At 44.5% G+C, this 72,089-nt stretch overlaps 1 protein-coding gene across 1 annotated transcript; it reads left to right on the top strand.

Moving 5' to 3' along the window:
- The first annotated feature begins 62,295 nt into the window (after nt 1–62,295).
- Nucleotides 62,296–67,496, top strand: LOC123166618 (serine/arginine repetitive matrix protein 1). Its single transcript, XM_044584423.1, has 3 exons — nt 62,296–62,832; nt 66,187–66,538; nt 66,675–67,496. The coding sequence occupies exons 1-3, from the start codon at nt 62,394–62,396 to the stop codon at nt 67,327–67,329; spliced, it is 1,446 nt and encodes a 481-aa protein (XP_044440358.1). The 5' UTR covers nt 62,296–62,393; the 3' UTR covers nt 67,330–67,496.
- Nucleotides 67,497–72,089: the final 4,593 nt, after the last annotated feature.

Raw genomic sequence — 72,089 nt, 5'->3', positions numbered from 1 at the left:
CGAACAGGGAGATATATCATTTGTGTGTGAAAGAAAACGAGGTTAATCGAGACTCGGATAAAGAGAGCGAGATTGAGCGAGTGTGGCCCGCCGTGCGGAAGAAAGAGTGAGACAGTCTCGAGGTAGTGACCTAGATAGACAACGTGCGTGCGTGTGCACGAGAGGTTGGGGGGCTAGATAGGCAATGCATGTACCTAGCGAGAGAGAGTGGAAGGGAAAGAGAGAGAGGGGGAGAACTCGGCATGGGGTGCAATGGCGGGTGTGTGAGGTAAATACATTTGGTAATAGAGTGGAAAAAGGGGGTTGTGTGTTGGGGAACGTAGCAGAAATTCAAAATTTTCTACGCAACACCAAGATTAATCTATGGAGTAATCTAGCAACGAGGGGAAGGGGAGTGCATCTACATACCATTGTAGATCGCTAAGCGGAAGCATTGCAAGAACGCGGATGAAGGAGTCATACTCGTAGCGATTCAGATCGCGGTTGATTCCGATCTAAGCACCGAAGAACGGTGCCTCCGCGTTCAACACACGTGCAGCCCGGTGACGTCTCCCACGCCTTGATCCAGCAAGGAGAGAGGGAGAGGTTGGGGAAGACTCCGTCCAGCAGCAGCACAATGGCATGGTGGTGATGGAGGAGCGTGGCACTCCAGCAGGGCTTCGCCAAGCACCGCAAGAGACGAGGAGGGAGAGGGGTAGGGCTGCGCTATGAGGGAGATGTTCTCATGTGTATGGCAGCCCCAAAACCCCCACTATATATAGGGGAGGGGAAGGGGCTGCGCCCCCATCTAGGGTTCCCCCCCAAGGGGTGCGGCCAGCCCTAGATGGGACTTGGAGGGGCGGCCAAAGGGGGAGAGAGGGGGGCGCACCACTAGGTGGGCCTTAGGCCCATCTAAGCCTAGGGTTTCATCCTTCCCCCCTTCCTGCGCCCTGGGCCCCTTGTGGGAGGTGCACCAGCCCACCTAGGGGCTGGTTCCTTCCCACACTTAGCCCACGCAGCCCTCTGGGGCCGGTGGCCCCACCTGGTGGACCCCCGGGACCCTCCCGGTGGTCCCGGTACGTTACCGATAGCACCCCAAACTTTTCCGGTGACCAAAACAGGACTTCCCATATATAAAACTTTACCTCCGGACCATTCCGGAACTCCTCGTGACGTCCGGGATCTCATCCGGGACTCCGAACAACATTCGGTAACCACGTATATCTATTCCCTATAACCCTAGCGTCATCGAACCTTAAGTGTGTAGACCCTACGGGTTCGGGAACCATGCAGACATGACCGAGACATTCTCCGGCCAATAACCAACAGCGGGATCTGGATACCCATGTTGGCTCCCACATGTTCCACGATTATCTCATCAGATGAGTCACGATGTCGGGGATTCAATCAATCCCATATACAATTCCCTTTGTCTAGCGGTATAGTACTTGCTCGAGATTCGATCGTCGGTATCCCGATACCTTGTTCAATCTCGTTACGGGCAAGTCTCTTTACTCGTTCCGTAACACATCATCCCGTGATCAACTCCTTGGTCACATTGTGCACATTATGATGATGTCCTACCGAGTGGGCCCAGAGATACCTCTCCGTATACACGGAGTGACAAATCCCAGTCTCGATTTGTGCCAACCCAACAGACACTTTCGGAGATGCCTGTAGTGCACCTTTATAGCCACCCAGTTACGTTGTGACGTTTGGTACACCCAAAGCATTCCTACGGTATCCGGGAGTTGCACAATCTCATGGTCTAAGGAAATGATACTTGACATTAGAAAAGCTCTTAGCAAACGAACTACACGATCTTGTGCTAGGCTTAGGATTGGGTCTTGTCCATCACATCATTCTCCTAATGATGTGATCCCGTTATCAACGACATCCAATGTCCATGGTCAGGAAACCGTAACCATCTATTGATCAACGAGCTAGTCAACTAGAGGCTTACTAGGGACATAGTGTTGTCTATGTATCCACACATGTATCTGAGTTTCCTATCAATACAATTTTAGCATGGATAATAAACGATTATCATGAACAAGGAAATATAATAATAACCAATTTATTATTGCCTCTAGGGCATATTTCCAACAGTCTCCCACTTGCACTAGAGTCAATAATCTAGTTCACATTGCCATGTGATTGATACCCAAGAGTTCACATCACCATGTGAATGTAATGAATCCAACACCCATGGGGTTTGTTCATATCTTGCTTGTGAGAGAGGTTATTAGTCAAGGGTCTGAACCTTTCAGATCCGTGTGTGCTTTACGAATATCTATGTCATCTTGTGGATGCTACCACGCGCTACTTGGAGCCATTTCAAATAACTGCTCTACTATATGAATCCGGTTTACTACTCAGAGTCATCCGGATTAGTGTCAAAGTTCGCATCGACGTAACCCTTTACGACGAACTCCTTTTCACCTCCATAATCGAGAAAATTCCTTAGTCCACTAGATACTAAGGATAAGTTCGACCGCTATCATGTGATCCATTCCCGTATCACTATTGTACCCCTTGACCAACTCATGGCAAGGCACACTTCATGTGCAGTACACAGCATAGCATACTGTAGAGCCTACGTCTAAAGCATAGGGGACGACCTTCGTCCTTTCTCTCTCTTCTGCTGTGGTCAGGTCTTGAGTCTTACTCAATACTCACACCTTGTAACACAGCCAAGAACTCCTTCTTTGCTGATCTATTTTGAACTCTTTCAAAATCATGCCAAGGTGTGCGTTCTTTGAAAGTATCATCAGGCGTCTTGATCTATCTCTATAGATCTTGATGCCCAATATGTAAGCAGCTTTATCTAGGTCTTCCTTTGAAAAACTCCTTTCAAACAACCCTTTATGCTTTCCAGAAATTCTACATCATTTCGGATCAACAATATGTCATTCACATATACTTATCAGAAATGTTGTAGCGCTCCCACTCACTTTATTGTAAATACAAGTTTCTAACAAACTTTGTATAAACCCAAAAACTTTGATCACTCCATCAAAGCGTATATTCTGACTCCGAGATGCTTGCTCTAATCCATGGAAGGATCTCTGGAGCTAGCATACCTTTCAGCATCCTTAGGATCGACAAAACCTTTCTGATTGTATCACATACAACCTTTCCTTACGAAAACTGGTAAGGAAACTTGTTTTGACATCCATCTGCCAGATTTCATAAATGCAGCTAATGCTAACATGATTCCGACGGACTTAAGCATCGCTATGGATGAGAAAATCTCATCGTACTCAACTCCTTGAACTTGTGAAAATACTCTTTGCCACAAGTCGAGCTTGATAGACGGTAACATTACCGTCCACGTCCGTCTTCTTCTTAAAGATCCATTTATCTCAATGGCTTGCCGATCATCGGGCAAGCTCACCAAAGTCCATGCTTTGTTCTGATACATGGATCCTATCTCGGATTTCATGGCTTCTAACCATTTGTCAGAATATGGGCCCACCATCGCTTCTCCATAGCTCGTAGGTTCAGTATTGTCTAACAACATGATATCTAAGACAGGATTACCGTACCACTCAGGAGTAGTACATGTCCTTGTCGACCTACAAGGTTTGGTAGTGACTTGATCCGAGGTTTCATGATCACTATCATAAGCTTCCACTTCAATTAGTGTAGGTGCCACAGGAACAACTTCCTGTGCCCTGCTACACACTAGTTGAAGTGACGGTTCAATAACCTTATCAAGTCTCCACCATCCTCCCACTCAATTCTTTCGAGAGAAACTTTTCCTCGAGAAAGGACTCGTTTCTAGAAGCAATTACTTTTGCTTCCAGATCTGAAATAGGAGGTATACCCAACTGTTTTGGGTATTCTATGAAGATGCATTTATCCGCTTTGGGTTCGAGCTTATCAGCCTGAAACTTTTTCACATAAGCGTCGCAGCCCCAAACTTTTAAGAGACGACAGCTTAGGTTTCTCTAAACCATAGTTCATACGGTGTCGTCTCAACGGAATTGCGTGGTGCCCTATTTAAAGTGAATGCGGTTGTCTCTAATGCCTAACCCATAAACGATAGTTGTAATTCGATAAGAGACATCATGGTATGCACCATATCCAATAGGGTGCAGTTATGATGTTCGGACACACCATCACAATATGGTGTTCCAGGCGGTATTAGTCGTGAAACAATTTCCACAATTTCTTAATTGTGTGCCAAACTCGTAACTCAGATATTCATCTCTATGATCATATCACAGACATTTTATCCTCTTGTCAAGACGATCTTCAACTTCACTCTGAAATTACTTGAACCTTTCAATAATTCAGACTTGTGTTTCATCAAGTAAATATTCTCAGCATCTACTCAAATCATCTGTGAAGTAAGAACATAACGATATCCACTGCGTGCCTCAGCACTCATTGGACTGCACACATCAAATGTATTACTTCCAACAAGTTGCTCTCTTGTTCCATCTTACTGAAAACGAGGCCTTTCAGTCATCTTGCCCATGTGGTATGATTTGCATGTCTCAAGTGATTCAAAATCAAGTGAGTCCAAATGATCCATCTGTATGGACTTTCTTCATGCATATATACTAATAGACATGGTTCGCATGTCTCAATCTTTTGAAAAACGAGTGAGTCCAAAGATCCATCAACATGGAGCTTCTTCATGCGTTTTATACCAATATGACTCAAGTGGCAGTGCCACTATCATTACTATCTTATATCTTTTGGCATGAACATGTGTATCACTACGATCGAGATTCAATAAACCATTCATTTTAGGTGCAAGACCATTGAAGGTATTATTCAAATAGACAGAGTAACCATTATTCTCCTTTAATGAATAACCGTATTGCGATAAACATAATCCAATCATGTCTATGCTCAACGCAAACACCAAATAACAATTATTCAGGTTTAACCCCAATCTAGATGGTAGAGGGAGCATGCGATGCTTGATCACATCAACCTTGGAAACACTTCCAACACATATCGTCATCTCACCTTTAGCTAGTCTCCGTTTATTCCGCAGCTTTTATTTTGAGTTACTAACACTTAGCAACCGAACCGGTATCTAATACCCTGGTGCTACTAGGAGTACTAGTAAAGTACACATTAATATAATGTATATCCAATATACTTCTGTCGACCTTGCCAGCCTTCTCATCTACGAAGTATCTAGGGTAGTTCTGCTTCAGTGACCGTTCCCCTCATTTCAGAAGCACTTAGTCTCGGGTTTGGGTTCAACCTTGGGTTTCTTCACTAGAGCAGCAACTGATTTGCCGTTTCATGAAGTATCCCTTTTGCCCTTGCCCTTCTTGAAGCTAGTGGTTTTACTAACCATCAACAATTGATGCTCCTATTTGATTTCTACTTTCGTGGTGTCAAACATCGCGAATAGCTCAAGGATCATCATATCTATCCCTGATATGTTATAGTTCATCACGAAGCTCTAATAGCTTGGTGGCAGTGACTATGGAGAACCATCACTATCTCATCTGGAAGATTAACTCCCACTCGATTCAAGTGATTGTAGTACTCAGACAATCTGAGCACATGCTCAACGATTGAGCTTTTCATCCTTAGTTTGCAGGCTTAAGAAACTTGTCAGAGGTCTCATACCTCTTGACGTGGGCACTAGTCTGAAATCCCAATTTCAGTCTTTGGAACATCTCATATGTTCTGCGACGTCTCAAAACGTCTTTGGTGCCACAATTCTAAACCGTTAGCATTACGCACTGAACTATCCGTAGTCATCAAAACGTGTATGCCAGATGTTTCGCAACATCTACAGATGACGCTCGAGGTTCAACACACCGAGCGGTGCATTAAGGACATAAGCCTTCTGTGCAGCAATGAGGACAGTCCTCAGTTTACGGACCCAGTCCGCATAATTGCTACTATCAACTTTCAACTAAATTTTCTCTGGGAACATATCTTAAATAGTAGAACTAAAGCGTAAGCTATGACATAATTTGCAAAGAGCTTTTGAGTATGTTCATGATAATTAAGTTCATCTGATTATTTAATGAACTCCCACTCAGATAGACATCCCTCTAGTCATCTAAGTGATACATGATCCGAGTCAAACTAGGCCGTGTCCGATCATCACGTGAGACGGACTAGTCATCATCGGTGAACATCTCCATGTTGATCGTATCTACTATACGACTCATGTTCGACCTTTCGGTCTCTTGTGTTCCGAGGCCATGTCTGTACATGCTAGGCTCGTCAAGTCAACCTAAGTGTTTCGCATGTGTTCCGAGGCCATGTCTGTACATGCTAGGCTCGTCAACACCCATTGTATTCGAACGTTAGAATCTATCACACCCGATCATCACGTGGTGCTTCGAAACAACGAACCTTCGCAACGGTGCACAGTTAGGGGGAACACTTCTCTTGAAATTTTAGTGAGGGATCATCTTATTTATGCTACCGTCGTTCTAAGCAAATAAGATGTAAACATGACAAACATCACATGCAAATCATAAAGTGACGTGATATGGCCAATATCATCTTGCGCCTTTGATCTCCATCTTCGAGGCGCGGCATGATCACCTTCGTCACCGGCATGACACCATGATCTCCATCATCATGATCTCCATCATCGTGTCTTCATGAAGTTATCTCGCCAACTATTACTTCTACTACTATGGCTAACGTTTAGCAATAAAGTAAAGTAATTACATGGCGTTTTCATTGGCACGCAGGTCATACAATAAATTAAGACAACTCCTATGGCTCCTGCCGGTTGTCATACTCATCGACATGCAAGTCGTGATTCCTATTACAAGAACATGATCAATCTCATACATCACATATATCATTCATCACATCCTTTTGGCCATATCACATCACATAGCATACCCTGCAAAAACAAGTTAGACGTCCTCTAATTGTTGTTGCATGTTTTACGTGGCTGCTATGGGTTTCTAGCAAGAACGTTTCTTACCTACGCAAAAACCACAACGTGATATGCCAATTTCTATTTACCCTTCATAAGGACCCTTTTCATCGAATCTGATCCGACTAAAGTGGGAGAGAAAGACACCCACTAGCCACCTTATGCAACTAGTGCATGTCAGTCGGTGGAACCTGTCTCACGTAAGTGTACGTGTAAGGTCGGTCCGGGCCGCTTCATCCCACGATGCCGCCGAATCAAGATAAGACTAGTAACGGCAAGTAAATTGACAAAATCGACGCCCACAACTACTTTGTGTTCTACTCGTGCATAGAAACTACGCATAGACCTAGCTCATGATGCCACTGTTGGGGAACGTAGCAGAAATTCAAAATTTTCTACGCAACACCAAGATCAATCTATGGAGTAATCTAGCAACGAGGGGAAGGGGAGTGCATCTACATACCATTGTAGATCGCTAAGCGGAAGCATTGCAAGAACGCGTATGAAGGAGTCGTACTCGTAGCGATTTAGATCGCGGTTGATTCCGATCTAAGCACCGAAGAACGGTGCCTCCGCGTTCAACACACGTGCAGCCTGGTGACGTCTCCCACGCCTTGATCCAGCAAGGAGAGAGGGAGAGGTTGGGGAAGACTCCGTCCAGCAGCAGCACAATGGCATGGTGGTGATGGAGGAGCGTGGCACTCCAACAGGGCTTCGCCAAGCACCGCAAGAGACGAGGAGGGAGAGGGGTAGGGCTGCGCTATGAGGGAGATGTTCTCATGTGTATGGCAGCCCCAAAACCCCCACTATATATAGGGGAGGGGGAGGGGCTGCGCCCCCATCTAGGGTTCCCCCCAAGGGGTGCGGCCAGCCCTAGATGGGACTTGGAGGGGCGGCCAAAGGGGGAGAGAGGGGGGCGCACCACTAGGTGGGCCTTAGGCCCATCTGAGCCTAGGGTTTCCCCCTTCCCCCCCTTCCTGCGCCCTGGGCCCCTTGTGGGAGGCGCACCAGCCCACCTAGGGGCTGGTTCCTTCCCACACTTGGCCCACGCAGCCCTCTGGGGCCGGTGGCCCCACCTGGTGGACCCCCGGGACCCTCCCGGTGGTCCCGGTACGTTACCGATAGCACCCCAAACTTTTCCGGTGACCAAAACAGGACTTCCCATATATAAATCTTTACCTCCGGACCATTCTGGAACTCCTCGTGATGTCCGGGATCTCATCCGGGACTCCGAACAACATTCGGTAACCACGTATATCTATTCCCTATAACCCTAGCGTCATCGAACCTTAAGTGTGTAGACCCTACGGGTTCGGAAACCATGCAGACATGACCGAGACGTTCTCCGGCCAATAACCAACAGCGGGATCTCGATACCCATGTTGGCTCCCACATGTTCCATGATGATCTCATCGGATGAGTCACGATGTCGGGGATTCAATCAATCCCATATACAATTCCCTTTGTCTAGCGGTATAGTACTTGCCCGAGATTCGATCGTCGGTATCCCGATACCTTGTTCAATCTCGTTACCGGCAAGTCTCTTTACTCGTTCCGTAACACATCATCCCGTGATCAACTCCTTGGTCACATTGTGCACATTATGATGATGTCCTACCGAGTGGGCCCAGAGATACCTCTCCGTATACACGGAGTGACAAATCCCAGTCTCGATTCGTGCCAACCCAACAGACACTTTCGGAGATGCCTGTAGTGCACCTTTATAGCCACCCAGTTACGTTGTGACGTTTGGTACACCCAAAGCATTCCTACGGTATCCGGGAGTTGCACAATCTCATGGTCTAAGGAAATGATACTTGACATTAGAAAAGCTCTTAGCAAACGAACTACACGATCTTGTGCTAGGCTTAGGATTGGGTCTTGTCCATCACATCATTCTCCTAATGATGTGATCCCGTTATCAACGACATCCAATGTCCATGGTCAGGAAACCGTAACCATATATTGATCAACGAGCTAGTCAACTAGAGGCTTACTAGGGACATGGTGTTGTCTATGTATCCACACATGTATCTGAGTTTCCTATCAATACAATTTTAGCATGGATAATAAACGATTATCATGAACAAGGAAATATAATAATAACCAATTTATTATTGCCTCTAGGGCATATTTCCAACATTGTGTAGTTGAGAGAGTTAGAGATCGAAACATGGATAGAAAGAATGAACATGTGTTGGAAACCGATAGCTTCCTAAGGTGGTTAGGAGAGGAAGATTGACCGATACAGGAAATATGTAGCGTGTGTGCCGGGGGGGCTAAAAAGTAAGATTTGAACTGAGGACCATGCATATGGGTAATTATTTCGAATTCGTGCCATATTAGGTTTGGAAAAGTTGACATTGACTCAATTGTTGTGCTATTTTGTAGGTCATATGTTTGAATCCATCCAAAGTTTTCTCACTACCATGGTGTTCATCATATACATATGAATTTGTATTAAAAAAGTAGTGTGGATACCGTGAAATGCGAAATCCACGTTAGAATTGGAGTCTGCTATGTGACACACACTCTAATTCAAATAACTAATTATGTGACACACACTCTAATCCACGTTAGCATGGATACCGTGGATACCGTTTCGATTTTTTTATAAATAACTCCTCATTAATTAACTTATAGTATCCCGTTTCGAATGACTAATTATTTGCAAGGAAAACACGGGCATGGTAATACATACAGATTCGTTTGCAAATGAAAGAAGATTCGTTTGCATTCTCAAATGTAGGCGCACCAGGCAGACTAGGGTCGTGTCGTGGTGGTCGCGTGTGTCGTACGGAGGCTTAGCACCCAGCCATCCACCTGAAGGAAATATGCCCTAGAGGCAATAATAAAGTATTATATATTTCCTTATATCATGATAAATGTTTATTATTCATGCTAGAATTGTATTAACCGGAAACATAATACATGTGTGAATACATAGACAAACAGAGTGTCACTAGTATGCCTCTACTAGACTAGCTCGTTAATCAAAGATGGTTATGTTTCCTAGCCATAGACATGAGTTGTCATTTGATTAAACGGGATCACCTCATTAGGAGAATGACGTGATTGACATGACCCATTACGTTAGCTTAGCACCCGATCGTTTAGTATGTTGCTATTGCTTTCTTCATGACTTATACATGTTCCTATGACTATGAGATTATGCAACTCCCGTTTACCGGAGGAACACTTTGTGTGCTACCAAACGTCACAACGTAATTGGGTGATTATAAAGGTGCTCTACAGGTGTCTCCAAAGGTACTTGTTGGGTTGGCGTATTTCAAGATTAGGATTTGTCACTCCGATTGTCGGAGAGGTATCTCTGGGCCCACTCGGTAATGCATATCACTATAAGCCTTGCAAGCATTGTGACTAATGAGTTAGTTGCGAGATGATGTATTACGGAACGAGTAAAGAGACTTGCCGGTAACGAGATTGAACTAGGTATCGAGATACCGACGATCGAATCTCGGGCAAGTAACATACCGATGACAAAGGGAACAACGTATGTTGTTATGCGGTCTGACCGACAAAGATCTTCGTAGAATATGTGGGAGCCAATATGGGCATCCAGGTCCCGCTATTGGTTATTGACCGGAGAGGTGTCTCGGTCATGTCTACATAGTTCTCGAACCCAAAGGGTCCGCACGCTTAAAGTTACGATGACAGTTATATTATGAGTTTATGTGATTTGATGTACCGAAGGTTGTTCGGAGTCCCGGATGTGATCACGGACATGACGAGGAGTCTAGAAATGGTCGAGACGTAAAGATTGATATATTGGACGACTATATTCGGACACCGGAAGTGTTCCGGAGAAGTTTCGAATTAAACCGGAGTGCCGGAGGGTTACCGGAACCCCCCGGGGAAGTATTGGGCCTTGGTGGGCCTTGAGGGGAGAGAGAGGGCAGCAGCCATGAGGTGGCGTGCCCCCTCCCAAGGGGAATCCTAGTTGGACTAGGAGAGGGGGGCGCAGCCCCCTTTCCCTGTCCCTCTCCCTCTCTTTCCTTCCCCCCCTTCTTTCCTAGTAGGACTAGGAAAGGGGAGTCCTACTCCTACTAGGAGGAGGACTCCCCCTCTCTCCTTGGCGCGCCTAGGGCAGCCGGCCTCCCCCTTGCTCCTTTATATACGAGGGCAGGGGGGCACCTAAGAGCACACTTGATATACGATATTTTAGCCGTGTGCGGTGCCCCCCTCCACCAGATTACACCTCGATAATACCGTCGCGGAGTTTAGGCGGAGCCCTGCATCGGTGGAACATCATCATCGTCACCATGCCGTCGTGCTGACGAAACTCTCCCTCAACACTCAGCTGGATCGGAGTTCGAGGGACGTCATCGAGCTGAACGTGTGTAGAACTTCGGAGGTGTCGTGCGTTCGGTACTTGATCGGTCGGATCGTGAAGACGTACGACTACATCAACCGCGTTGTGATAACGCTTCCGCTATCGGTCTACGAGGGTACGTGGACAACACTCTCCCCTCTCGTTGCTATGCATCACCATGATCTTGCGTGTGCGTAGGAAATTTTTTGAAATTACTACGTTCCCCAACAGTGGCATCCGAGCCTGGTTTTATGCGTTGATGCTATGCACGAGTAGAACACTAGTGAGTTGTGGGCGATATAAGTCATACTGCTTACCAGCATGTCATAATTTGGTTCAGCGGTATTGTGAGATGAAGCGGCCCGGACCGACATTACGCGTACGCTTACGCGAGACTGGTTTCACCGTTCGGAGCACTCGTTGCTTAAAGGTGACTGGCGGGTGTCTGTCTCTCTCACTTTAGTTGAACCGAGTGTGGCTACGCCCGGTCCTTGCGAAGGTTAAAACAGCACCAACTTGACAAACTATCGTTGTGGTTTTGATGCGTAGGTAAGAACGGTTCTTGCTAAGCCCGTAGCAGCCACGTAAAACTTGCAACAACAAAGTAGAGGACGTCTAACTTGTTTTTGCAGGGCATGTTGTGATGTGATGTGATATGGTCAAGACATGATGTGATATAATTTGTTGTATGAGATGATCATGTTTTGTAACCGAGTTATCGGCAACTGGCAGGAGCCATATGGTTGTCGCTTTATTGTATGAGATGCTATCACCATGTAATAGTTTTACTTTATCACTAAGCGGTAGCGATAGTCGTAAAAGCAATTATTTGGCGAGACGACAACGATACTACAATGGAGATCAAGGTGTCGCACCGGTGACGATGGTGATCATGACGGTGCTTCGGAGATGGAGATCACGAGCACGGTGCTTCGGGGATGGAGATCACAAGCACAAGATGATGATGGCCATATCATATCACTTATATTGATTGCATGTGATGTTAATCCTTTATGCATCTTATCTTGCTTTGATTGACGGTAGCATTATAAGATGATCTCTCACTAAAATTTCAAGTTAAAAGTGTTCTCCCTGAGTATGCACCATTGCAAAAGTTCTTCGTGCTGAGACACCACGTGATGATCGGGTGTGATAAGCTCTACGTTCAAATACAACGGGTGCAAAACAGTTGCACACGCGGAATACTCAGGTTAAACTTGACGAGCCTAGCATATGTACAGATATGGCCTCGGAACACAGAGACCGAAAGGTCGAGCGTGAATCATATAGTAGATATGATCAACATAGTGATGTTCACCATTGAAACTACTCCATCTCACGTGATGATCGGACATGGTTTAGTTGCTTTGGATCACGTAATCACTTAGATGATTAGAGAGATGTCTATCTAAGTGGGAGTTCTTAAGTAATATGATTAATTGAACTTAAATTTATCATGAACTTAGTACCTGATAGTATCTTGCTTGTCTATGTTAATTGTAGATAAATGGCCCGTGCTGTTGTTTCGTTGAATTTTAATGCGTTCCTTGAGAAAGCTAAGTTGAAAGATGATGGTAGCAATTACACGGACTGGGTCCGTAACTTGAGGATTATCCTCATTGCTGCACAGAAGAATTACGTCCTGGAAGCACCGCTAGGTGCCAGGCCTCCTGCAAGAGCTACGCCAGAAGTTATGAACGTCTGGCAAAGCAAAGCTGATGACTACTCAATAGTTCGGTGTGCCATGCTTTACGGCTTAGAACCGGGACTTCAACGACGTTTTGAACGTCATGGAGCATATGAGATGTTCCAGGAGTTGAAGTTAATATTTCAAGCAAATGCCCGGATTGAGAGATATGAAGTCTCCAATAAGTTCTATAGCTGCAAGATGGAAGAGAATAGTTCTGTCAATGAGCATATACTCAGAATGTCTGGGTATAATAATCACTTGATTCAACTGGGAGTTCAACTTCCGGATGATTGCGTCATTGACAGACTTCTTCAATCACTGCCACCAAGCTACAAGAGCTTCGTGATGAACTATAACATGCAAGGGATGAATAAGACTATTCCCGAGCTCTTCGCAATGCTAAAGGCAGCGGGGGTAGAAATCAAAAAGGAGCATCAAGTGTTGATGGTCAGTAAAACCACTAGTTTCAAGAAAAAGGGCAAAGGGAAGAAGAAAGGGAACTTCAAGAAGAATAGCAAGCAAGTTGTTGTTCAGGAGAAGAAACCCAAGTCTGGACCTAAGCCTGAAACTGAGTGCTTCTACTGCAAGCAAACTGGTCACTGGAAGCGGAACTGCCCCAAGTATTTGGCGGAAAAGAAGGATGGCAAGGTTAACAAAGGTATATGTGATATACATGTTATTGATGTGTACCTTACCAATGCTCGTAGTAGCACCTGGGTATTTGATACTGGTTCTGTTGCTAATATTTGCAACTCGAAACAGGGGCTACGGATTGAGCGAAGATTGGCTAAGGACGAGGTGACGATGCGCGTGGGAAATGGTTCCAAAGTCGATGTGATCGTCGTCGGCACGCTACCTCTACATCTACCTTCGGGATTAATATTAGACCTAAATAATTGTTATTTGGTGACAGCGTTGAGCATGAACATTATATCTGGATCTTGTTTAATGCGAGACGGTTATTCATTTAAATCAGAGAATAATGGTTGTTCTATTTATATGAATAATATCTTTTATGGTCATGCACCCTTGAAGAGTGGTCTATTTTTAATGAATCTCGATAGTAGTGATACACATATTCATAATGTTGAAGCCAAAAGATGCAGAGTTAATAATGACAGTGCAACTTATTTGTGGCACTGCCGTTTGGGTCATATCGGTGTAAAGCGCATGAAGAAACTCCATACTGATGGAATTTTGGAATCACTTGATTTTGAATCACTTGGTACTTGCGAACCGTGCCTTGTGGGCAAGATGACCAAAACACCGTTCTCCGGTACTATGGAGAGAGCAACAGATTTGTTGGAAATCATACATACAGATGTATGTGGTCCGATGAATATTGAGGCTCGTGGCGGATATCGTTATTTTCTCACCTTCACAGATGATTTGAGCAGATATGGGTATATCTACTTAATGAAACATAAGTCTGAAACATTTGAAAAGTTCAATGAATTTCAGAGTGAAGTTGAAAATCATCGTAACAAGAAAATTAAATTCCTACGATCTGATCGTGGAGGAGAATATTTGAGTTACGAGTTTGGTCTACATTTGAAACAATGCGGACTAGTTCCGCAACTCACGCCACCCGGAACACCACAGCGTAATGGTGTGTCCGAACATCGTAATCGTACTTTATTAGATATGGTGCGATCTATGATGTCTCTTACTGATTTACCGCTATCGTTTTGGGGTTATGCTTTAGAGACGGCTGCATTCACTCTAAATAGGACACCATCGAAATCCGTTGAGACGACGCCTTTTGAACTATGGTTTGGCAAGAAACCAAAGTTGTTGTATCTTAAAGTTTGGGGTTGCGATGCTTATGTGAAGAAACTTCAACCTGATAAGCTCGAACCTAAATCGGAGAAATGTGTCTTCATAGGATACCCAAAGGAGACTATTGGGTACACCTTCTATCACAGATCCGAAGGCAAGATATTCGTTGCTAAGAATGGATCCTTTCTAGAGAAGGAGTTTCTCTCGAAAGATGTGAGTGGGAGGAAAGTAGAACTTGATGAGGTCATTGTACCTGCTCCCTTATTGGAAAGTAGATCATCACAGAAATCAGTTTCTGCGACACCTACACCAAATAGTGAGGAAGTTAATGATAATGATCATGAAACTTCAGATCAAGTTATTACTGAACTTCGTAGGTCAACTAGATCAAGATCCGCACCAGAGTGGTACGGTAATCCTGTTCTGGAGGTCATTTTACTAGACCATGGCGAACCTACGAACTATGAAGAAGCGATGGTGAGCCCAGATTCCGCAAAATGGCTTGAAGCCATGAAATCCGAGATGGGATCCATGTATGAAAACAAAGTATGGACTTTGGTTGACTTGCCCGATGGTCGGCAAGCCATTGAAAACAAATGGATCTTCAAGAAGAAGACTGACGCTGATGGTAATATTACTGTCTATAAAGCTCGACTTGTTGCGAAAGGTTTTCGACAAGTTCAAGGGATTGACTACGATGAGACCTTCTCACCCGTAGCGATGCTTAAGTCTGTCCGAATTATGTTAGCAGTTGCCGCATTTTATGATTATGAAATTTGGCAAATGGATGTCAAAACTGCATTCCTGAATGGATTTCTGGAAGAAGAGTTGTATATGATGCAACCGGAAGGTTTTGTCGATCCAAAGGGAGCTAACAAAGTGTGCAAGCTCCAGCGATCCATTTATGGACTGGTGCAAGCCTCTCGGAGTTGGAATAAACGCTTTGATAGTGTGATCAAAGCATTTGGTTTTATACAGACTTTTGGAGAAGCCTGTATTTACAAGAAAGTGAGTGGGAGCTCGATAGCATTTATGATATTATATGTGGATGACATATTACTGATCGGAAATGATATAGAATTTCTGGATAGCATAAAGGGATACTTGAATAAGAGTTTTTCAATGAAAGACATCGGTGAAGCTGCATATATATTAGGCATTAAGATCTATAGAGATAGATCAAGACGCTTAATTGGACTTTCACAAAGCACATACCTTGACAAAGTTTTGAATAAGTTCAAAATGGATCAAGCAAAGAAAGGGTTCTTGCCTGTACTACAAGGTGTGAGATTGAGTAAGACTCAATGCCCGACAACTGCAGAAGATAGAGAGAAAATGAAAGATGTTCCCTATGCTTCAGCCATAGGCTCTATCATGTATGCAATGCTGTGTACCATACCTGATGTGTCCCTTGCTATAAGTTTAGCAGGGAGGTACCAAAGTAATCCAGGAGTGGATCACTGGACAGCGGTCAAGAACATCCTGAAATACCTGAAAAGGACTAAGGATATGTTTCTCGTTTATGGAGGTGACAAAGAGCTCATCGTAAGGGGTTACGTTGATGCAAGCTTTGACACTGATCCGGACGATTCGAAATCGCAAACCGGATACGTATTTACATTGAACGGTGACTAATGAGTTAGTTGCGAGATGATGTATTACGGAACGAGTAATGAGACTTGCCGGTAACGAGATTGAACTAGGTATCGAGATACCGACGATCGAATCCCAGCCAAGTAACATACCGATGACAAAGGGAACAACGTATGTTGTTATGCGGTCTGACTGATAAAGATCTTCGTAGAATATGTGGGATCCAATATGGGCATCCAGGTCCCTCTATTGGTTATTGACCGGAGAGGTGTCTCGGTCATGTCTACATAGTTCTCGAACCCAAAGGGTCCGCACGCTTAAAGTTACGATGACAGTTATATTATGAGTTTATGTGATTTGATGTACCGAAGGTTGTTCGGAGTCCCGGATGTGATCACGGACATGACGAGGAGTCTCGAAATGGTCGAGACGTAAAGATTGATATATTGGACGACTATATTCGGACACCGGAAGTGTTCCGGAGAAGTTTTGGATTAAACCGGAGTGCCGGAGGGTTACCGGAACCCCCCGGGGAAGTATTGGGCCTTGGTGGGCCTTGAGGGGAGAGAGAGGGCAGCAGCCATGAGGTGGCGCGCCCCCTCCCAAGGGGAATCCTAGTTGGACTAGGAGAGGGGGGCGCAGCCCCCTTTCCCTCTCCCTCTCCCTCTCTTTCCTTCCCCCCCTTCTTTCCTAGTAGGACTAGGAAAGGGGAGTCCTACTCCTACTAGGAGGAGGACTCCCCCTCTCTCCTTGGCGCGCCTAGGGCAGCCGGCCTCCCCCTTGCTCCTTTATATACGGGGGCAGGGGCACCTAAGAACACTCTTGATATACGATATTTTAGCCGTGTGCGGTGCCCCCCTCCACCAGATTACACCTCGATAATACCGTCGCGGAGCTTAGGCGAAGCCCTGCGTCGGTGGAACATCATCATCGTCACCACGCCGTCGTGCTGACGAAACTCTCCCTCAACACTCAGCTGGATCGGAGTTCAAGGGACGTCATCGAGCTGAACGTGTGTAGAACTTCGGAGGTGCCGTGCGTTCGGTACTTGATCGGTCGGATCGTGAAGACGTACGACTACATCAACCGCGTTGTGATAACGCTTCCGCTGTCGGTCTACGAGGGTACGTGGACAACACTCTCCCCTCTCGTTGCTATGCATCACCATGATCTTGCGTGTGCGTAGGAATTTTTTTGAAATTACTACGTTCCCCAACACCACCCCCCTCCCTCCCTCCCCCCAAAAAAAAAGAACGACGACAAAATAAGTTCGCACTTCCACGTTTCGGATTGAAATATCTGGCGGCCCCAATTCCAGCCCTGCAAAATCTCCCTTCTCCGTCGTCCCCTTCCGTGCCCAGATTGCTCAAATCCCTAATTCACCGCCAACCCAAGCAAAGTTTGAATCGCCCCTCGTCTCGTCTCTTTCCCCACCTCTGTGCCGGACGACGACGACGAAGACGATGGTCGCGCTTCACCACCGCACCGGAGCTACCTCATCTATGCCCTCGTCCACCGCACTGGGTGGTCCACCGACAACATCGGCCGCTGCAACCGACGTGCCTCACAGACACCGACTTCCACTGCATCAGGTGTGCTTCACCGATGCCGTCTCCCACCTCACCGGGGCTACTTCACCGAGCACATCGTCGCACCTCCGCCCCCGAGGCCGTTGGGGCTTCACCAACGATCTTGTCCACCGCATCATAGCGCTCCGCTGCCACTCTAGATCTGCATCCGTGCGCGGCTAGCCAACGCTAGCGCATCACCCTCAATGGCTCTGAAGTGACCCGCACTCTAGCTAGGAGAGCATGCCCAAACGCCGGCCCGAACTAGGTATCCACACATCACTCCCTTGTGCACTGTTCCGACGATGTTTGGATATCCTTTCACTGCTCTCTTAGATTACACGCCTATGCAACTCTGACTTCAACTCTTGTTTCTTCTGGAGATATCATCTGAAACAAGAAAAACGATTTTTTAGCGAAGCATGACGGCGCTACGGGATCTGGTGCACATCCTGCACACCCGTATAACCTTGTAAGTATCTGTCCTCCGGTGCAAGAGCAAGGTTGATTCCTCTTATTTGATCAACCATTCGCCGTGTCAAAAATGTAGAGGGGGATGCAAGGAGCACAAGGCCTGCACATCCAAGCAAGTGGTAACAAGGACTTGTACATGGAACATCCCAAGCGCAAGCAGAGCTACAGTGAGCCTATACAACGAGCTAGCATAAGTCCCTGCATTTCATTTCATTCGTACTGGCTTGCGTGTATGATTTGTGTGTAGTGGCGGATCCACAAATTCAAGTTACCAGGGGAGAACATTTAACTTAAAAAATACGAAGGCACTTGCACTCCGAAAATCAACATAACTTGAGAAATGTGAAGCTACATGCACTTTGAAACCCAGCTAATGATCCAAAGTAGTTCAGATTATAAAACACTAAATGATGCAAGCACCAAAAAACACAAAATGCAACATGGTGTACAAGGACTACTAACATGGTATGTACCTACTTGAATTATTCGTTCTCTGGCTGAAAATATCGAAGTGTAATTGCACCTATAACCAATGTGCAAACTGCATAACAATATATCTATCCTGCAAAAGTATGCCAATAGTTTCAAACAACAGATTAGAAAAGTATTTATGCTACATTGTCATGATATGGGGACTTTCTGGTAGATGGCCTCGACGTTTCCTGAAGCCATGAAAATGTACTATAATTTGCTTGTCATCAATGCGTGCAAATCTCTATGTCTCTCTCAACATAGCATATCATCATTAGACACTAAATCCTTCAATGGGAGCTTGCAAAATGCATGCATTAGATCCCTCATTAGACACTATATGTTCATCACCAGGAGCATGTAAAATGTTTGCATCAAATCCTTCATTAGCAGTCTGTTCATTAGACACTTCAGGCTTGAGCTTGTATGTTTGCACCGGAAACTTGATTAGATACATCAGATTCAGTCAGTTCAGTATTGATTGGGGGAGTTATAAAATAAGCAGAAATTGGTTTCATTTTCTCATAGATTCCCTACATACAAGCAGTTTCACAACACCATCAGGTTTAACTATTGGCCAGAAATTGAACAGTTGAATTAGATATAATCAGGGATGTGATTGCAAGCTGCGACTGTCCGTTTGCGCAAGCTCGATGCCATGCCCGTGCTGCCGCCGCTGCCTCCCACGCAGGCTACACCCAGGGCTGGATCTTCATCTTCTTGTCCTTCCATTCGCTTGAAGCCCGGCGACCGGCCTCCAACGAGGGCGCAAGGAAGTGTTGTGTTGGTCTGTCCAGCGGCGGCTAGGTTAGGAGCGAACCAGACTGGAGGCTGGAGGGAACGAATTGGGATTTTTCCTGCTGTCGATCGATATGGGAGGCGCTCGTTTGGGACGCGAGCCTGCTATAGGGCCTGCCTTGCACTTACGTTATTGGCCCATCCAAATTGAAACATTTTTCTTCATTTTTACATTGCCTGCTCGTGCGTTGGGACGAACATAACTAGCCTGGGCCAACCTAGACGACTCAAACTAGGTGCACACTTTCCAGCCACCCGAGGCGGCCGCCCATACCAGCCCCTACGGTGGTGTCGCCCCTTTTGCGTGTATGATTGGGGTAGTGAAAAATATTCCAGTGGCGCTTTTGATTTACCCACAGAATGGTTGAATTGCTTGTTTCTATTAACTGAGTTTGCCAGTAATGTGAAGATTCTAGTCTTTCATCCTATTGTAGATTGCTTAGGTCTTGATATGCCAAATGTAATCGCATGAAATATACAGTAAAAGCCAGTGTGATGTGTGTGGCTACAACTAGTCTCACTACACGTCCTCATATAACATATCAAGGACGCACCATCTTACCAGATTAACCATTCGACTTACCAATGCAGTGTGGAAAGAAAGAAGTATTGGGACTGCGTATCTAGGCAATTGATGCCATGGACTCCTTCGTAGAACCTTGTAAGCGAAAAGGAAGTTGCAGTGTGCCTGTACAAAGAGCTAGCGTAAGTTCAGTTACCTGCTTCTCAGAATTTTAGTTAGCCACTTATTGCAAAATTGTTCAATTATGTTGTTTGGCTTAATTTAGTTTGCTACTGATTACATAATGCCATAGCCTGTTAATCCTATTATAGACTGCGCCTATCTATGTGTTTGATACTTACTGTTAAGAATTGCATGTTTGCCTGAACTTAAATAGCTACTTAAGCACGTAGATAGCTGGTCATATGTACTTCTAGGGTGCAGCAGAATTCACGTGTAATTTACGTTCTGATACCCTGTTTGTTTAAATGGTTTGCTGTTATCACTTGTAGCACTAGTAATGTTTGCATGTTCATAGATAGACAACTGTCAGGTTTATATGAGGGACACCGTCTTTTTAACTTATATCTGTGTTGGAATCATTTTGCTTACATCAAAGAAATTTACAGATGTCTGTGTTGCTGGTAAATGGTACCGACTTGTTACTTTAATACGTTGCCAAGAACTTGTTGGTTTTACTAGTTCATATGTAATTAAATATGTTGCTAAAACTGGTTAGTTTTACTAGTTTGGTGTTAGTTTCTCATGGCTCTTTCAAAACTTTATTTATTGATAGCTAACATTCAAGTTTGCAGGATCCAACTGAAACTCCGTTGGCACAACAGGTATGTTTTCAGAAACTTCCTTGTTTACCTGGTTTGCTGCTATAACTTGTTGATGTAATCATCTTACCAACTTCAAGTTTTCAGGATCCAATTGGAAGTCCAATTGCACAGCAGGTACATTTTCAAAAATATATTTGTGTAACAAGTTTGCTGATGTAACTTGTTGCTCTAATCAAGTTACTGACTACTCAACTTTTCAGGATCTAAGAGAAACTCCAATGCCACAACAGGTTCCTTCTGCAAAACTTGTTTGTTTAACTACTTTGCTACTGCAACCGGTTGCTCTAATCACATTACTGGGTACTCAACTTTTCAGGATCCAAGAGAAACTCCAATGCCACAATAGGTACCTTTTGCAAAACTTGTTTGTTTAATTGCTTTGCTGCTGCAACAGCTGGTTACAATGATGTTAATAACTACTTTTCAGCATCCAATTGAAACTCTTAATTTCCTTGTTTGTTTAACTGGTTTGCTATTATAACTCCTAGTTTAGATGTTTTGCTAACTTCAACTTTTTGGAATCCAATCGGAACTTTAATGGCAAAACAGGTTAGCCCAAGATCAAAGAGCGAGGTCCCCATGGACATTGTATCATCCCACAGCAGTGGCACCGGCCCAATCGTGCATCATGAATTGCCAACTGCTGATGCTCTATAGGCTAAACTAGTGGTAGAAAGAGATTCTGCTTCTGCACTTAGAGATGAAGTTGACATGTTGAGGAAGCAAACAGCACAATCACAAGCATTTCTCAAGACAACCATTAAATATTTGGTGGATTTTAAAATGAAGCAAGCTGAGACTGACCGCATTGTTAAGGTCCTGAAGGAAAAAAGGAAATTAAATTCCCACTTGGTAAATCATAGGTGAAACGTTCTTTCCATCATTGAATAACCTTTGTGTTGTTTGTTCATGTAATCGATCAAACCATTTGTTTTAGAGATCATGTAATAATTGTTTTTTTGTTTTTTGGTTTGTAATTTTATTTGAGCACAAGTCTGTATTAATTGATAAGACTCGAAGACATTTCATTTTGATTGCTGGGCCAGACCTACAAATATGCCAATCGGGCTGAATGTGCATTCAGCAATAATAGTAGTATAGATGGACCATAAGTGGCACGCATCAGAAAGGTCCAAGATGTTGTACTAGCTTCGCTAAAAAAGGATGCTCTTCTAGCAAAAAAAGTATAGCGGCCTGGCTTATGTATGTTAGTTGATATTATTGATCCATATACTCTATAAGTGTTTATATGTATGTTAGTTGTGTACATTCTTGGTTGATTGACTCGTATTTGAATCTTGATACATCGCTTGTGTACATATCTAAATGGGAGTACACATTATGCTGCATGTGACATTTGAGTTAGACATAAAGTGTTCCAAATATTCGAATTCACCTTAAACTGGATTCTAGCTTCTGAATTTGAGTATCGGCATTTGTAAATCATATTCATATATGACAGTGGAATACATCTTTGTCGTGCTTTTGAAGATATATAAAAACACATAGAATGATTTATAAAGATTCGTATAGGAATACAAAATGGATTCAAATTTAGTTGCCAGGGTAAACGTGGATGCTTATTGTCCCAAAAATCAAAAGAAGCGGTAAAATGTCCACTCCCACGTCGGCTGCCCGAAGGCAAGTGTTCGAGAGATGGAAATTACTGTCTACCCCTTACACGGACAATCCACAGGCCCGATTTCCACTGCTCTCAATGGGGGTAGGTTACTAACTTCAATTAGACGTGACACGACCGCCTCTGAGCCCATTCCGACACGGTGGGCGCCAAACATGGGTGGCAAAACACATTTGATTCAAGCTCGTCCGAAAGACCTCTATTTCTCCCTCCATTTCCCCATTCATACACGATGGGCGGCAAAACAAACTCGCCTCGGCCGAAATCGATGTAGGCAAATATTTTCAATAGGGGCAGGTTTGTAACTTCACTCAGACGTGACACAACCGCCCTACCTGTCAGCCCATTCATACATCGTGGGCGAAAACCATGGGCGCCAAAACACCCTCTCCTCGCCAAAAATCGCTCTGGGCAAATATTGGCAAGATGTGAGATTACCGTCCTATCCCCAACCGACGGGACGTCCAAATTTTAAACGGGGGCTAAGTTCGTAACTTTCCTATATTTCAGACAGGCGCGTCCCCAAAACATGGTTGCCCGTACCTCTCCCTCCATTTTCCCATTCATACACCATCCGCGCTAGAACACCATCCCCACACCAGCCTCCTCCGACCACCACCCCATCCATCGCCGCCGTCCTCCACCCCATCTAGCGCCATCGTCCTCCACCATGCCGGAGTGCCTACCAAGACTGCATCGTCCACTGCTAGAGATGGATGTTTCTCATCCACGGCGATGGACCAAGAGCCTTGCATCGCGTCCTCTCGCTTCATCGGCGCCGTCGTCCTCTTTGCCAGGGTTGCTCACACGACCATCTCTTCCATCGCAACGGGACTTATCCCCCGTTGCACCCGTCTACGCTCGCAGATCTGCTTCAACGCCACCGACAGCAATCGCACCACTGATGCCTACACGGCGCCGCAAGAGAGGTGGTACTTCATATCTTCTCAACTTTTTGATCTCAACCAGAAAATAGATCGTAACTTGGTTACTATACTTTCTTTTCAGCTCTTAGAATTTAGTTCTTAGTTCGAAGCAAACAATGGATGCTAAATAGCATTTCTCCGGTTTGCAGCTTTAAATCTTCCATGGCACAGTCATAATAGGGTTTAATTGATCATTCTTGGGGTTTAATTGATCATGTTGGTTCCGTGGTGGTTTCTTTAATAGAAATCGGAGGGGAAACCCTATTTTGCTCAAAAAATGTTAGCAGAAGAACACTCGGGTGTGTATCTCTACAGGGTGCGCATGGTGGGCCGCGGCCCTGTTGGAAATATGCCCTAGAGGCAATAATAAATGGTTATTATTATATTTATTTGTTCATGGTAATTGTCTATTGTTCATGCTATAATTGTATTGTCCGGAAATCGTAATACATGTGTGAATACATAGACCACAATGTGTCCCTAGTAAGCCTCTAGTTGACTAGCTCGTTGATCAACAGATAGTCATGGTTTCCTGACTATGGACATTGGATGTCATTGATAACGGGATCACATCATTAGGAGAATGATGTGATGGACAAGACCCAATCCTAAGCATAGCATAAAAGATCGTGTAGTTTCGTTTGCTAGAGCTTTTCCAATGTCAAGTATCTTTTCCTTAGACCATGAGATCGTGCAACTCCCGGATACCGTAGGAGTGCTTTGGGTGTGCCAAACGTCACAACGTAACTGGGTGACTATAAAGGTGCACTACGGGTATCTCCGAAAGTGTCTGTTGGGTTGGCACGGATCGAGACTGGGATTTGTCACTCCGTGTGACGGAGAGGTATCTCTGGGCCCACTCGGTAATGCATCATCATAATGAGCTCTATGTGACTAAGGCGTTGCTCACGGGATCATGCATTGCGGTACGAGTAAAGAGACTTGCCGGTAACGAGATTGAACAAGGTATTGGGATACCGACGATCGAATCTCGGGCAAGTAACATACCGATTGACAAAGGGAATTGCATACGGGATTGATTGAATCCTCGACATCGTGGTTCATCCGATGAGATCATCGTGGAACATGTGGGAGCCAACATGGGTATCCAGATCCCGCTGTTGGTTATTGACCGGAGAGGCGTCTCGGTCATGTCTGCATGTCTCCCGAACCCGTAGGGTCTACACACTTAAGGTTCGGTGACGCTAGGGTTGTAGAGATATGTGTATGCGGAAACCCGAAAGTTGTTCGGAGTCCCGGATGAGATCCCGGACGTCACGAGAGGTTCCGGAATGGTCCGGAGGTGAAGAATTATATATAGGAAGTCAAGTTTCGGCCACCGGGAAAGTTTCGGGGGTTACCGGTATTGTACCGGGACCACCGGAAGGGTCCCGGGGGTCCACCGGGTGGGGCCACCTATCCCGGAGGGCCCTGTGGGCTGAAGTGGGAAGAGAACTAGCCCCTAGTGGGCTGGGCGCCCCCCCCCCATGGGCCTCCCCCCATGCGCCTAGGGTTGGGAACCCTAGGGTGGGGGGCTTCCCCCTTGCCTTGGGGGGCAAGGCAACCCCTTCCCCCCCTTTGGCCGCCGCCCCCCCTTGGAGATCCCATCTCCAGGGCCGGCGCCCCCCCAGGGGGCCTATATAAAGGGGGAGGGAGGGCAGCAACCTACAGCCTTGGGCGCCTCCCACCTCCCCTGCTACACCTCTCCGTCTCGCAGAAGCTCGGCGAAGCCCTGCCGAGACACCGCTACATCCACCACCACGCCGTCGTGCTGCTGGATCTCCATCAACCTCTCCTTCCCCCTTGCTGGATCAAGTAGGAGGAGACGTCGCTGCACCGTATGTGTGTTGAACGCGGAGGTGCCGTCCGTTCGGCACTCGGTCATCGGTGATTTGGATCACGGGGAGTACGACTCTGTCATCCTCGTTCATTGGAACGCTTCCGCTCGCGATCTACAAGGGTATGTAGATGCACTCCTTTCCCCTCGTTGCTAGTACACTCCATAGATGCATCTTGGTGAGCGTAGGAAAATTTTAAAATTATGCTACGATTCCCAACAGTGGCATCATGAGCCAGGCCTATGCGTAGTTACTATGCACGAGTAGAACACAAAACAGTTGTGGGCGTTGAGTTTGCCAATTCTTCTTGCCGCTACTAGTCTTTTCTTGTTTCGGCGGCATTGTAGTATGAAGCGGCCCGGACCGACCTTACACGTACGCTTACGTGAGACAGGTTCCACCGACTGACATGCACTAGATGCATAAGTTGGCTAGCGGGTGTCTGTCTCTCCTACTTTAGTCGGAACGGATTCGATGAAAAGGGTCCTTATGAAGGGTAAATAGAAATTGGCAAATCACGTTGTGGTCATACGTAGGTAAGAAAACGTTCTTGCTAGAAACCTACAAACCACGTAAAAAACTTGCAACAACAATTAGAGGACGTCTAACTTGTTTTTGCAGCAAGTGCTATGTGATGTGATATGGCCAGAAGATGTGATGAATGATATATGTGATGTATGAGATTGATCATATTCTTGTAATAGGAATCACGACTTGCATGTCGATGAGTATGACAACCGGCAGGAGCCATAGGAGTTGTCTTTATTATTTTGTATGACCTGCGTGTCATTGAATAACGCCATGTAATTTACTTTACTTTGTTGCTAAACGGGTTAGCCATAGAAGTAGAAGTAATTGTTGGCGTGACGACTTCATGAAGACACAATGATGGAGATCATGATGATGGAGATCATGGTGTCATGCCGGTGACGAAGATGATCATGGTGCCCCGAAGATGGAGATCAAAGGAGCATGATGATATTGGCCATATCATGTCACTATTTGATTGCATGTGATGTTTATCATGTTTTTGCATCTTATTTGCTTAGAACGACGGTAGTAAGTAAGATGATCCCTTATAATAATTTCAAGAAAGTGTTCACCCTAACTGTGCACCGTTGCGAAGGTTCGTTGTTTCGAAGCACCACGTGATGATCGGGTGTGATAGATTCTAACGTTCGAATACAACGGGTGTTGACGAGCCTAGCATGTACAGACATGGCCTCGGAACACACGCAATACACTTAGGTTGACTTGAAGAGCCTAGCATGTACAGACATGGCCTCGGAACACGGAGGACCGAAAGGTCGAGCATGAGTCGTATAGAAGATACGATCAACATGGAGATGTTCACCGATCTTGACTAGTCCGTCTCACGTGATGATCAGACACGGCCTAGTTAAACTCGGATCATGTTTCACTTAGATGACGAGAGGGATGTCTATCTGAGTGGGAGTTCATTAAATAATTCGATTATATGAACTCAATTATCATGAACTTAGTCTAAAATCTTTACACTATGTCTTGTAGATCAAATGGCCAACGTTGTCGTCAATTTCAACGCGTTCCTAGAGAAAACCAAGCTGAAAGATGATGGTAGCAACTATACGGACTGGGTCCAGAACCTGAGGCTCATCCTCATAGTAGCCAAGAAAGATTTGTCTTAGAAGCACCGCTAGGTGATGCACCAATCCCACAGAACCAAGACGTTATGAACGCTTGGCAATCACGTGCTGATGATTACTCCCTCGTTCAGTGCGGCATGTTTTACAGCCTAGAACCGGGTCTCCAAAAGCGTTTTGAGAAACATGGAGCATATGAGATGTTCGAGGAGCTGAAATTAGTTTTTCAAGCTCATGCCCGGGTCGAGAGATATGATGTCTCCGACAAGTTCTTCAGCTGTAAAATGGAGGAAAATAGTTCTGTAAGTGAGCACATACTCAGAATGTCTGGGTTGCATAACCGCTTGTCTCAGCTGGGAGTTAATCTTCCGGATGACGCGGTCATTGACAGAATCCTCCAGTCGCTTCCACCAAGCTACAAGAGCTTTGTGATGAACTACAATATGCAGGGGATGGAAAAGACCATTCCTGAGGTGTATTCAATGCTGAAATCAGCGGAAGGGGAGATCAGAAAAGAACATCAAGTGTTGATAGTGAATAAAACCACTAAGTTCAAGAAGGGCAAGGGTAAGAAGAACTTCAAGAAGGACGGCAAGGGAGTTGCCGCGCCCGGTAAACCAGTTACTGGGAAGAAGTCAAAGAATGGACCCAAGCCTGAAACTGAGTGCTTTTATTGCAAGGGAAGTGGTCACTGGAAGCGGAACTGCCCCAAATACTTAGCGGACAAGAAGAAGGCCGGCAACACCAAAGGTATATGTGATATACATGTAATTGATGTGTACCTTACCAGTACTCGTAGTAGCTCCTGGGTATTTGATACCGGTGCGGTTGCTCATATTTGTAACTCAAAACAGGAACTACGGAATAAACGGAGACTGGTGAAGGACGAGGTGACGATGCGCGTCGGGAATGGTTCCAAGGTCGATGTGATCGCCGTCGGCACGCTACCTCTGCATCTACCCACGGGATTAGTTTTAAACCTCAATAATTGTTATTTAGTGCCAGCTTTGAGCATGAACATTGTATCTGGATCTCGTTTAATTCAAGATGGCTACTCATTTAAATCCGAGAATAATGGTTGTTCTATTTATTTGAGAGATATGTTTTATGGTCATGCCCCGCTGGTCAATGGTTTATTTTTGATGAATCTCGAACGTGATGTTACACATGTTCATAGTGTGAATACCAAAAGATGTAAAGTTGATAACGATAGTCCCACATACTTGTGGCACTGCCGCCTTGGTCACATTGGTGTCAAGCGCATGAAGAAGCTCCATGCAGATGGACTTTTGGAGTCTCTTGATTACGAATCATTTGACACGTGCGAACCATGCCTCATGGGTAAGATGACCAAGAATCCGTTCTCCGGAACAATGGAGCGAGCAACCAACTTATTGGAAATCATACATACCGATGTGTGCGGTCCAATGAGTGTTGAGGCTCGCGGAGGATATCGTTATGTTCTCACTCTCACTGATGATTTAAGTAGATATGGGTATGTCTACCTAATGAAACACAAGTCTGAAACCTTTGAAAAGTTTCAAGGAATTTCAGAGTGAAGTTGAGAATCAACGTGACAGAAAAATAAAATTCTTACGATCAGATCGTGGTGGAGAATATTTAAGTCACGAATTTGGTACACACTTAAGGAAATGTGGAATAGTTTCACAACTCACGCCACCTAGAACACCTCAAAGAAATGGTGTGTCCGAACGTCGTAATCGCACTCTATTGGATATGGTGCGATCTATGATGTCTCTTACCGATTTACCGCTCTCATTTTGGGGCTATGCTTTAGAAACTGCCGCATTCACTTTAAATAGGGCTCCGTCGAAATCCGTTGAGACGACACCGTATGAATTATGGTTTGGGAAGAAACCTAAGCTGTCGTTTCTAAAAGTTTGGGGATGCGATGCTTATGTCAAGAAACTTCAACCTGAAAAGCTCGAACCCAAGTCGGAAAAATGTGTCTTCATAGGATACCCTAAGGAAACTATTGGGTATACCTTCTACCTCAGATCCGAAGGCAAGATCTTCGTTGCCAAGAACGGGTCCTTTCTGGAGAAGGAGTTTCTCTCGAAAGAATTGAGTGGGAGGAAAGTGGAACTTGATGAGGTGATAGTCACCCCTTCCGAACCGGAAAGTAGCGCAGCGCGGGAAAATGTTCCTATGGTGCCTACACCGACTGGGAAGGAAGTTAATGATGATGATCATGAAGCTTCGGATCAAGTTACTGAACTTCGTAGGTCCACAAGGACACGTTCCGCACCAAAGTGGTACGGCAACCCTGTCCTGGAAATCATGTTGTTAGACAACGGTGAACCTTCGAACTATGAATAAGCGATGGTGGGCCCGGATTCCGACAAATGGCTAGAAGCCATGAAATTCGAGATAGAATCCATGTATGAAAACAAAGTATGGACTTTGACTGACTTGCCCGATGAGAGGCGAGCCATAGAAAACAAATGGATCTTTAAGAAGAAGACGGACGCGGATGGTAATGTGACCATCTACAAAGCTCGACTTGTCGCTAAGGGTTATCGACAAGTTCAAGGGGTTGACTACGATGAGACTTTCTCACCCGTAGCGAAGCTGAAGTCCGTCCGAATCATGTTAGCAATTGCCGTATACTATGATTATGAGATATGGCAGATGGACGTCAAAACGGCATTCCTTAATGGCTTCCTTAAGGAAGAGTTGTATATGATGCAGCCGGAAGGTTTTGTCGATCCTAAGAATGCTAACAAAGTATGCAAGCTCCAGCGCTCAATCTATGGGCTGGTGCAAGCATCTCGGAGTTGGAATATTCGCTTTGATGAGATGATCAAAGCGTTTGGGTTTACACAGACTTATGGAGAAGCCTGTGTTTACAAGAAAGTGAGTGGGAGCTCTGTAGCATTTCTCATATTATATGTGGATGACATACTATTGATGGGAAATGATATAGAATTCTTGGAAAGTATAAAGGCCTATTTGAATAAGTGTTTTTCAATGAAGGACCTTGGAGAAGCTGCTTATATATTAGGCATCAAGATCTATAGAGATAGATCAAGACGCCTCATTGGTCTTTCACAGAGTACATACCTTGACAAGATATTGAAGAAGTTCAATATGGATCAGTCCAAGAAGGGGTTCTTGCCTGTATTGCAAGGTGTGCAATTGAGCAAGGCTAAATGCCCGACCACGGCAGAAGATATAGAAAAGATGAGTGTCATCCCCTATGCCTCGGCCATAGGGTCTATTATGTATGCCATGCTGTGTACCAGACCTGATGTAAACCTTGCCGTAAGTTTGGTAGGAAGGTACCAAAGTAATCCCGGCATGGAACACTGGACAGCGGTCAAGAGTATCCTAAAGTACCTGAAAAGGACTAAGGATATGTTTCTCGTTTATGGAGGTGACGAAGAGCTCGTCGTAAAGGGTTACGTCGACGCTAGCTTCGACACAGATCTGGATGACTCGAAGTCACAAACCGGATACGTGTTTATTTTGAATGGAGGAGCAGTAAGCTGGTGCAGTTGCAAGCAAAGCGTCGTGGCGGGATCTACATGTGAAGCGGAATACATGGCAGCCTCGGAGGCAGCACAGGAAGCAGTCTGGATGAAGGAGTTCATTACCGACCTAGGGGCGATTCCCAATGCGTCGGGCCCGATGACTCTCTTCTGTGACAACACTGGAGCCATTGCCCTTGCGAAGGAGCCCAGGTTTCACAGGAAGACCAGGCATATCAAGCGTCGCTTCAACTCCATTCGTGAAAGTGTTCAAAATGGAGACATAGATATTTGTAAAGTACATACGGACCTGAATGTAGCAGATCCGTTGACTAAACCTCTCCCTAGAGCAAAACATGATCAACACCAGGACGCAATGGGTGTTCGATTCATCACAATGTAACTAGATTATTGACTCTAGTGCAAGTGGGAGACTGTTGGAAATATGCCCTAGAGGCAATAATAAATGGTTATTATTATATTTCTTTGTTCATGGTAATTGTCTATTGTTCATGCTATAATTGTATTGTCCGGAAATCGTAATACATGTGTGAATACATAGACCACAACGTGTACCTAGTAAGCCTCTAGTTGACTAGCTCGTTGATCAACAGATAGTCATGGTTTCCTGACTATGGACATTGGATGTCATTGATAACGGGATCACATCATTAGGAGAATGATGTGATGGACAAGACCCAATCCTAAGCATAGCATAAAAGATCGTGTAGTTTCGTTTGCTAGAGCTTTTCCAATGTCAAGTATCTTTTCCTTAGACCATGAGATCGTGCAACTCCCGGATATCGTAGGAGTGCTTTGGGTGTGCCAAACGTCACAACGTAACTGGGTGACTATAAAGGTGCACTACGGGTATCTCCGAAAGTGTCTGTTGGGTTGGCACGGATCGAGACTGGGATTTGTCACTCCGTGTGACGGAGAGGTATCTCTGGGCCCACTCGGTAATGCATCATCATAATGATCTCTATGTGACTAAGGCGTTAGTCACGGGATCATGCATTGCGGTACGAGTAAAGAGACTTGCCGGTAACGAGATTGAACAAGGTATTGGGATACCGACGATCGAATCTCGGGCAAGTAACATACCGATTGACAAAGGGAATTGTATACGGGATTGATTGAATCCTCGACACCGTGGTTCATCCGATGAGATCATCGTGGAACATGTGGGAGCCAACATGGGTATCCAGATCCCGCTGTTGGTTATTGACCGGAGAGGCGTCTCGGTCATGTCTGCATGTCTCCCGAACCCGTAGGGTCTACACACTTAAGGTTCGGTGACGCTAGGGTTGTAGAGATATGTGTGTGCGGAAACCCGAAAGTTGTTCGGAGTCCCGGATGAGATCCGAACGTCACGAGAGGTTCCAGAATGGTCCGGAGGTGAAGAATTATATATAGGAAGTCAAGTTTCAGCCACCGGGAAAGTTTCGGGGGTTACCGGTATTGTACGGGGACCACCGGAAGGGTCCCGGGGGTCCACCGGGTGGGGCCACCTATCCCGCAGGGCCCCGTGGGCTGAAGTGGGAAGGGAACTAGCCCCTAGTGGGCTGGGCGCCCCCCCATGGGCCTCCCCCCATGCGCCTAGGGTTGGGAACCCTAGGGTGGGGGGGCTTCCCCCTTGCCTTGGGGGGCAAGGCAACCCCTTCCCCCCCTTTTGGCCGCCGCCCCCCCTTGGAGATCCCATCTCCAGGGCCGGCGCCCCCCCCAGGGGGCCTATATAAAGGGGGGGAGGGAGGACAGCAACCTACAGCCTTGGGCGCCTCCCTCCCCTGCTACACCTCTCCGTCTCGCAGAAGCTCGGCGAAGCCCTGCCGAGACACCGCTACATCCACCACCACGCCGTCGTGCTGCTGGATCTCCATCAACCTCTCCTTCCCCCTTGCTGGATCAAGTAGGAGGAGACGTCGCTGCACCGTACGTGTGTTGAACGCGGAGGTGCCGTCCGTTCGGCACTCGGTCATCGGTGATTTGGATCACGGCGAGTACGACTCCGTCATCCTCATTCATTGGAACGCTTCCGCTCGCGATCTACAAGGGTATGTAGATGCACTCCTTTCCCCTCGTTGCTAGTACACTCCATAGATGCATCTTGGTGAGCGTAGGAAAATTTTAAAATTATGCTACGATTCCCAACAGGCCCACCCTGGGATTTTGGGTCGGCCCAGGCCCTGATTCCCCTCTGTTTTGTTGCGCGCTTCCGATCTCTACTCGCCCCCAGCCACCTGCCTCGCCGGCGACTTGCCGTCCCCGGACGGCATGACTCTAGGAGGAGACGCCGGACTAACAGGAGGTCAGGATCTGCTCACCCAACAACGTCACCGCTGCCTGGGCGCGCCGCCATGCCTACCTTCCCAGTCCGTTCAAGGCTCAGGCGTGCAGCTCCCACTAAGCCAACCCAATTTATCCTGAGATACGTCCTCAACACTCAGCTGCCACTCCTCATCACCCATTTTCTAATTGATTCATTACTCATTAGGCAGAACTGCCATTAGGGGTTGTTGTGTGTTGAGTGCTACCTACACTTAATGGTTCAGATGTATTTCAGTAATCTTTAGTACTTGTAAAGTTCATGGGGTTTCAAAATTCCGGCCCTAGGAACAGACACTACTCATTTTGGATTGTTGGTCGTAGTGACATTGACCCAGATTACTACTGCATGCCAGGTTTGTTGACAATTTTACTTGTCTTTCTTACTCATTCAATATGATATCCAATTATTCACGTCGATTAGGTGCAAACAATAAGTGCTAGACAAACTTCTTGATTCAGATTTTGGACGGTCTCTTACTGCAGTTACAATTCTGCATACTTGTCCTAGTAAGCTCACAAGTAAATGATTGATTCACTACATCTATGCTTGCCTTGTCATATTTGTTGTCAATATTCTTTTAGGGTGGACCACCCTATTTCAAAATACTTGAACCTTAGACATGAGTGAATAGTATTTCTCTGTGTGATCTCTTCCATCATGTGTGGGCAACGAACACTGCATTGTATAGAAAGAAAGTGTCATTTCCAGCTATTACATAGACTACAATCTTTTACATGGAATGCAATATGCCTACTTGCTATGTGTCGCACTACCAGCACTCCACCCTTGAAGCTAAACATTATGCCACTCATAATTCCTTAGTTTATTTGTTCAAATACGAATTTGGTATGATTCTAATGTTCCTACTTCAGTTTTGAAATGTGTGTCTGCCTGTTATAGAGACACAAGAGGTTTGTATTTCTGTGTGGTCTGGTCAGCACGGTTGGGGGTGAACTTTGCATATGCAGGGGTTTATAGGGAGACACTGTTCGAGTTGAATCCGCAATGCATTCCATAGATAATCTGACTACTTTTTATGTTTTCATGAATCCCAGATTCTGAACAGCATCATAATGATTATGATCTTCCGCGCATGAAAAGAATAAAGCAGAACAATGCCATGGCTGTCAAACTTGGCATTAAGGGACTGAAATCAAGTCTGGATGCAATGCAATGCAAACGCTCTCCACCTACAGATTCATGCTCAGAATATGATCCTAACAGTGATTCTGAGCTAGAGGGAGACCTAAGTCAATGTAGCTCCCTAGTGGAGTCAGAGGCAGATGCCCTATCTTATTCACCCATCAAGGTGCTTGCTCTAACTTTCCAAGGTTATATTGGTCGCACATATCTTGCAACTGATGCTTTGCATTGCTTCTACTTTGTTGCACTGCCATTAGCTTAGTTTACACATCGTGTATGTGAATACGCCCTGCCTATCCATTTTCAGTACATATTCCATCTGTCATCATACCATATTTATCCATTGAAATGTTGTTCTTGTGTATCAGACGTTCAAAAGGAAGAGGGTGATTGCTGATCGCGGAGGAGCACGAGCAAAGTATTTGGAAAAGGTAGTGACACCTGATAAATCAAATAGCCCATTAGGTGTAGTTGCAATATCACCTGACCCACAAAACACCCCAACTCTAGCAAACTCTAGCCCTACTACACTAGTCATTTCTGATGCCCCAACTCAGCAGACCCCAACTGCAGCAAACAGTATGATGCCGCCAGTTGACATAGCACCAGCTCTACGACGCAAAACCCCCATTCCAGCAAAGAGTACACCAAATCCAGTTGCCAAATCCCTTTTCGAACCAGAGAGAGCCCCAATTGCAGCAAATAGGATCCCTGTTCCATTTCTTCCTACTTTAGAAGACGAAGCTTATATTGTTGTCAGGAACTTTGTGCGCATATATCCTTCATGGAAAGATTATACCGCAGACACAGAACAATTTCCAGTCTTCCTCCGCAACTTACGCGTAAGTAATGTACTAATCACTACTGCAGGACGCTGCTAACGCGACACTAGGATCAGAGACCCTTCAAGAAACTGTGTGCGATGCAATAATCGCAGACGATGCTGTATGAAAACCGTTAGAAATATATAAAATGTTTGCGATGACGGATGCATCAGACACGGTTCAGGTTTTAGTTGCGTGTGCGTCGAAGGGCATACGGTTCAGTTCAATTAACTGTTTGTGATGAGGAGGAACAAAAGAAACGGGCAGCCAGATGAAGGCGTGTGCGATACACAGCATACGGTTCACTCGGATGAACTGTTTGTGATTAGGCAACACAAAAGAAATGGTCAGCCAGATCAAGGTGTGTGCAATATATGGCATGCGGTTCATTCGGATGAACTGCTTGCGTTGAGACATGAGAACAGAAACGGTTCAACTTAACAAGATGTGTGTGATACGCGGCAAACAGGTCTTTAATCAGAAATGTGTGTGAAGACCGATAATAACACAGAAGGTTGCTGCTAATAACATGTGTGTGTTGTGCGATGGGATTGCATACAGAACAACAACATATACATACATATATATATAGGCACACACACACACACACACTTATAAGGACATGCTTGCATAACCAAATTAAACACCCACTTACATAGGTGGCTACTACAACCATGGCATTTGCACACACCAAAGTAAACTATTACATGCATAATTACATAGGTGGCTACTACACACATGACATATTTCCACACACCAATAAAGTAAAGTATACATTACATGCATGATTAACTAGCATAAACGATCATCTAATCATCATCTACTTCTTGTGACGCTTGCTCTGCTTGTGGCTCTATCCGGGCTCGTCGATTTGGGTAACGAGGCACTTCCTCATGTCAACGATCCGCCTGTGCATCTCGTAGCATGTGTACACGCTCTTGGCCGCAAACCTGAGGTGAGGTTCATCCAGTTGCCGCATCCAGGCCCCGTGCCAGGATACGGGACTTGTTCTCTGGGCATCCTGCTTCATCTTTTCGTAGTAGGGGTCGATGATGGCCGAGGCGAGTTCGACCAGGGAGTCCTTCTTCGTGCTGCCCCAGACCCTGTAGTGGTCACGGATTTCGACAAGGTTCTTGCAGGCCAAGCCCGTAACATTGAGCGCTTTTACATCGTTGGTGGTATCCACCGTTGCGAATTTGTAGTCAGTGCTGTTGAAAAACCTGTTGAAACGGTCGCAAAGCTCTATGGCCATGCAGTAGTGGTAGATGAGGACATGATGGCGCACGCACAACTGGGTGACGCAACCTTCTGATCTATGCCAGGACGACCGGAGGTGTACTGGAGGTCGATGCCGACCACCTTGTACTTGTCTCCAGCAAGCAACTACTCAACGCTGTTGATGTAGTCGTCCACCACGGTCGGGTCGATGGTGTACACCACCGAGAGATCCGTCTCCCTCGCGTGGGTCTCCACTCTATGCTCGTCGAACTCCATTGGTGCGCCGTCGGACATCCCCTCTCTATGTGTCATCATGGGTGTCCTTGTTGTGTTGTGCGGCGCGATCAAAAGGTTGAAGAGACTAAGGTTATAATGGCCGTGGGAATTAAAGGGGAAGCCGGACGGCCAGGAATATCGGCAGGCCCTGATGGCAGTTCTAATTTGCAGCGCGTAACTCCATCATTCCGCACGTAACTGCATCGCGTGACAACGCGCGCGGCGCAATCGCATGCATATGGGCCCCCGACGTGATCGTGCACACGCCCAACCGCTGTCAGAGCGCGCGCGGAGGGACGCGAGCAAAGCGCTCTGCGACTGCCTCAAGGAAAAGTTGTCCACAAGCCGAGCGCACCGAAGGACGCGAGCAGAGCGCGCCAACGGACGCGACAGAGCGCGTCGCGGCACCTAACGGCGAGCATAGCACGCTGCGGCGCCTAACGACGAGCAGAGCTTGCCGAGGGACGCGAGTAGAGGACGGCACAGTGATACATGGCAAATAAGACGAACTGTGCGAGCGATGTCAGAGACATCAAGCACGAATTAGATTAGAGTTGCGTGTGCGATACGTGGCAGACAGTTGATCCATCCGAGCTGTTTGTGATGGAATAAGCCGTGTATGTTGCGGACAAATGCTGGCTAGTGTATAACCTTAAATTTAACCAAAAAAGTGTTAATGCATGTTACAAAAACTGTATAGCTGGAAACTATGTTCAAATACGACTCCAACGATATAATGTATGGCGACATGCATTCGTATTTTAGTAGTTAAATCCTACTTATAAACCAGGACGGGGTATAGTAGGTAATTAAATCGCAAACGTTTTTTTATTAACTGTATGTGTACGTCTCCTCTCGTCCTCCTCTCCCATGTCTTGTCACCCCGCTGCCGCAGACGGCTTACAGCGCAAGCTTGCGCAGCGCGCGGGGGCGTTCTTTTGGCCAAACGGTGGCGCCAATGAATCGTCGATGAGCCCGTTCCCACGCAACCTCATAGGTTCCCGTGCAAACTTCTCGCCCGACTCGATGAAATCCCCCAAAATCCCAATGCTTACCGGCCTGCTATAAAAACCCTCACGGCCGGCGAGTCCTGCGTCGCATTTTCCCCTCCCTCCCTGTAGCTTATCGTCTGCTTCTCCCACTATCGCCAATGGCACCGGTCCATCGTCGTCACTCAGCCACTCCGCCGTCATCAGAGGACAGCTCCAGCTGGGAGGCTACACCGCGGCGGCGGCGCAGTCCCCGGCGTAGTGCGCGTGGCGTCCCTATTGGGTGTGCGCGGAACACCCACCACACGCTCCGCCGCCGCTGCCCATCGGCAGCTGTTGCCGGCCGCCGTTGCCGCTACACCACCGTCGAAAGACAGGGCCATCTCCCGCTCCGCCGCTGCGGCCCGAAGGCGGGAGGTGGTCGTCGTGGCCGCCACCCCACTGCTGGCCACCGTGGCCATCACCCGCTCCGCCACTGCGGCCCCCGCTCCGCTCCACCCCATCGTCGGCCTCCGTGGCGGCCAGCCCACCGTCGACCGTCGGGATCATCACCCACTCCGCCACCGCCGCTCGAAGGAGGGAGGCGGAGGTGGAGGCCCGCACGTGCGTTAGTAACCTTGCGCGCTACATCGAGTTCCTGCGGGAGGAGGAGCGCCTCGTCGAGCACGCAAAAAGCCTTACCACAGCCGTGGCCGCAGCACACGCCGACGCAGAGGCGAGGAATCAGGAGATCTACGAGCAGTCCGGCCACTTCGAGAGGGATCGTCTGGAGCGGCAGTGGGCGTTCGAGCTGGCGAGCGTCGCTGAACGTGTAGCAGCGGGAGGCACCGTATTGCATTTGTCCAGCTTGTCGGTAGGCTCCTCCTCCTCCTCTGCCTCTTACTGAGCGTGCTTGGCAGAGGAGAGGCTGCCGGAAGTAGCACAAAGCCCCTCCGTGGTAGTAGTAGTATTTAGGGCTATTTTGTTCAGTTCATGTGACTATAGATGTGTGGTCGAACTATACAACGTACTTAAAATTAGCTAGTATATATAGTTGAACTAGCTATTTCAGTACGTGGTTAGCAACAATTGGGGAGAAGTTTGGTCAGTTCAGCTATCGAGTTGAACTGTTTGTATAAATTAAGAACGACTGCTTAATCTATGAATGAAATCTATGCTTAATTACTGAATTATAGTTGCAAAAATGACATCGTGCTAATGATTTCTAGCTGCATATTTTGACAAATCGCAGTGTTACAAGGATTGACAAATGGCAACATAACTAGATCAACAAATGTAAATCATTCCAGTTTGACAAATGGCAACATACCCAATATGACAGATGCAAATCTTACCAAATTGTTTGTACGTGGTTGCACACGGGTCATCCAAAACAACCGTTTGCGTTGAAGGATTGCACAAATCCTGCGCTGCTCTCACTTTGCATACGGGTGTTCTAACTAAATCGATTGCGATCAAGAGCTGCAGAAATCCTGATCGGCACATTTTCTCTTGGCTTCCTAGGGAAGCTGTCGGTTTGCATATGGGTGTTCTAACTAAAACGTTTGCGATGAGTGTTTTATATTTAAAAAGCGAATTAAACTGCGGCTGGGCGCCATTAATGGAGAGGATGCAAGCAAGGCAGGCGGCCATGGAAGTCAAAGGGCTCACTTCCCAATGAGCCTGCGCAGCGTACAGCTCGCACGCTTCCCGGTGAGCCTGCGCACTCGAGGATAGCTTGCATGCCTCTCGGTCAGCCTGTGCACCGGACGGCGCTCGCACGCCTCCCATTCAGTCAAGGTCAAGCAGCTGTCCACACGGCACCTCCTATAGCCATTAAAACCAAGACATGTGGCGTCACGTGAATGATTAACATAATTTTGGATTTACTAGAATTTAAAAACCAGGCATCTCAATGTTTTGCCGGCAATCAACAGTGCCCTGGTGTTTGAAATTCATTCCCATTTCTTGCATGGGACCTAAGCATGCACATAGGGACACAGATTTGATTTTTCAACCAATTTATATGCACTGAAGCATGTGCATGTAGTTCAAATTTGAATTATGTACATAAATGCATTGAAAACTCAGTTGATGCATAAAAATGTCCAAACGAACCCCGAAAAATCACAAAAATTCACACAACACCCCTGTTGTTCTATGTTGGCACGGGAAAAAAATTGAAAGCAATAAGAGGCAATGGATATCGTTTCGTCCCCAAAGGTGGGACGTTCCCTACCGAAAACCATCATGCTTGTTGTGAGAAGCTCCGGTTCGTGAGAAGCATATACCCAAACCTGCCTCAAATGGGACAAAATTTATACCACGGCATGTTGATGCCGCTCCATGATAGCATGCCAAGTTTCATGAATTTCAGACGAGTTTTGGATTTACTAGAATTAAAAAACCAGGCATCTCAATGTTTTGCCGGCAATCAACGGTGCCATGGTGTTTGAAATTAATTCCCATTTCTTGCATGGGACCTAAGCATGCACCCAAGGACACAGATTTGATTTTTCAACCAATATATATGCACTGGACCATGTGCATGTAGTTCAAATTTGAATTATGCACATAAATGCATTGAAAACTCAGTTAATGCATAAAAATGTCCAAACGAACCCCAAAAAATCACAAAAAATCACACAACACTCCTGTTGTTCTATGTTGACACGAGAAAAAAATTTGAAAGCAATAAGAGGCAATGGATATCATTTCGTCCCCAAAGGTGGGACGTTCCCTACCGAAAACCATCATGCTTGTTGTGAGAAGCTCCGGTTTGTGAGAAGCATATACCCAAACCTTCCCCAAATGGGACAAAATTTGTACCACGGCATGTTGATGCCGCTACATGATAGCATGCCAAGTTTCATGAATTTCAAACGAGTTTTGGATTTACTAGAATTTAAAAACCAGGCATCTCAATGTTTTGCGGGCAATCAACGGTGCCTTGGTGTTTGAAATTCATTCCCATTTCTCGCATGGGACCTAAGCATGCACCCAAGGACACATATTTGATTTTTCAACCAATTTATATGCATTGGAGCATGTGCATGTAGTTCAAATTTGAATTATGCACATAAATGCATTGAAAACTCAGTTAATGCATAAAAATGCCCAAACGAACCCGAAAAATCCCCAAAATTCACACAACACTCCTGTTGTTCTATGTTGACACGAGAAAAAAATTTGAAAGCAATAAGAGGCAATGGATATCGTTTCGTCCCCAAAGGTGGGACGTTCCCTACCGAAAACCATCATGCTTGTTGTGAGAAGCTCCGGTTTGTGAGAAGCATATACCCAAACCTGCACCAAATGGGACAAAATTTGTACCACGGCATGTTGATGCCGCTCCATGATAGCATTCCAAGTTTCATGAATTTCAGACGAGTTTTGGATTTACTAGAATTGAAAAACCACGCATCTCAATGTTTTGCCGGCAATCAACGGTGCCCTGGTGTTTGAAATTCATTCCCATTTCTTGCATGGGACCTAAGCATGCACCCAAGGACACAGATTTGATTTTTCAACCAATATATATGCACTGGACCATGTGCATGTAGTTCAAATTTGAATTATGCACATAAATGCATTGAAAACTCAGTTAATGCATAAAAATGTCCAAACGAACCCCAAAAAATCACAAAAAATCACACAACACTCCTGTTGTTCTATGTTGACACGAGAAAATTTTTTGAAAGCAATAAGAGGCAATGGATATCATTTCGTCCCCAAAGGTGGGACGTTCCCTACCGAAAACCATCATGCTTGTTGTGAGAAGCTCCGGTTTGTGAGAAGCATATACCCAAACCTTCCCCAAATGGGACAAAATTTGTACCACGGCATGTTGATGCCGCTACATGATAGCATGCCAAGTTTCATGAATTTCAAACGAGTTTTGGATTTACTAGAATTTAAAAACCAGGCATCTCAATGTTTTGCGGGCAATCAACGGTGCCTTGGTGTTTGAAATTCATTCCCATTTCTCGCATAGGACCTAAGCATGCACCCAAGGACACATATTTGATTTTTCAACCAATTTATATGCATTGGAGCATGTGCATGTAGTTCAAATTTGAATTATGCACATAAATGCATTGAAAACTCAGTTAATGCATAAAAATGCCCAAACGAACCCGAAAAATCCCCAAAATTCACACAACACTCCTGTTGTTCTATGTTGACACGAGAAAAAAATTTGAAAGCAATAAGAGGCAATGGATATCGTTTCGTCCCCAAAGGTGGGACGTTCCCTACCGAAAACCATCATGCTTGTTGTGAGAAGCTCCGGTTTGTGAGAAGCATATACCCAAACCTGCACCAAATGGGACAAAATTTGTACCACGGCATGTTGATGCCGCTCCATGATAGCATTCCAAGTTTCATGAATTTCAGACGAGTTTTGGATTTACTAGAATTGAAAAACCACGCATCTCAATGTTTTGCCGGCAATCAACGGTGCCCTGGTGTTTGAAATTCATTCCCATTTCTTGCATGGGACCTAAGCATGCACCCAAGGACACAGATTTGATTTTTCAACCAATTTATATGCAGTGGAGCATGTGCATGTAGTTCAAATTTTAATTATGCACATAAATGCATTGAAAACCCAGTTAATGTATAAAAATGTCCAAACGGACCCCGAAAAATTCCAAAATTGAACACAACACTCTTGTTGTTCTATGTTGACACTCAAAAAAATTTGAAAGCAGTAAGAGGCAACGGATATCGTTTCGTCCCCAAAGGTGGCACGTTCCCTACCGAAACCATCACGCTTGTTGTGAGAAGCTCTGGTTTGTGAGAAGCTTATACCCAAACCTGCCCCAAATGGGACAAAAAAATTACCACGGCATGTTGATGCCGCTACATGATAGCATGTCAAGTTTCTTGAATTTCAGATGAGTTTGGATTTACTAGAATTTAAAAACCAGGTATCTCAATGTTTGCGGCGGAGTGATGGTGGCAGGGTGTTTGAAATTCGTTCCCATTTCTTGCATGGGACCTAAGCATGCAACCAAGGACACATATTTGATTTCTCAATAAGTTTATATGCACTGGAGCATGTGCATGTAGTTCAAATTTGAATTATGCGCATCAAATGCCTAGAAAATCCAGTTAATGTATAAAAATGTACAAACGAACCCTGAATAATTCCATTTTTTTACGACACACCTATAGTTGCATGTCCACTGGAGATAAAAGTTCTAACAATTCAAACACCATCCTTTGTAACTGTGACCCTGATACGTCTCCGTCGTATCTACTTTTCCAAACACTTTTGCCCTTGTTTTGGACTCTAACTTGCATGATTTGAATGGAACTAACCCGGACTGACGCTGTTTTCAGCATACTTTCCATGGTGTTATTTATGTGCAGAAACAAAAGTTCTCGGAATGACCTGAAAATCCACGGAACGTCTTTTTGGAAAATATTAAAAATACTGGAAGAAAAATCACGTATGGGGGCACACCCTGTCCACGAGGGTGGGGGCGCGCCTGCCCCCCTGGGCGCGCCCCTGCCTCATGGGCCCCCTGACGCTCCACCGGCCTCAACTCCAACTCCATATATTCACTTTCGGGGAGAAAAAAATCAAAGAGAAGGATTCATCGCGTTTTATGATACGGAGCCGCCGCCAAGCCCTAAAACCTCTCGGGAGGGCTGATCTGGAGTCCGTTCGGGTCTCCGGAGAGGGGGATTCGTCGCCGTCTTCATCATCAACCATCCTCCATCACCAATTTCATGATGCTCACCGCCGTGCGTGAGTAATTCCATCGTAGGCTTGCTGGACGGTGATGGGTTGGATGAGATCTATCATGTAGTCGAGTTAGTTTTGTTAGGGTTTGATCCCTAGTATCCACTATGTTCTGAGATTGATGTTGCTATGACTTTGCTATGCTTAATGCTTTTCACTAGGGCCCGAGTGCCATGATTTCAGATCTGAACCTATTATGTTTTCATGAATATATGTGAGTTCTTGATCCTATCTTGCAAGTCTATAGTCACCTACTATGTGTTATGATCCGGCAACCCCGAAGTGACAATAATCGGGACCACTCCCGCTGATGACCATAGTTTGAGGAGTTCATGTATTCACTATGTGTTAATGCTTTGGTCCGGTACTCTATTAAAAGGAGGCCTTAATATCCCTTAGTTTCCATTAGGACCCCGCTGCCACGGGAGGGTAGGACAAAAGATGACATGCAAGTTCTTTTCCATAAGCACGTATGACTATATTCGGAATACATGCCTACATTATATTGATGAATTGGAGCTAGTTCTGTGTCACCCTATGTTATGACTGTTACCTGATGAACCGCATCCGGCAAAATTCTCCATCACCGATCCAATGCCTACGAGCTTTTCACATATTGTTCTTCGCTTATTTACTTTTCCGTTGCTACTGTTACAATCACTACAAAACCCAAAAATATTACTTTTGCTATCGTTACCGTTACTTCCATACTACTTTGCTACTAAATACTTTGCTGCAGATACTAAGTTATCCAGGTGTGGTTGAATTGACAACTCAACTGCTAATACTTGAGAATATTCTTTGGCTCCCCTTGTGTCGAATCAATAAATTTGGGTTGAATACTCTACCCTCGAAAACTGTTGCGATCCCCTATACTTGTGGGTTATCAAGACTATTTTCTGGCGCCGTTGCTGGGGAGCATAGCTCTATTTTTGAGTCACTTGGGATTTATATCTGCTGGTCACTATGAGGAACTAGAAAGACGAGAAAACAAAAATTTATCCCTCAACTACGAGGGGAGGTAAGGAACGGCCATCTAGCTCTGCACTTGATTCACCTTCTGTTTTGAGTAAGCTTGCAACACCTAAACCTGCTTCTGCTATTCGTTCTGATATGTCGCATGTTATTGATGATGCCACTTCTGCTATGCATGATAATTATGATGAAACTACTTCTATGCTTGATACTACTGTGCCACTTGGTGAATTTCTTGATGAACAACTTGCTAGGGTTAGAGAGAATGGTATTGAAACTGATAACATTGATGAAAGTGATGATGAAGACTCTCCCCCTAATAAATATGAATCGCCTGTTATTCCTGAGGGTTATGTTCTGGAAAAAGAAGCTGCTTTAGCTATTTTAGCTTGCAAAGATAGATACGAGCTCAAGAGGTTATTAGCTAAATGGAAGCAGCAATCTCTTAATGCTAGAATGAAACCTGACCCTGCTTTTGCTACTTCACCTATCTGTCTTACTGATAAGGATTATGAATTCTCTATTGATCCTGATATAATTACTTTGGTTGAATCTGATCCTTTTCATGGCTATGAATCTGAAACTGTTGTGGCACATCTTACTAAATTAAATGATATAGCCACCCTATTCACTAATGATGAGAGAACTCGCTACCTCTATATCCTCAAAATATTTCCGTTCTCATTAAAGGGTGATGCTAAGATATCATTTAATTCTCTTGATCCTGGTTGTGTGCGTAGTCCCCAGGATATGATTTATTATTTCTCTGCTAAATATTTCCCCGCTCATAAGAAACAAGCTGCTTTAAGGGAAATATATAATTTTGTGCAAATTGAAGAAGAGAGTCTCCCACAACCTTTGGTGAGGCTTCTCCGATTACTTAATGCTTTGCCTGATTAAGAAAAATGAAATACTTGATATCTTTTATAATGGACTAACCGATGCTTCCAAAGATTACCTGGATAGTTGTGGTGGTTCTGTTTTCAGGGAAAGAACACCGGATGAAGCTGAAATTCTATTGAATAATATGTTGACAAATGAAAATAATTGGACACTTCCTGAGCCAGCTCCTGAGCCTATTCCTAAACCAACTCCGAAGAAGAGGGGTGTTCTATTTCTCAGTCCTTAAGGTATGCAAGAGGCAAAGAAATCTATGAAAGAAAAGGGTATTAAAGCTGAAGATGTTAAGAATTTACCTCCTATTGAAGAAATACATGGTCTTAATTTACCGCCTGTTGAAGAAACATATGATCTTAATCCTCCACCTATTGAAGAAACTCATGGTCTCGATAACCCGACACAGGTAGTAAAGGTAAATTCTCTCTATAGATTTGATGAAAGTGATATTCCTCACTATAAGTCTGCTAGACAATGCTTAGAAGAGTTTGATAATTTTATTGTCAAACAAGAAGATTTTAATGCTTATTTTGGTAGACAATTAGAACAAAATGCTTATATGATTGAACACTTGGGTGATTATATGTCTAGAGTTAAAAGTGAACTTAAACTTATTAGTAAACATGCTTCTATGGTTACCACTCAAGTGGAACAAGTACTTAAAGCTCAAAATGATTTGCTCAATGAATTGAATAGTAAGAAAAATGACTATGCTGTTAGAGTGGCTACTAGAACTGGTAAAATGACTCAGGAACCTTTGTATCCTGAAGGCCATCCTAAGAGAATTGAGCAAGATTCTCAGAGAAATAATATTGATGCACCTAGTCCTTCTAAAAAGAAGAAAAAGAAAAATGATAGGACTTTGCATGCTTCTAGTGAACCTATTGCTGAACCACCTGAGAATCCAAATGATATATCTATTTCTGATGCTGAAACACAATCTAGTAATGAACATGAACCTAATGAAAATGTTAATGATGATGTTCATGATGATGCTCAACCTAATAATGATAATGATGTAGAAATTGAACCTGCTGTTGATCTTGATAATCCACAATCAAAAAATCAACGTTATGATAAGAGAGACTTTGTTGCTAGGAAGCACGGTAAAGAAAGAGAACCTTGCGTTCAGAAACCCATGCCTTTTCCTCCCAAACCATCCAAGAAAAAGGATGGTGAGGATTTTGAGCGCTTTGCTGAAATGATTAGACCTATCTTCTTGCGTATGCGATTAACTGATGTGCTCGAAATGAACCCTTATGCTAAGTATATGAAAGAAATTGTTACTAATAAGAGGAAAATACCGGAAGCTGAAATTTCCACCATGCTTGCTAATTATAATTTTAAGGGTGGAATACCTAAGAAACTTGGAGATCCAGGAGTACCAACTATACCATGCTCCATTAAAAGAAACTATGTTAAAACTGCTTTATGTGATCTTGGAGCCGGTGTTAGTGTTATGCCTCTCTATTTATATCGTAGACTTGACTTGAATAAGTTGACACCTACTGAAATATCTTTCCAAATGGCTGATAAATCAACTGCTATACCTGTCGGTATCTGTGAGGATGTGCCTATTGTGGTTGCAAACGTTACTATTTTAACGGACTTTGTTATTCTTGATATCCCCGAGGACGATGGTATGTCTATTATTCTTGGAAGACCTTTTTTGAATACTGCAGGGGCTGTTATTGATTGCAACAAAGGCAATGTCACTTTTCATGTTAATGGTAATGAGCATACGGTACACTTCCCGAGGAAACAACCTCAAGTCCATAGTATCAATTCTATTGGAAAAATTCCATCGATTATTTTTGGAGGTTTTGAATTTCCTCTTCCTACTGTCAAGAAGAAATATGATATTCTTATTATTGGGGATGTGCATATCCCCGTTGAGGTAACATAGTGTTATTCAAAATTTCTCCGATTCCATGTTATTCGGGATGAGTTTGTTAACAAGACTTGATGAACCTTGTTAGTGGATTCCTTTTGAGATGAAACTAGAAGGCACAACCTTCTGTACCCTCTTTCTACTTTCTGTTATGTAGTTGAAATAAAGTAAAAATAGTATTTTTCTATCTGTTTCCTGAATTATCCGTACAATATAAAAATACCCCGAAAATAAAAGTTCTCCAAATGCCCTGAAAATGGAATATGTTTTTTCTGGAATATTTGAGAATATCTGGCACTGAGAACACAGCAGGGGGAGCAAGCACCTGGCCACGAGGGTCCAGGGCGCGCCCACCCCTACAGGGCGCGCCCCTGTCCTCATGGGCCCATGGTGGCCCCCCTCCACTTATGCCAGCCACCACACACTTCTTCTTCCTCCCAAAAAAATCACCATCCAGCTCAAGCACGAGTTCTAGCTCATTTTGCTGCGATTTTCGATCTCCTTGCTCAAAGCACCTCTCACAAAACTGCTTGGGGGGATTGTTTTGGTCCAATTAGTTTTTGTTCTAGTGCTTTATTCATTGCAAATTTGTGCTGCCTAGGTGACCATGTTCTTGAGCTTTCATGTCAAATTTATATGGTTCCAAGTGGTTCTAATGCTTGATATAGGCTCTAGGCACTTGTAGGAGTAGTTGCTATCAATTTTGTTGAGTTTGGTTCATTTTTATTTGAAGTCACTAAAAATTTCAGAATTTTTCAGAAAATAATGAAGAGATTTTTGAGGGGCTCATCGAGCCGAAGCTCGAAGGAAAAGCAAAGTGAAGAAGCACAAAGTCCCAAATATAATTTGCCTCGCACCGCGGAGGTTCAGCCGTGTGAATGGCCTTTCGGTGATTTCTTGAGAGAAGCCGGGATTTATGCTGATTTTTATGAATTGGCTGAGAATGCAGGCCTCGCCGACTTCCTCCGCGACCAACGCAAACAGTATCTCTTACTCACCAATACTTTTGTGCAAAACTTCTACTATTATCCTAAGGAATCACCTCCTTCAGTAGAGTTTCATTTATATGATGTGGTTAAGAAGATGCCACTAGATGAATTTTGCAAGATTTGCATACCTTTTGAGGGTAGTTTAGATGAACCACATCGTAAAGATGTGGATGGGTTTATTGAGACTATCACTCTGGGGGAGACCAGGAAGGTTTCCGATGCAAGAATCACTAGCATACATTTTCCTGTTTTATGCTACTTTGCCATATTTGCTAGTCGTTGCTTAATTGGTCGCGGAAACTGTGGAAACCTTAGTGTTCCTGATATTATTATTTTGTTCCATGGTTTATTCTGCGATAACACTGTTAGTATGGGCGGTATTATTGCCAAACGGTTAAGTCTGAACCATACAAAGGGCCCCATCTTTGGAGGTATTTATGCTTCACGCCATGCTGCACATTATAACATACCTATTAGGCACTATGAAAAAGAAGAAAAATTGCTGCCCACTGCTTATTTAGATTATAAGAGTATGGTAGCACATGACTTTATTGTTAAGAATAGGGAAGGGGCGCTTAAATACAAATTGTTCTTTGATAAACATCACCCTGAGACTATTACCTTGCCTGCTCCCTCCTTGTTTAATTTATCTAAAGGTCCGTATCTCGTTCCGTTGGCGGCCATTCACGCCTACCGGAACCCTACACCAGCCACGAAGCCGGAACCACAATTTGAACCTCCACGACAGTCTAACTACCAGTGGGATCCGGAGATGATTGCCAACCAGTGGCAGTCAGAGTCTTCTTCATCTCAGTACGACCCCAGCTACAACTATGGATATCCTCCAGGCCATCCGTGGCAATAAACCAACTTAGGCCAAAAGCCTAAGCTTGGGGGAGTACGTATCTCTCACTGACATTACATTTATGTTCACACACTCATTGCTAGATGTCGGTGCTCATACTCTTTCACTGTAATATCCATGCTAGTTTATTTTTCTTTTTCTTACTTTCTTCTTGTGTGTTTGATAAACCTTAAGAAAAACCAACAAAAAAATTAGTGTAGCTTTTAGTTAGTTTACTTTTCTTGCTGTAGTAGTAATAATTAAAAAGAAAACCCAAAAAGATTTCCCGTTCTTCTTTTGCTTGTTGGGAGCTGTCCCGTGTAAATAGTTTTATTTCTTTTCTTTTCTTTGGGGGTCGATAGGAGAAGACCATGATTAAATTGTTGAAGTGGCTCTTATATGCATTATTGTTGATTTAACCAAGAGCCCATATTGCCTTGTCTTCTCCTGTTTATTGAATGCTCGCAGATTCCAGCTTAGTCCAATGCACATGCACTCTTATTATTTTCACATCGTTTGGTCGTGCAAGTGAAAGGCAATTATGACGATATATGATGGACTGACTGAGATGAGAGAAGTTGGTATGAACTCGACCTCTCTTGTTTTTGTAAATATGATTAGTTCATCGTTCCTGATTCAGCCTATTATGAATAAACATGTTTACAATGACAATTAGAGATCATAGTTGCTTATGCCATGCTTGATTAGCTATGAGTTTTAATGGTTTACCTTGCGTGCCAACATGCTATTAAAATGGTTGTGATGTGGTATAGTGGGGTGGTATCCTCCTTTGAATGATTTAAGTGACTTGACTTGGCACATGTTCACACATGTAGTTGAAACAAATCAACATAGCCTTCACGATATTTATGTTCATGGTGGATTATATCCTACTCATGCTCGTACTCAATGTCTATTAATTTTAATGCATGTTCATGACTGTTGTTGCTCTCTAGTTGGTCGCTTCCCAGTATTTTGCTAGCCTTCACTTGTACTAAGCGGGAATACTGCTTGTGCATCCAATCCCTTAAACCCCAAAGTTATTCCATATGAGTCCACTATACCTTCCTATATGCGGTATCTACCTGCCGTTCCAAGTAAATTTGTATGTGCCAAACTCTAAACCTTCAAATGAAATTCTGTTTTGTATGCTCGAATAGCTCATGTATCAACTAGGGTTGTCCGTATCTTCCATGCTAGGCGGGTTATTCTCAAGAGGAGTGGACTCCGCTCCTCACTCATGAGAAAATGGCTGGTCACCGGGATGCCCAGTCCCATGCTTTATGCAAACTAAATCAAAATAATTGCAAACAAAACTCCCCCTGGGACTGTTGCTAGTTGGAGGCACTCGTTGTTTCGAGCAAGCCATGGATTGATGCTTGTTGGTGGAGGGGGAGTATAAACTTTACCATTCTGTTTGGGAACCGCCTATAATGTGTGTAGCATGGAAGATATCGCCATCTCTTGGTTGTTATGTTGACAATGAAAGTATGCCGCTCAAAATATTATTTATCTCTATTTCAAAACCGAGCTCTGGCACCTCTACAAATCCCTGCTTCCCCCTGCGAAGGGCCTATCTATTTACTTTTATGTTGAGTCATCACCCTCTTATTAAAAAGCACTAGCTGGAGAGCACTGCTGTCATTTGCATCCATTACTATTAATTTATGTTGGGTATGACTATGACTGGATCTCTTTTACCATGAATTACAATGTCTAGTCAGTCCTTGATCTTTAAAGGTGCTCTGCATTTATGTTTTGCGGTCTTAGAAAGGGCTAGTGAGATACCATCTTGTTATATCATATCATGATTGTTTTGAGAAAGTGTTGTCATCCGAGATTTATTATTATTGCTCGCTAGTTGATTATGCCATTGACATGAGTAAACATGAGACCTAAGAGTTATTGTGAATGTGGTTAGTCATAATCTTTGCTGAAAACTTGAATGCTGGCTTTACATATTTACAACAACAAGAGCAAACAGAGTTTGTAAAAGTTTTTCTTTATCACTTTCAGTTTATCAACTGAATTGCTTGAGGACAAGCAAAGGTTTAAGCTTGGGGGAGTTGATACGTCTCCGTCGTATCTACTTTTCCAAACACTTTTGCCCTTGTTTTGGACTCTAACTTGCATGATTTGAATGGAACTAACCCGGACTTACGCTGTTTTCAGTAGACTTTCCATGGTGTTATTTATGTGCAGAAACAAAAGTTCTCGGAATGACCTGAAACTCCACGGAACGTCTTTTTGGAAAATATTAAAAATACTGGAAGAAAAATCCACGTCAGGGGGCCCACACCCTGTCCACGAGGGTGGGGGGCGCGCCCCTGCCTCGTGGGCCCCCTGACGCTCCACCGACCTCAACTCCAACTCCATATATTCACTTTCGGGGAGAAAAAAAATCAGAGAGAAGGATTCATCGCGTTTTACGATATGGAGCCGCCGCCAAGCCCTAAAACCTCTCGGGAGGGCTGATCTGGAGTCCGTTCGGGTCTCCGGAGAGGGGGATTCGTCGCCGTCGTCATAATCAACCATCCTCCATCACCAATTTCATGATGCTCACCGCCGTGCGTGAGTAATTCCATCGTAGGCTTGCTGGACGGTGATGGGTTGGATGAGATCTATCATGTAATCGAGTTAGTTTTGTTAGGGTTTGATCTCTAGTATCCACTATGTTCTGAGATTGATGTTGCTATGACTTTGCTATGCTTAATGCTTGTCACTAGGGCCAGAGTGCCATGATTTCAGATCTGAACCTATTATGTTTTCATGAATATATGTGAGTTCTTGATCCTATCTTGCAAGTCTATAGTCACCTAGTATGTGTTATGATCCGGCAACCCCGAAGTGACAATAATCGGGACCACTCCCGGTGATGACCATAGTTTGAGGAGTTCATGTATTCACTATGTGTTAATGCTTTGGTTCGGTACTCTATTAAAAGGAGGCCTTAATATCCCTTAGTTTCCATTAGGACCCCGCTGCCACGGGAGGGTAGGACAAAAGATGTCATGCAAGTTCTTTCCATAAGCACGTATGACTATATTCGGAATACATGCCTACATTACATTGATGAATTGGAGCTAGTTCTGTGTCACCCTATGTTATGACTGTTACATGATGAACTGCATCCGGCATAATTCTCCATCACCGATCCAATGCCTACGAGCTTTTCACATATTGTTCTTCGCTTATTTACTTTTCCGTTGCTACTGTTACAATCACTACAAAACCCAAAAATATTACTTTTGCTATCGTTACCGTTACTTCCATACTACTTTGCTACTAAATACTTTGCTGCAGATACTAAGTTATCCAGGTGTGGTTGAATTGACAACTCAACTGCTAATACTTGAGGATATTCTTTGGCTCCCCTTGTGTCGAATCAATAAATTTGGGTTGAATACTCTACCCTCAAAAACTGTTGCAATCCCCTATACTTGTGGGTTATCAGATCCCATTACATAATTCAAATGATCAAGATGATAAATAAAGTAGATCGCACACAGTTTATTATCACCAACCGTGTGAGATGCAGCACAAAATATCTTGGAGCACCGTCAGTGTATAGTACTCCCATGGCTTACGAGAGAAGGTGCGTCGGCTACAGTCCACAGCCGGCGTGTCAACCACACTAGCTCACTCCCCAAATATCATTTCACTGTTCATTCGTCGCCGGTGAAAGATGCACTAGTACAGCGAGCTCCTAAACAAACGGTTTAAAACCCCTTTCCGCGATGGCATTTGGAACAGTCTTCAAGTGAGTGTGGGCGATAGGGGGTCCTTCCCAGACGACCCAGAAACCGTCGGGGATATGCCCTCCTGGCACACACGTTCGGCAAAATGAGGTCGTGTGCGACCGGCGAGCGCTCAAATACGGAAATACGTACAGTAGAGCTAAAAAAACAATTATACGGCGAAATTGTTTCCGGTCGAAAGTACATCCCACACAGTCAGTCATTGCTAAACATTTCCGTTCGTATGTACATCCCACATAGTCGCTCGAAGGAAAAACGTTTCCGTTCACAAGTACATCACACACAATTTTTCTCATTAAATCGCTTGCGTTATTGAATATATCACACACGCTCCGTGGAAGAAACTGTGTGGCAAAGGTTGTCCATCACACACAGTTTTCATGTGGTAAACGTTTGCGCAAGGTGGCCTAACGCAAACAGTTTTCAAGAGAAAGTCGTGTATGATTGTTCATTGATCCAACACGGTTTATTCCTAAAAACTGTGTGTGTTGCCTGAGGTCATCGCCCACGATATTTTTTCAACAACCGTTTGCAATAGCAAAACCCAATTAGCAGGCTAATTCGCCACTAGCAGGCTAATTATACGATTATTCATATTCCATTTATTAATCTAATTGACAGTTCATATTAAGCACACAATATATTTCATTTTCATAATTGAAATACATCAGAGTACAGAATCATATAGCTTCAACACTCAGCTACCCCATTACACAACTACACCAGGACCAAGTTTCACATGCAACATCTATAACCTTGTCTATGTATTGTCTATGATGCTAATTTTGAAAGGTTATAGACGTCGCATGTGAAACTTGGTCCTGGTGTAGTTGTGTAATGGGGTAGCTGAGTGTTGAAGCTATATGATGTTGTACTCTGATGTGTTTCAATTATGAAAATGAAATATATTTTGTGCTTAATATGAAATGTCAATTAGACTAATAAATGGATTATGAATAATCGGATAATTAGCCTGCTAGTGGCGAATTAGCCTGCTAATTGGGTTTTGTTATTACAAACGGTTGTTGAAAAAATACCGTGTGCGATGACCTCAAGCAAGGCACACAGTTTCTAGGAATAAACCGTGTTGGATCAATGAACAATCACACATGACTTTCTCTTGAAAACTGTTTGCGTTAGGCCACCTTGCGCAAACGTTTACCACATAAAAACTATGTGTGATGGACAGCCTTTGCCACACGGTTTCTTCCATGGACCGTGTGTGATATATTCAATAACGCAAACGATTTAACGGGAAAAATTGTGTGTGATGTACCTGTGAACGAAAACGTTTTCCTTGGAGCGACTGTGTGGGATGTACATACGAACGGAAATGTTTAGCGGGGACTGACTGTGTGGGATGTACTTGCGACCGGAAACAATTTCGCCGTATAATTGTATTTTTTAGCTCTACTGTACGTATTTCCGTATTTGAGCGCTCGCAGGTCGCACACGACCTCATTTTGCCGAACGTGTGTGCCAGGAGGGCATATCCCCGACGGTTTCTGGGTCGTGTGGGAAGGACCCCCCTATCACCCACACTCACTTGGCGACGGTTCCAAATGTCGTCGCGAAAAGGGGTTAAAACCGTTTGTTTAGGAGCTCGCTGTACTAGTGAATGTTATTCATGGTAATTACTGCATATGTTTCTGCTGACAGAAGACACAAGATTTCATTCTTTTAAATAGGCGAGGACCAAACTGGATTGTCAAGACGAGCAAGGGTTGGTTGCGCTTTTCAAGAACTCGTTGATGAAGTATCGTTCCTACCTGAGGCAAGCGCACTTCAATGGCAAGCCTCTAAACGAAATTTCTGTAAAGTCTCCGGTGCTACATTTATCAGACAGTGACTGGAATAATCTTGTTACACATTGGTCTCGTCTGCAGCGTAAGGTACTGTCTATGATATCACATCACAATTTGAACTACATTTCTGCATTTGCCTTAACATCTCACTTGTACGAAAACTGTTAGCAGAAGAACACTCATTCTCAAGGGACCACAGAATCTCGCAACTATACTGCACACTACATTGCTCTTGTGAGTACCTCTTGCCCTGTATGACCATACTTACTTTCATAGCTGTTTGATTATGTAGCATCACTGCACATGTTAGCCTCGTTATCGTCCATTTGGTGGACATTATAAGATCCGTATGGACTCTTATGTAAATTTAGAATCAACCCAATGCTTTTGAAGAGGTTTAGCTCTGAAGTCCTCTAGTAAGGACCGAACGTCGTCTATCACAGTACTTACATTAACAGCTACTCCCTCCGTCCCATAATATAAGAATGTTTTGTACAGTACACCAGTGTTCAAAACACTCTTGTATTATGGGAAGAGGGATTGGTTCATTGTGTACCATTTTGCATCTTATCTCCCTCGCCCACCATTTACTAAAAAATATCAGATCTATATTTAATCTTACCAAAAAGTTGAATACACAGACAATGTCGGTGCAGAAGCAACCTTCAAAAAAATGTCGGTGCAGAAGTGTAGCCCATTGCTCTTGTCAGTATATTTTGTCCTGTAACGCTTGTACTTCCAGGGATTGGTAGTTGATTATGTAGCATCAATCTGCATCTTATCTTCATTATCCTCTATCCCTTCCAGTATTATCATATTTATAATTACTCTCTACAAAATGTAGAGTACAGGCAATGCTTATGAAGAAGATTCTGTGCTAAAATTCTTGAGTTATCCTTCCCTTGACATGGAGAAGGGCATTATAAAGCTCGTGTTAACTGTTAATGTAAGTTAGTCCTTCTAAAGCCTTTATCCTCAACTGCTGTTTAATTTGCTCATACTCCCTATCGTTTACTTCTGTTTAGTTTGCTGTTTCTATCAAAATGCATGTTCGCAAGAACCGTAAGTTCCAAGTTTTACTCGTAAAACCAAATTCCTTATTCATACCATGCACATTACTCAATACTCCCTATATGTATGCTTGTTTTTGTTGATCTATAATCTAGTGTGTGGTGAAGCAGCCCACATTTGCACCTTGTCATCTCCTGTTTTATCTTACTCATGTGGCTGATGATATGAACAACATGCCATGCACATTAACCAAAATAGATACAATGATTGTCTTTGCCCTTCATCTATGCTTGTTATGTTGACATGGTAATCCAGTAGTGTGGGGAAGCTCCCCGCATTATGAACAATGCCAAATTATTGTATTGATATTTTGAACTTACTCTTTATTTTCTAATTTCAAATTGGATGGAATTGATAGCATAGTTATCATCTTTGTTTATACACGTGCAAAACCTGTCATCTCTCTACTTGTTTCAGGGTGATATGCCTGATGGCATGAACAAGTCTGCTGAAGGTTGTGAGACAAACCCAACATATATTGCAGCAAAGAAGACAAAACATCTTGAAGATAGCGAGACAACCCCAAAGTCTTGTCTTGATGCAGTGTTCAAGTTACTTGAGACTAGCAGTCAGACAAGCTCACAGAATTTGCTGTCTGAATCAGTTTGACTTCTTCAGTCCCAAGTTCTAGCAAAAAGGCATTCTGCAACTCAACTTCGACTTGAAGTCCTATCTCTAAGAAAGATTGCGGAGAACACTAATGAGAACCTCATTGCTAAACAGCTACACCTGGAAGCTATGACCGACATGCTAGGCCGGTCTCACAGCCTTGCTCAACAGCTTGCGCAGCAGTTCCCATGCAAGCCTAACCTTTCTTGAACTGTCTTGGAAGTGGTCTCGATTTAGTATTATTTTGTTACGCTGCAATGGTGCCCAGTTTTTGTAATCTGCTTCTTCGTTGCGCTTTATGATCACTGGTGGCGAACTTCGATGCCCAGTGGATATAATATACCATAAATCCTTTATTGTATAGTGTAGGTTTATTCTAAGTTACTATGCTGTAATTTCTTTATTGTATAGAGTAGGTTTGTTCTTAATTCCTACTAGTTACTGCCATCATTCGCTATCTGAAAAAGTCTGATGTAGTCGACCGGGCCGAAACATTCGCCTCTAACGGACCTGGTTTTTAGCGGGCCACAATTGGGCCGGCCTGCATCTTTCTTGGGCTCGAATGGCCATTGGGGCCTTCACACTTTGCGCCAGGCCCACAACTTACTCCGGCCTATATTCGGCCCAAATTTTAGTTGGGCCTTTTGTGGACCCAGCGTTTAGTTTGGCCCATGTAGCATTGGGCCATTAACAGGCTGAATATTTTGCTGGCCTGTTACGGCCCAGAAGAAACCATGGGCCTTTAACAGGCCGAAATGCATGTTGGGCCTCAATTTTCACTAGTCGTCGACGGGCCTTCAGCAGGCTGAAATGTAGACCGGGCCTTTTTCGGCCCAGTTATATGACAGGCGGTTACCAGGCTGAAACATATCTCGGGCCTTAGTTGGCCTACTGATATCATGGGCCTTTAACAGACCGAAAGCTTAGTACATGCATCAACGGGCCGAAGTATACGACAAGCCTTTAACAGGCCCAAAGTCACGTTGGGCTGAACTGTTGCCACCTTTATCACGGGCCGTTAGTGGGCCGGATGTCGCGTCGGACCATATATGGCCCATGGGCAGCACGGGTCATTCCCGGGCCGAAAGACACACCGGGCTGAAATGGGCCCATGTCTACATCGGGCCTCTAACAGGCCGAAAGTCACTGGGCTGTAATTGGGCCCAAATATTCGGCAAACAATTAACAGACCAGATCTGGTTTCAGGCCGTAAATGGGCCTTTATTAAACAGGTCGTTATTGGCTGGCCCACTAATACCTGAGTAAGTACTACGGGCCTTTGACTAGGCCGGCCTTTTTAACCTATATGGGCCTCTGTTGGGCCGTGCCACGTGTCGATGTATCATAGGCACCTTCCTGTCCAATGAATGGATGACATCTGTCCCAACGATGAGCCAACACGTGTTTCCTCCAGCCAATGAGAATTTTACACGTGGAAAGTCCTCATTGGTCCGGGCTGTTAGCGGGTTATCGGATCCAAAACCGGACCCGATAGCTTAACAGCGACCCGTTACGGTGGATGCCACGTGTCGGTCACCCTTGACGAAAGCACTTCCATGACGCGACATTTATCGTCATGGAAGTGGACACTTCCGTGATGGTAATTTTCGTAATGTCATGGAACACTTCTACGACAGCACGAGTATGACTATCTTGATTTTGTCATAAAATTGTCATGGATGTACATGCATGACAGAAAACGTGACCTACTGTGACAAACATGTATCATCACGGAAGTGTCTTTTTTTTGTAGTGCCAATCGCACACGACCTCATTTTGCCAAGCGTGTGTGCCAGGAGGGCATATCCCCGACCGTTTCTGGGTCGTGTGGGAAGGTCCCCCTTATCGCCCACACTCACTAGGCGATGGTTCCAAATATCGTCGCGGAAAGGGGTTAAAAACTGTTTGTATAGCACCTCGCTGTACTAGTGTACGGTCTTGCATGGCAGGGGATGTACTAGTCGAATTATATGGAAATTACACATTGAAGCAAAGAAGCACAAGTCATGATTAATTACGAAGAAATACTTGTCGTCGTTGCGTACCATACAAACATCAAAGGACTCTTCTAGCTTGACGGTTAAGAACCTAACATTTTGCAGGTGAGGCTCCCTGTCGCACATACCCCGATCGTCACAACAATATTCGCACTCGGTGATCCTATCATCGTCATACATTTTCTATGTTCAAAATTCAAAGATTATAAAACGATGGTAATTACCAGGAACTCAACACACAGATCACTATTCACCACGGGTTGACTTCGGGTCTGTCGAGGCTTTCCTCGAAAACTCTCATCTTACGTGGTGTATATGGTGGGCACTCCCTCTCTGATATATTCGACCGTCAGTGATGGTCGCTCCTCCCTTCGTTCCCGAGTGCATTACACCAAAATGTCTAGCACACGGGAACGAAGGAGAAGCGACTCCGACGATAACAGTCGGTATTCTTCCTCTCTAACATTTGCAACTGTCGGTGATGGTCGCTCCTCCTTTCATTCGAAAGTCCATTACACCAAAATGTCCAGCACCTTCGAATGAAGAAGAAGCGACCCCCACGACAACAGTCGGAATTCTTCCTGTCTCATATTTCGACAATATATGGTGGACACTCCCTCAGATATTTCAACCGTCGGTGATGGTCGCTTCCCCTCCTCCTCTCATGCATTACCAAGGTATATCACGAGAAGAAGGAAAGAAAGCGACCCCCACGACAATAGTCGGCATCCTTCCTTCAAGAGCGGACTAAAAGTCAACCCATTACATATATCGAGTAATGACATAAAAAATGACCTATGGTTTGCCGGAATGTCATTTAATTCCTGTTGGAAAATCATGGGCACTCGATATTTCCTAGTTTATAGCACAAGTCATGCTGAAATACACGAAAAATTCTGGCATGACCTTTGCTAAAACAGGACATACCGAGCGCCAGAACAGAAATTAATCAACATTCCGGCAAAACATAGGCCACTTGGAGGTGTTCCCTACAAAACATGTCCAAATATCATCATACACATGTTCGAGGAGAAGAAAAGGAGGAGGTGGACTTTTAGCTCAACGACTCAGGTGTACAGGAAGTAGACGAAGCTTCGACGAGAAAGCCTGCATATTCCACCGAGTAAAAATTTTAGATCATCAAATCTCATATAACATTCTTTGATGACAAAGTGATAATGACATAAAAATAATTAAAGTGTCCAATACTTCCATATTGAAAAAGAAAATTACTAAAAATTTCTATACCTAAATTTTGCTACTAAAATTTTTATTACTAAATTTGATACCTAAAAATTTCTATTACTAAAACTTTTTTATATTCAAAATTCTACAATAAAATTCTACCTATCTATTCTATTCAAAATACCTACTTTCTACCTATCTATTATATTCTATTCAAAATACCTGCATTCTACCTATCTATTCTATTCTATTCAAAATTCTACAACAAAATTTCTACATTCTACAACAAAATTCTACCTATCTATTCTATTTAAACAACCTCCATTCTACCTATATTTTCAATTTTATTCTATTCAAGATACCTACAATCTATTCATATAACCTATATGTTATATTTTATTCAAAAACATAGATGGGGGAGGGAGGAAGGTAGGAAGGAGGAGGGAGGCAGGGAGGGAGGAGAGAGGAAGGAGGCCGGGATGGGGGAGGGAGGAAGGAGAGAGGGAGGAGGACGACAAGCGATGAGGAGGAGGGAGAAGGGCGTGGACGGCGGGCGATGAGAGGAGGGAGGAGGGAGAAGGGAGGGAGATACCTCGGGGGCAACGATGGGCGACGACGATGGCAGAGAGAGCGAGCGAGAGAGTGTGAGGTGAAGGTAGTGGAGCAGGCCGTGGAGAAAGAAGATAGGGGTAGCTTAGCAGTAGTGTGGGGCCAAAGCCCATGCCGCTGCTAAGTGGGCTGGGGAGCTGGGCCCGGACTGCCCGAAGACCCACGCTGCTACTAAGGCCAGCCCCGGGGGGGGGGGGGATTGTGTAGCCCACTTAGCAGCAGCGCTTGCCGTGGCAGCCCGCGCTACTGTTACATAGTACATGTAGCGCTCGTTCTAACCACTCTCTATTGCTACTTAACAGTAGCATTGGGTTCTCACCTCACGCTACTACTAAGCATCTACCTATAGCCCTTTCCCTAGTAGTGTACGATTAAGGAGCTATTTCCTACCTTAAGCACTGAATAAGTATTCGGCATTTTCAGCCAAATTAATGCCTAGCGAGGAAGGTCTTGGAAAAGTTTTCATCTCATTGGGCCTCTCTCACTTTCAATGATCTCAAACTATATGTGTCCGTGGCCCATACATAGCCCAACACCTGAAATAATGTGTTCATCTTCTTTCTGAACACGACTTAGTCCCCTAAAAAAACTTAAACACGGCTAAGGAGAGAGCACGCGGAGAAACTATTGTCACCAGAGCAATACTCTTATTTTTCTTTTAAGCTCTGGCTACATCATATAAACAATAACCATATCTTTTACTAAAAAGGGTATAAGGAAATCACGAGGATGCCCATGTCATTCCTCCTACAGTTTCTTCGTGTAACTAACTCGAGCAGGCGTGTGTGCATTCACGTTACCTTCTCGAGCAAGATGCTCTATTGTCACCCGACCAAACTTACTCATCAATTGTTGACAGTCGCCGATAGCTACCACGCCCGATACTTAGTACTTTGCAGATTCACCACAGCCTACATAATCTCAACAAAATCAAACTCAATTGTCCATGAGATCCCCAATTCATCTGCTAGCCTCAGTTCCATGGTGTGCTCCTCGAAGGAGCAGGACACCGCGACAAACGCTCCATATGAGTCGTCGAGTTACACTCCCATAGCTCCCGACCCGAAGTCTATAAAACATGTCTTGAAAGCATGTCCACATTGAAAATATGTATGTCACGGAAGCCAACCCCCATTGATTTGGACTCAACCAACTTCGGCCACCCGATCCAATGACTTTTTGTTTTATCCTACTGACTCCATCAAAACCTAGCAATCATCGCACTCAATTAGTCACATAACAACTTGGATAAATAGAAGCACGACAGTACATATGCTGGAACGACATGAGCTATGACTTTAAGAAGCACTTACTTCTGTGACTTGGCTAGAAGCCTTTCATCCCATCCTTGGATTCTCACCCAGATTTTGTTCTTCAAGAAAGCAAAATGCTTTTTTCTTTGACCTGCCAATGTAAATCGATAAACTAAGGTGCTCATTGTTCCATGTTTGCTTGTGTACTCTAGTGAGTACTTTTCCAGATTTCTTGCTTGCCGACTTGATTTCCTGCTGAACATAATTGTTGAGTTCTCCATGTTAATACACAACTCCGAAACAACTTTCGTACGCCTCATCCGCCTTTGCCTTGATCATGAGGGCCTAATCATCTATAAAGAATAGATGCGTGGCAGGAGGAGCTGCCGGACAAATTCTTAGCCCACTTAGCTTTTTATTTACCAACGCACTATGTAATATAAGGCAGACAACCCCTCATCACACAACACGAAAAGGTATGGTGACAGAGGGCCGCCTTGGCAGAGCCCCTTTGACAGATTTAACCGTTCGGTGAATTTATCATTCACCTTAATCTGGTATGTGTGATTGTACCATAGTTTAAAAAACCGAACCGAAAAGGTTGTCGGTTCAGGTTTTTACCGGTCGGACCGCCGGTTCACCGGTTCGATTGTCGGTCTTTTAAGCAATAAAATAATATATGTTGAGTAATATATGTGCTAATGTAGTGTGAAACAATGGTCAAATAAAATTATTTATATGTAGTGGACCAGAAAGTAGCATAACCGAGTTGGTTATGGGCCGTGGGCGGGCCCCGCATACTGCTCAAACATCTTGGGATCAAATTCCACTTCTCTCAATTTCTATTAAAAATATTTCCTGGTTTTATCCGGTTCAATGGCCTGGTTTTTTCACCGGCTTTCCAAAAAACCGGCCGGTTAGACCGGTTTTCTCCGGTCTGATTGCAAAACGGTTTTATTAGCTGAAAAAACCGTGAGGTCGCCGGTTCCGGTTTTTTTCGGTTCGACTGCCGGTCCGGTCTGGTTTTTTAAACTATGGATTGTACACACGCACTTCAGGGGTCGATCCATCCCCTACGGAAGCCCAATTTCCTCATCATCTCTTCGAGAAAGTCCCACTCATGTCCACTTTGATCGCTGCATAACCTTCACCCCCTCCTCTTTTGTTCATAAGATAAATGAAATAACTCATATGTAATCAACATATTATCAATTATAAACCTCCCTAGTAGGAACGCACTCTAATTGTCCGACATTATCTCCAGCAGGATTCCTTTGAGGCGATTTGCCTTTGAGACAAGCTTACACACATATCAACGGCCAGAATCAACCGCGTCGTGAAGACCCTAACAACCCCCCTCATCCAACGGTGGACGTGGTCAGCCATTGAAAACCACATTGGACGAGATCTCCAGTCCGCTCGCACCACCCCCTTGAGTCGTTGGCGGCTTGACCCCTCTCCTACGGTCGTCGCAAACTTGTTGTCCCCGCAACCTCTCCCCTCCCCCTCCCCCTCCGAACTCCAAACCCTAGAGGCGCCGCACACCGCAACGACACGTCGAGCGAGATGCGGCCGCGCGGCAGAGGCGACGACCCTGACGACGACGAGGACTACGAGTCCTCCCCGCAGCGGAGCGCCCCGGGGTCGGATGCCGAGCCCGAAGAGCCCGCGCCGCCGCCGCCGCAGCCCGCGCGCGCGCCTCTCAGCAGCCTAGTCGTCAGGCCGTCGCCGCCGCCGCCGCCGCAGGATAACGGCGCGTCCTCCCCGTCCCCTGCCCGTTCGTCCCCCTCCCCCGTCGGGGACGCCCAGGGTCGCCGCCGCGGGTCCTCGCTCCCGCGTCGCCGTCGCGAGTTCTCGTCGCCGGACCCCCGGATCAGGGAGAGGCGCCGGTCGCCGCCGCCCCCTGCGAGGCGCCGCCCTGGCAGCCCGCCGCCCCCCCAGCGTCGCCGCTTCAGTCCACCTGGTTACCAGCCTCGCCCCCCACGATTCTACGACGAGCCGCAAGGTCGGTTGAAAATCCTCGAATCACCCAACTTTCTTTAGATCTGTTTCTTTTGGATTCTTCTGGCCCCTTAAGCTGCTATGTTATTCTTCGATGTTGTATGTTCCGTTCGGTCGTTAGATGATCCAAGATGCAGTCTGTCTGCCTTGTTTATCAGTTTGGTCGTTAGATAATTCAAGGTGTACATCATGAATTGATGATTCCTTGTCTTCAGCTGATAATTGGTAATCCTTCGATTGTATATATGGCGATATATGTGAGGTATTTGCCTTGTTTATCTGTATGGGTTGTTTTGATTGAAAGGTTGATCAAGGCTTTGAACATGTTTGGGCAAGAATCTTGGTAAATCGAATAACTTCTGTTGACATACGCCTCAGGTTATGCCAAATCTGCATCTGCATAATCATAACCAGTTTTATGTGCTGGTTAGATACGCTTCGCTTAATTATTTGCAGTCAAAGTTGATGTAGATTGTACTCCCTCAGTCCCATATTAGTTGTCGCTCAAATGGATGTATCTAGCACTGAAATATGTCTAGGTACATCCATTTCAGCGTCAACTAATATGAGACGGAGGGAGTAGTTTTTTCTATGCATAGTTTGCATAATCACAAATTTCTGACGTAAGTTCTCTTGGCAAAATCTGTGATTGGTGCTATATCTGACATGTACGCTACTGCTGTGGTCCCTTTCTTGCTAATGTTAAATCAGAATTTACCTATCAGAGGATCTACACCTAGAGAACATTTGTAAATGATGTATATATCTATTTGTAAAAGGTCATCTGAGTGAAACAGCTAACATGATAGCTATGAATATGATCTCATTCTCCATAAATGTTTCATCTTGAGCTTGGTGCAGGCATTTTTGCATGGTAAATTGTGTTCTTCACATCAGTTATGATTCCTTTCTTGAGTGAGTTGGGTGCCATGTGTTCCTTACCTTGAGAACCCCTATACATACTGTTTGGTTTGCTTTTATTTAATGTTGCCTTACTTGATTTCTCTTAATGGATGCCTTGATTCCTTAAGCCCTTAAGTTATGGTTTGATCTGCTTCTCTTGTCAGACTTACATAAGTATATAATTGCATTAATGGGCTTCAGATTTGAACATTTGGTCTTTTGATTACATGAAATTTTCACCATGCTAAAGTTGAGAGAGTAATTTTTAGGAAGTTTGGTCAAATATGTTAAGAGGTTTATTCTTTGTTGCCAGCATTTGCTCTGGCTTTTGTTCTTATTCATGGCAATGTATATAATTTCTATGATTATTCATAATTTTGTATGTGATACTATCCATTTTTTCTTTACCATGTCTGATGTTCTATGGCAAGATTGATTTTTAGTAACTTGTCAATTTCAACTCTGCCTTCTCTTTTGACGCGACTAGTTCAAATTCCTATATACGATGTAGGAATATTTAGTTTCAGCATTAAACCACTATATGTAGGAACATAATGCACGACGAACTGCAAAATCTCCTGATTTGTTTTGACTTTCAAGCGATTGTAGTTTGTAGATATTATCTAATTCTTTACTGGCTTGGATATTCAGTATTATGGCCAAGCACTGCAACCCCCTCTAAGTATCAAATGAAGTATGGAATTGGCTGTTCTACTGTAACAGTTTTCAACTTGGCTGCATAGGAGACAGGATCTTAGTATTGACGCTTCTTATGGCAATGTCTGCTTGTTGGTTTAGCCTTTTTGGTATTTAATGTGGATGCCATAACAACTCAGTTGCTGTGCAATTGGTGAACCCTGACAAGGTTGGAGTTGTGATAATCGGCAAAACAAGGGCTGAGGACCTGAATTGTATTGATGCAGCTGTGGTTACATACTTGTCCGAGAGCTACAAGTCTTGTTGAAATTAACTTGGCACGTGGATATTTAGGAATTCCTTTAATATGAATCTGAGTTGTGTCTTGTTGCATCAATACAACCTGACCAACTCCTCCATTTTGATTATTTGGCAATTCTGATAACTTCACAATGAGTTAAGTCATGAGCTACATTTTGGAATTAGCATCATGGCGTTCGTCTGACCATCTTTTCAAAAAGTTGATGGAGATTTGGTTGAGAAAAACACGCTGCAGATTCCGGAATAAAGTACATCAGCAAGTGCAGCAGTTGATATCATCAATTGGTACAGGGATTTCAGCATTAGGGATCATCCATTGTTATGAATATGAGGAGTCACATCTTGCCAAGATCAATTGTTGGACCTGATCAACTGCTCCATTTGAGCTTTTGAGATAAGAATAGTCGTGTTGAACTTGAGGTAGTGTCGAGGAAGCCGTGGTCAGTGTTTTGGCGCTGCCTGAGTTTTTGGAGTTAACATGAATCTGAGTTGCGTCTTGTTGCATCAATACAACCTGACCTACTCCATTTTGAGTATTTGGTAGTTCTGATAACTTTACAATGAATTAAGTCGTGGGATACATTTTGGAAGTAGCATCATGATGTTCTTTTGACCGTTTTCCCAACAAGTTGTTGGAGATTCGGTCAAGGAAAGTGCACTGCGGATACCAGCATAGTGTCCATCAGCGAGTGCAGCAGTTGATATCATCAATCGGTACAGGGACTTCGGCATTAGGCATCTGCATGATGCTTGGATACTGAATTGTCTACTTTTTGATATGGACAACTGAGATTTCATTGTCCAAGACCCTATGTGCTAGTAAGATTGCGAGTTTGTTTGATGGTAAAGAGAAGATTGAAGCAGACAGACAACTTGGTAGCCTTTGCAGGAAGACAACATCTGGTAGGAAGTAACATAGGATTCCTGCTGCCTGTTGCTTATGCCTTCTTCATGTAGGAACTTCTCTTTAACTTTAAATGGAGAATTAGCCTAATAATGCCCAATAAGCTAGCCTTATATGGAGGGTCTTGGAAGAGAAACCCCTGTGTTTTAGGCCGACTGCATACTTACTCTCCAAGATACCATTGGCGAACTGCCGCGCTGTACTGCTTTGGCGCATATGCATTGGCATGATGAATGGTTGAGAGTTCCTGACTTTGCGTGAAGTTATGGGGCTGTTACTGGCTCACTTGGAGATAAGCTTTTCTTAGCAGAATCTGATTACAATATCTGAATGTGTAGTCATGAATCAGATAGTCGTGTTTTGGGTTGAGCAGCAGCTTCAACGGTATTTCCTTCTCAGAGCTTTCTTAAGAAATGTTGGCCTTTGCAATTACTACCTCATTCGGTATGTGGAGAGTAATTTTGTTGTAAGTGGTTCTCCAGATGGGGTTTGCCTGTTTCAACCCCATGTGGCTGGAGTAAGCACTTCTTTGCTGAATATTCATGTTTCGTGTCTTCTAATGTTTATTTGGAATTGCTGTTACTTTCTTTGCAGGATATGGCATGCATGCTGGACCATCACCTCCGCGCCAACGCAGATTAGAAAGCAGCAACTTTGATGACGCTATTGGTCCACGTTACACCCATGGCTATGAAGGGAATGGTAGAGGATATGCAAGGGGTGGTAGGGGATATGAAGTGGGTGGTAGGGGATATGAAGGGGGTGGTAGAGGAGGTGCAAGGTTCCGAGATGTTTCTCCACCATATGGAAGAGGAGGCAGGTCGCACGGGAGGGGGGGCTATAATGGTCCTGGAAAGGAGTTCATTCTAATTGATGGAGAATATGTTCACAGGAATGATCCAAATCTTTCACCAAGAGAAGGTGATTGGATATGCCAGAATCCGAGGTATATTGTTTTTCAGCTTATCGTAATTACTGCACTTAATCTTGCTTGCCTTAACTTAATGTTTTTCAGCTTATCGTAATTACTGCACTTAATCTTGCTTGCCTTAACTTAATGTTTTCATTGCCTTTTATTTCAGCTGTGGAAACCTCAACTTTGCTCGAAGAAGCCACTGTAACAACTGCAACAAACACCGCTATGAGTCTAGTCGCAGTCCTCACAGGGGTTACTTTGACTCTCCTCCACGAGTGCCTGCAAGGCCGCTTGGTCCACCAAGTGATCGTGCCCCTCCAAGAGAAATGGCCAGGTACAAGCCAGCACCCCGTGATTGGGGTGTGGGTGATCCTAGAAGTTATCCAGCTAGATCGCCTCCAGATCGTGTAGGACGATTTCCAGATCCGTTGCAGAGTGAAAGGGGTTTCCGTGGTGAACGTGAGTTGCGTGACCCTGTGAAGTTTGAGTGGTCTGCTGCGGAGTACAAGCAGAGGGAGCGTCCACATGGTGGGTTGTATCTTGACAGGAGCCGATCTCCTCAGGGGAGCTGGGGGAGCGATATGCGGGACAGAAGCAGATCTCCTGCAGGTAACAGACCAATGAAGGGTGCTTTCTTGGGCAGAGGTCGACCAGACCTAGAGTATGGTGGTTCATATGTAGGCCGGGGGCGGTTGGATGCTGGGCGCGGGCGTGGACGTGGGCGTGGCCGTGTTTACAGGCCAGGAGGTGATCCATACCCCGGCGAGGGTCGAGATGATCGGCGCGCTGCTCTTCATGGTAGGGATGATGGACGGTACTAGTTCATCCTTGGAACTGATGCTCTGGAAAGAAAAATCTAGTTAAGACGGTGCAGGTCAAGCCTGTAATATTAAACTACCCGTACTGTTTCCTCAACTGTGATGACATTTGCAATGTTCTGAAATGAACAAGTCCACTATACATAGGATGGTGGTATTATTTTGGTTCAGTGAGCAGCTGGGTTGTTATGTCAAAGCTGATCTGATTATTTGCTTCTTTGGGTTGCTTCTCGGTTGGGTTATACCCTCAAGCCTGGTCGGGTGGAGTATATGCCAACATAAGGATTTCAGGTTGCTCGGCAGCTGTTGGTCACATGCATTGGCCGGCCCTTGTGGTCCAGGAGTTGTGGGTATAACCAGAGGGTTCCGCCATCACGACAATATGAGCTTTCAGTGGAACCCACTACATTGCAGGATGGCTCGAAACATCAATGAAAAAGTCATCATTGGCAGAGCTGGAAGAAACACAAGTTCTGCTCATGTTTCACCAAGGCCTATTTAGGATTTGCACTGGGAACGGGGACAGGTCGCGGTACGCCTTGATTTGTGTTATGAATGTGTATATCTTGTGCTGGTTACACCAGGTGTATCAATTCATTTTGCACATATAATTCACAAAAATAAAATAAATCATTTTGCACATAGGACCAATTGTAATCTAAGTGTTCACATATACTTCATTTGTCTTGCATGGTAGTTTTATTATTAAAACTGTCATAATGCTTAAGTGTGCCTTTTACCACCGCATCCATTAGTCAAATCAAGACCTAGTGCCTCTAACCGTTGAGATAATCATCATCTTTATATGATTATCTTAGCTTCCAAGAAATTAATCTTAGTTGTGTTCTCGGGTACTATACACTACCTCTCCCTGCTTGGTACAAGACTTGGGAAGGGTCCTACTATATATAAACTTCAAGGATGAGCATGGGCGATGGAGAAGAATGGGTGGCTGCGTTGACAACCGATGAGCCTTATTAAAGCCTTTTATACCATTGAATTCGGCCTTTGGGGTCAACCCATAAGCTTATATGAGGATGGTGCACAAAGTAGGCTTGAGGGCTTGTTAAGGAAGGCGGCTACGGCAGCCAGAGGGGGGAAACAAAAAGGAAAACACTTGTAGACGGCGTGCCGGCCGAAGTTATCGGGTGGTTGCACGCGCAATGTTCAATTCCTCCATATCGTACGCCCCGTGACTCGCTCTCCCATCGCATGCTCTGTTTTTTCTCTTTGCTTTATCTTCTTCCACCTTTCTTCCTCTTATCCATTCCCATTTTTTCATTGCCCCCCATCTTCCCCTGAACTTCATGAAACCCGAGGCTCCTGCTGGAGACCAACCGCCATCGCCTGCTGCTGGAGACAACTGCTGCCGCCTGTTGCTAGGGGAGTCACCGCGGGCGGAGAAGATGACCATAGCCAACGGCAACCCCACCTATGGGCACATGTGAGCTGCATTGGTGACCGAGATGCATGTTGCAATGGCGATCGACGGGGGTGTAACGACCGTGAGCATTGATGCACGATAGGCGAAGGCAATGTTGGAACCGTCGTATCCTTTTTTTGCTGCAACCATTGAAAAAAATAGCTTCAAACCCTAGATAGAAAAGAGCTTCAACCGGCACTGTTAATCGGGGAAAGCTTCAACCGTTGACACAAAATGCTCCAATGCTAGATGAAAAAAGCTTCAACCAAACCACAGAGAAATCTGTTTGCTACAGCCGGCTAGGGTTCTTGCTACATCCATCCATCCATTTTTTTGCTGCAACCGTCCTCAGTTTTTGCTACGTCCAGCGTTTTTTTGCTACGGCCGTTCACGACAGAGCTTGCTGCAGTGGAGTGAAGAGTGGAGAATTGGGGTGCTGACTTTTCCAAAAGTCATCATTCATCACTGGTGTGGTACATCCAATGTCCACATCTTCATCTTCAATTTTATGCGACGCTGCACATCACCGAAAATTCTGAAGATGTGAATTCATGGGTGCTGGACTGGATGTCTGAAAACACTCACTACAAGGCACCAGCTACTGAATTGCTTCGTGCCTTACCTCTCAGTTCGCCCATTGAAGGTGCTTGTTGCGTCTACAATGAACCTGAGCTAACCGATCACTACATGCAAGTGCTGATGAAGCCTTTGAAGCCAGGTCAGGCCCCAAGAACAAAATTCCTTGTGAAGGAATTGCTGTATGTGCCTCGGACTGTCTATCGCATTCTGACGAAGACAATGAGTCCTATCAAGGGCCACGACTCAAATGAAGAACAAGTCGTTGGCATCATGAAGAATCTGCTTTTCAATATCATTCATGGCATTCCCATAAACTTCCATGATTTCTTCATGAGGACTCTGGCCAATGTCGCCATGTCACCATTTGAGTTGAAGCCTTATGCACCTTGGATTATGAGATTCATCAGGACAAGGTCTTCACTCAACTATAAAGCTGATACACTGAACCATTGCAGCTACTTGCCCCCAATTGAAGTCCTCAAACGGACATTTTCCTCAGTTGATGAAAAGGGCAAGGCTACTGCTGTAATTGATGAAGGCATTCGTCCATTGGATGGACAATTTCGCAAGGCTGCAATCAGCTTCCGCCGTCTTGCACAGATCGGTAAGACCAATCTCAGTGACGGTCCACAGTTCGCTGTTCATCGCCATGAGGCGCTTCTTCATCATGGCTTCCACTTGGGATAATCATGATTGTCAAAGATGGGACATGTCACTTTCTTCATACATGCGGCCGACATAACTAAAACTCCAGGTGGTTAAACCAAAATCACACAGAACAAGGGAGTACCTTGCTCTGGTACCAATTGAAAGTGCGTTATATCGACTAGAGGGGGGGGGGTGAATAGGCGATTTTTATAAATTCTTCACTAAGGAATTTGTGGGTGAGGAAATTCCTTAGCGAAGAACTACTTGCAGCGGAATAAGTACTGAAAAATATGCATAGCAGAACACAAGCATAGTCATCATGATGAAATGAAAACAAGCACAGAGTACAGAAAGCGTAAACACAGGATGAAGACAAACAGACTGAGGAAATTGAACTGAGGAAATTGAGAAAGTCTTCAGTCAAAGTCTTCAAACACAGATATGAACAAGCATACACCACAGTAATGAGGAAATGGAAGAGTTGAGGAAATAGAACCAGTAAGCTTGGTGAAGACAATGATTTGGTAGACCAGTTCCAACTGCTGTCTCAGTTGTACGTCTGGTTGGAGCGGCTAGGTATTTAAACCTGAGGACACCCAGTCCCGGACACACAGTCCTCACCGTATTCTCCTTGAACTAAGGTCACACAGACCTCATCCAATCACTCGTGGTAAGTCTTCAGGTGACTTCCAAACCTTCACAAACTCGGTCACTCGGCGATCCACAATTTCCTCTTGGATGCTCTAGACCATGACGCCTAACCGTCTGGAAGAAGCACAGTCTTCAAAGGTAACAAGCATCGGATCCACGCAGGATCAATCTCTTCAGTGATGCTCAATCACTTTGGGTTTGTAGGTGTTTGGGTTTGGGGTTTTCCTCACTTGATGATTTTCACTCAAAGTCCTCGGAGGATGGGATGCTCTCAAATGACAAGTGTCAGTTTCTCTCGGAGCAGCCAACCAGCTAATGGTTGTAGGGGGCGGCTATTTATAGCCTAGGGAGCAGCCCGACATGATAAGACATAAATGCCCTTCAATGATATGACCGTTAGGTGGGTAGATATTTTGGGACAGCTGGCGCATAGCACAGCAACGGTCGGAAATTTGAGTATCAAATTCCTCAGGTCTATCATGTTCCTCACTGTGTAGGCAATCCGCACTGGCGAATTCCTAACTCCTCAGTCAGAACAAATTCCTCAGAGACCAAAAGAACTACGTCTCTGTCACTGAGGAATATGACTGAACTGTATGAGATTTCCAATGGCTTCACTTGAAGGGATTGGTAGGTATAGGATTTTGAGTTGAGCATCACTTGGAATTTTTTCCTTTGTATTTCCTCGACCCCCTTTAACAGCACGGTGTTTCCTATGACTCAAGAAAGAGAAAATGAAACTACGAAAACAAAAGTCTTCACGCTTCATGTTCCTCAAATGAATACCAAGTCTTCAAGGTCACACCAATTTCTTCACTTTCAAAGTCTTCAGAAATACCAAAGTCTTCAGTCGAAGAACTTCATTTTTAGGGGTCAACTTTCTCTGTAAATATCAAACTTCTCATAGACTTATAGACCTGTGTACACTCATAAACACATTAGTCCCTTAACCTATAAGTCTTCAATACACCAAAATCACCAAGGGGCACTAGATGCACTTACAATCTCCCCCTTTTTGGTGATTGGTGACAATATAGGTTAAGTTTTCAACGGGGATAAACATATGAAGTGTAAATACTGATATTTAGGAATTTGATTGCAAGATATAGAAGAATTCCCCCTGAAGATGTGCATAGTGAGGAATTTGCTTTTGAAGCAATGCACACTTGAAGAGTTGAATCATGGAGATCTCCCCCTATATCTTGTAATTCATACACGCATTTGACATAATATATGAAGAATTTGAAATGCATGATGAAATATGGTGACTGATGTAATTCAGCATGCGTGCAATAACATTAACGAGGAATAAGCATGCAGAAGAAACAACAAAAGTATCAGGCCACCATAGAGTCTAAGTTTACAACTCGATCCAACAAAGTCATGAGAAGAACGAGAGTTGTAACTTTAGAAAAAAAACGCCCATAAGATAGACCCGCTTGAAGACTAACTCAAATTTCTC

The sequence above is a fragment of the Triticum aestivum genome, chromosome 7D (assembly GCF_018294505.1).
Source record: "Triticum aestivum cultivar Chinese Spring chromosome 7D, IWGSC CS RefSeq v2.1, whole genome shotgun sequence".
Classification (NCBI taxonomy): Eukaryota; Viridiplantae; Streptophyta; class Magnoliopsida; order Poales; family Poaceae; genus Triticum; species Triticum aestivum.
This window is presented reverse-complemented; position numbering and strand designations above follow the sequence as displayed.

Excerpts from the sequence above, each read along its gene's own strand:
- LOC123166618 (XM_044584423.1), top strand. The coding sequence starts at position 62,394 with ATGCGGCCGCGCGGCAGAGGCGACGACCCTGACGACGACGAGGACTAC. Across the intron at positions 62,833-66,186 it reads ATTCTACGACGAGCCGCAAG|GATATGGCATGCATGCTGGA; the intron begins GTCGGTTGAAAA and ends CTTTCTTTGCAG. Across the intron at positions 66,539-66,674 it reads TGGATATGCCAGAATCCGAG|CTGTGGAAACCTCAACTTTG; the intron begins GTATATTGTTTT and ends CTTTTATTTCAG.